The 72,089-nt window shown below is 44.2% G+C and overlaps 3 protein-coding genes across 3 annotated transcripts; 2 read left to right on the top strand and 1 right to left on the bottom strand.

The window, feature by feature from the left end:
• The first annotated feature begins 20,527 nt into the window (after positions 1-20,527).
• On the top strand, positions 20,528-21,481 carry LOC120930674 (olfactory receptor 10A7-like). Its single transcript, XM_040341849.1, has one exon. It carries the CDS (start codon positions 20,528-20,530, stop codon positions 21,479-21,481), a length of 954 nt encoding a protein of 317 aa, XP_040197783.1.
• An 18,402-nt stretch (positions 21,482-39,883) lies between these two features.
• On the top strand, positions 39,884-41,221 carry LOC120930673 (olfactory receptor 472-like). Its single transcript, XM_040341848.1, has one exon. The coding sequence runs from the start codon at positions 39,884-39,886 to the stop codon at positions 40,826-40,828; it is 945 nt and encodes a 314-aa protein (XP_040197782.1). The 3' UTR covers positions 40,829-41,221.
• Positions 41,222-62,884: 21,663 nt separating this feature from the next.
• On the bottom strand, positions 62,885-63,814 carry LOC120930992 (olfactory receptor 1468-like). The gene has a single exon (XM_040342122.1). It carries the CDS (start codon positions 63,809-63,811, stop codon positions 62,885-62,887), a length of 927 nt encoding a protein of 308 aa, XP_040198056.1. The 5' UTR covers positions 63,812-63,814.
• Between the last annotated feature and the right edge of the window lie 8,275 nt (positions 63,815-72,089).

The following is a 72,089-nucleotide window of genomic DNA, read 5'->3' as shown; positions in this document are numbered from 1 at the left end:
GCTCGTGAAATTTAAATTTCACGTCGTTTACGTAAGTGAATCGTGAATGGCGCTGGACGCCATTCACGTTCACTTAGAAGCAAATGACGTCCTTGTGACGTCATTTGCTGCAATGCACGTCGGGAAAGTTTCCCGACGGAGCATGCGCTGTTAGCTCGGCGCGGGAGCGCGCCTAATTTTAATGATTCCCGCCCCCGGCGGGATCATTTACATTAGGCAGCCTTACGCCCGGCTATTTTGCATATCGCCCGCGCAATTTACGGAGCTACTGCTCCGTGAATCGCGGGCATTTCAAAATATTTGCGAGGGCGCAGAGCAAAACTCGTTGCCCTTTGCCCACGCAAATATTGCGTGAATCTACCTGAATCTGGCCCAATGGTGTTTTTCATCGGAAATCAGATGAAGCTGACTTTTATCAGTCTTGCATACACACTATCAGGCCCCGTACACACGGCCGAGGAACTCGACGTGCCAAACACATCGAGTTCCTCGGCGTGTTCAGTCCTGGAGCCGCCGAGGACCTCGGCGGGCCGAGTTCTCCCATAGAACAACGAGGAAATAGAGAACATGTTCTCTATTTCCTCGCTGAGGTCCTCGTCGGCTTCCTCGGCCGAAAGTGTACACACGGCCGGGTTTCTCGGCAGAATTCAGCTCTGAACCGAGTTTCTGGCTGAATTCTGCTGAGAAACTCGGTCGTGTGTACGGGGCCTAAGACTAAATTCCGACCGTCCAAAATGCGGTGACGTAAAACACTACAACGTGCTGAGAAAAATTAAGTTCAATGCTTCCGAGCATGCGTCAACTTGATTCTGAGCATGGATTTATCTCTGATGGAATTCCAAACAGACGATTGGTTTTTACTATCCTTTTTTTTCCATCGGAAAAATTTAAAACATGTTCTATTTTTTAACACCGATGGAAAAAAGACCGATGGGGCCCACACACGATCAGTTTGTATTTTCATCTGTAAAACCGATTGTGTGTACACGACATAAGAGTCTGCAAAAGACTTGAGACTGGGGTGGAGGTTCACCTTCCAGCAGGACAACGACCCTAAACATACAGCCAGAGCTACAATGGAATGGTTTAGTTTGAAGCATATTCATGTGTTAGAATGGCCCAGTCAAACCTAAACCAATTGGCCCAGTCAGACCTAAATCCAATTGGCCCAGTCAGACCTAAATCTAATTGAGAATCTGGGGCAAGACATCAAAATTGCTGTTCACAGACGTTCTCCATCCAATCTGACAGAGGTTGAGCTTTTTTTTCAAAAAGATTTCCCTCTCTAGATGTGCAAAGCAGGTAGAAAATCCCCAAAAACACTTGTAGCTGTAATTGCAGTGAAAGGCGGTTCTACAAAGTATTGACTCAGGGGGCTGAATACAAATGCCCCCACACTTTTTACATATTTATTTGTAAGAAATGTTGAAAGCCATTTATCATTTTCCTTCCACTTCACAATTATGTGCCTCTTTGTGTTGGTCTATCACATAAAATCCCAATAAAATACATTGGTGTTGTGTTCTTGGTTGTAACATGACAAAATGTGGAATGTATGAATACTTTTTCAAGGCACTATATATATATATATATATATATATATATATATATATATATATATATATATATATATGCAGTATATAGGTGATCAAATACCACCAAAAGAAAGCTCTGTTTGTGAGAAAAAAGGACGCCAATTTTGTTTGGGAGCCACGTCGCACGACTGCGCAATTGTCAGTTAAAGCGGCGCAGTGCCAAATCGCAAAAAGGGGCAAGGTCCTTAACCTGCATAATGGTCCGGGTCTTAAGTGGTTAAGGTAAATGTGATCTTCCAAAATAGTGTTTGTAGAGAAAGAGAAAGTGTTTGTAGAGAAATCTGTGTATTTGGCTTACTCCAGATTCTGTGGTTCTCAATCGGAACATTCAATCCTATCTGGGTTTTTCTGGTGGTGTGCAGTGTCATCATATATGCAGGTCTGAGGCTTCCCGGAGCCCCCCATTTGGAGACAAAATATCTCATCAAGGGGTCAGAGGACCTAGCCAGAAGCTAAGAGACAGAGGGTTTCAGGAGTCTGATCAGCTCTTACTGGGGTGTCAGAAGAACCCCAGTCCATAGGCCAGAGTTAGGCCATGCAGCAGGGGGCTGTAGCTAAAAGCTAGCGTGCCAAGTATCCAGGAGAGCTATACAACACAGTCAGAGAGACTGGTAAGAGTTACAGTGTGGTAATGCACTGAAACTGAGTGAGCAATGATTCAGGTGGCTTAGCAATTTCTATTGGTCTGTATTCTGCTGAAGCTGGAGAAGAGCCCCTGCGTGGTAAACTTCATGTTGAACTGTTGTTTTGCATTTTGCTGTTTTAATAAAAGTGGGCTACTGGGTCCTTAAATATTGTTCCCGTCTGTGGCAAAATTACATTTATAAAGAAAAAAAGTCAAATCACATTCAAATTGACTCACAGTTGCATTTGCCAGCCGGCAATATAAAAAACTAAGAAAAAAACAGCGTGGGGTCCCCCCAGTCCATACCAGGCCCTTTGGGTTTGGTAAGTATTTTAAGGGTAAACACAAGCCAAAATTAAACTAAAAGACGTCATGGGGTCCCCTCAAAATCCATACCAGACCCCCTCCTGGACCATACCAGTCCACATGCCCTCGACATGGGGGTGGGTGCTTTGGGGCAGGGGGCTTTGCTCCCTTCTGCCCCAAAGCACCTTGTCCTCATATTGATGGGGACAAGGGCCTCTTCCCCACAACCCTGGGGTGTGGTTGTGAGAGTCTGTGAGCAGGGAGCTTATCAGAATCTGGAAGCACCCTTTAACAAAGTAACCACCAGATCCCCCATGTAAATGAGTATGGTGTAGTTTTTTTGGGGGGGTCAGGTGTGTGGTAGGCCTCGTGATTGACGTTGGATTTACAATATTATCTTTTTTTTTTCATTTCTTTAACTTCTTAACAACCACCCACTGCAGTTAAACTGCAGCAGGTTGGCTCTCCTGTGCAAACCACCTGCTGTCATTGTATGTCGGCTCGCACAGGCTCAGTTGCAGGCAGGAGCGTGCCCGTGGGTCGGGCGGACTTGATGTCCGGCGGCCGCCCATGAACGCCTGTGAATGCCTAATACAGAGGCAGAATGGGGATCCCCATTCTGACAGGGAACATGACACAGATGTTCTGTTTCCAGTGATCTCTGTCATGCCCCAGGTAACCCACACCCCCTACAGTTAGAAAACGCTGAGGGAACACAGTTAACCCCACTGATAACCCCCTAGTGTTAACCCCTTCCCTGACTGTGCCATTTTTACATTGATCAGTGCATTTTTATAGCACTGATTAATGTAATAATGTCACTGGTCCCCAAAAAGTGTAATTTGGGGTCAGATTTGTCCGCTGCAATGTAAAACATGGTGGTGGCAGGGAGAGGGGCCTTCTCCCGTGGCTGATAATAGGGATCTTATGGCAAATCTGCTGCAGATACCACTTTTATCAGAAAACGGACCACCCGCTCTTGAAGAGGTTATCAGGGTTATGGCCAACCTCCAAAACCAGTGGAAACAATACAAAAAAAAAGTCCCCACAATGAAAAATTACAGATGAAATTATCAGTGAATTCAGGGGATATTATATTAGACCCACAGAATATATTGTGTTACCTCAAGTGAGTGGGTTACTAGGAGGAGTGCACAATAATAATCAGGAAAAGTTTTAAGATCAGACTCCAGAGAGATAAATAAAAAGTATCAGCAAGAGCGGAGTGGGTCACCATAAAAGCACGAGCAAACGCCTATTGTGCTTTAATTTCACAATTTCCTTGCAGATATGGGTTATTAGTTGGAAAACTGTGTTTTCTCCTGATGAAGTAAACTTTGTTTCATGAAAGGCATTGAAAAGCAATTCTACAGCATTTGGTTCATACCGCTATACTTTGGCAATTGTGTTGAATACTGTGCACTGCAATGTACATCAATGCATGTTTTTTATAAAATATCCTTTTTTTCATTATGTGTATTTTTTATATTGAATGCGATTAATAAAGTTGTCTAATATCTTTTTATACAATTGTTTGGTACTGCTTTTTTGGCTTGATCCTTTAAAAGTCCCAAGGGGCATAATCGTCTTCTGTGGTTTGGCAAGTTTACTTGGGGACTGGATCCAGCCTCTATCTGGGCATCTTGGCCCATATTTCTAATCTCTGTGCATTATGTATTATGCTGTATTATGCCATGTTATCAGTCTGATTACACACATCATTTTAGTTGCTATTTTGATTTCTAATTTCCATGTATATTATTATGATAAATTAGTGGTAAGACTTTGGGGCCAGATCCACAAAGAGCCGGCGTAACGTAAAAATTCCCATTTAAGTTACACTGCCTTAAAATTTCTACCTAAGTGCCCGATCCACAAAGCACTTACCTAGAAATTTTCGGCCGTGTAACTTAAATTCCGCTGGCGCAAGGCGTTCCTCTTCAAATGGGGCGATTCCCATTTAAATTAGGCGCGCTCCCGCGCCGGCCATACTGCGCATGCTCGTGACGTCATTTTCCCGACGTGCATAGCGCAAAATTACGTTACGCCGAGCTTTGTGGATCGTGCCGGGTCAATAAAGTTGCGTCGGGAAAAAAAAAAGATACGACGAAAAAAACAAAGATTAAAACAAAAAAAAAACACGTCGCTGGACAGAAGGGCCTGCTTTTACAAGGTGTAAACAGTTTACACTTTGTAAAAGCAGCCCTAATTTTACGATTGCAAACTAAAACTTACGGAGAAAAAACGAAGCTGAAAAGCTTTGTGGATCTCCGTAAGTGCTAATTTGCATACCCGAGGCGGCATTTCGACGCAAAATGCCCCCAGCGGCGGATGCGGTACTGCATCCTAAGATCCGGCAGTGTAAGTCCCTAACACATGTCGGATCTTCTGTCTATCTCTTGGAAACTGATTCTGTGGATCAGTTCCAAAGATAGAAACAGGGATACGACGGCGTATCAGTAGATACGCCGGCGTATCCCTTTTGAGGATCTGGCCCTTGGTGCTGTTTAACCACTTAAAGATGTTGTAAAGGTTTTTGTTTTTTTTTCTAAATAGGTTCCTTTAAAGGAGCAGTAAAGGACATTGGGCCAAATTCTCAAAAACATGTGTAAATTTAGGATTATCTAACTTATGTCATTTAAGTTACGGCGCCCTAAGTTGGTGTCGTAAGTACCGTATTCTCAGTGCATTTGCGCACAAAACTGCGCCATCCTTAACTTAAGTTTCAATGCGTAAGGCGTGGTTATGGCAAGTGGGAATGAAGTGGGCGTGCTTCATTGTAATGAGCCGTGACCCCATGCAAATGAAGTGCCGGCCGTACTGCGCATGCGCGCACGAATCTGGACCTCAATGCGCATGTGCAGAACTTTGGTCAGCGCAATCAGTGAGATAGGTAAAAGGCCAAGCGTACTTAGTTTGAAGATCGCCCTGTGTCTAAATAGCCCCAGTCAAACACACTTCAATTGCAAAAGTATTTCCCTGTGTTCCCTTCCTAAAGCAAGTTGCTTCTGCTTTGAACGTTTGTCAGTGTTTGTTGGTAAGATTGGTTTGTGAGAAAAGTGTTTGTGGAGTTGGAGGGTATAGTTGGTGTTTGTTTTTGATAATTTGTTCTTTGTTTTGATTGTTTGCCTGTTTGTTTTTGATAATATTTTTTTTTGGGTTTTGTTTATATTTTTTGTTTTCCTTTTTTGCCTGTTTGTTTTCGAATTAATAGTAGCTGTCTGTATATTTTTTATTTTGGCTTGTTTGTATTTTCTTTGTTGTGTGTGTGTATTGGTGTTTGTTTTTTGGGTGAGTTCCCTGTTGCTGGGTGTTGTCTGTCATGGCTCCCAAGCGCAGGAAGCTTAATTTTACCCTGGCAGAGAAGCATATACTTGCTCAGGGCGTCATTAAATTTGGGCGATTTCTACATGGCCCTGAGAGCCACACCACCACCCCGGCCAGGAGGAAGGAGATCCTTCAAAAGATCACCGATCGGATCAATGAGGCGGGGGGGGGGGAGACCAGGACCATCGCTGACTAAATGACTTGAGGAGCGTGTCCCGGAACAAGCTGGCAACGCTGCATGCCCATACCAGGGGCACTGGAGGAGGGGGACCCTGCCCAGTCAGGATGAGTGAGGAGGAATGGGCAGTGGCCCAGTGTTTCCACCCACAGCAGGTGGTGGGCCTGCCTGGCTTTGACAATGATCCTCTTATGAGGACAGGTAATTTTTTTGAATTTCTATCTGGTGATTAGCATGTGTGGGTAGGGGAAGGGAAGATGTGCCAAGTGTATGGATCCAACAACCTGTGATTGTTTTGTGTCCTCCCCAGATGGCCAGGAGGTTGCAGCCCCATCAGCCCAGGAGGTGGCAGCCCCATCAGCCCAGGAGGTGGCAGCCCCATCAGCCCAGGAGGTGGCAGCCCCATCAGCCCAGGAGGTGGCAGCCCCATCAGCCCAGGAGGTGGCAGCCCCATCAGCCCAGGAGGTGGCTGGCCCATCAGGTCAGGAGGTTGCAGGCCCATCAGGGCAGGCTGCTGCACCACCCCCAAGACAGGCTCATGCAGAGTCCCAAGAAGGGCAGGATTCGCCATGGGAGGGGAGTGCCCACAACTCCCCTAATTTGGATGTTGAGTGGGAGGAGGATGAGGGGGAGGAAGATGACAATATTCTGATTGGGCAGGAAATAATGATGTGCCAAGATATGACCTTTGAATCATCCCCTGAGGGAACCCCACAGGCGCCCAGAAGTCAGGCCACCATCATGAGTCGCCCCTTCCAACCTTCCTCCAACATGCAGCAGCACCCATGGCTCACTCCAACTCCTCCTCCAAGGCCACAAGCCTCAGGGGCAAGTAGGATGCCGACCCCTGAAAACAGGGGGGGTTGGTGCGTCTGCCGGTCAGTCTGTTGAGGGACAATGTCCGGCAGACCCGCAGTCTGTCTGCAATACAAAAAACAATGAGCAAGGTGGAGCGCAGCCTGGGTGCAATGAGGGAGTCACTGGGTGACGTGGCCACCAACTCCGTGGTGGTCATCACCTGTTTGTGGGACCTGAGGAACGCCACAACAGGTGTGGCCCAGGAGGTGACTGCCCTCACCCAGGCTGTGCAGGCCAATACCCGGGCTGTGCAGGCCAATACGGCTGACATTACTTCCTGTCTGACAAGGATAGCCGTTGCCTTGGAGGGAAGGCCAGCAGGAGGACAGACACCAGGGGAGGCTGCTTCCTCCCCTGTACAGTCCCCCCCCTGAAAATACTCCCTCCCCTGCACAGTCCCCCCCCCTGAAAATACTCCCTCCCCTGCACAGTCCCCCCCCCTGAAAATACTCCCTCCCCTGCACAGACCCCCCCCGTGAAGATCCCCCAGTCGGCCGTCGCCGTCCCCGTGGCCGTCCCCGTGCCCGTGACCGTGCCCGTGCCCGTGCCCGTGGGCAGCCCAGAAGGAGCACTCGGCAACATCCCTAATTTGCAGGGGTACTTTTTTTTTTTTTTTTTTTACACTGTACTTATGATTTGGTTTATGTGTGTGAATGATGTGTGAATGTGGGGGGGTGGCATTCCTGAAAACATAAGGGTGTCACCCTCAGTTTTGGTGGAGTAGGGATCCCCAGGACCAGGGAGAAGTCATCCTAGGTTCCTGAATGGTGTATGAATGCACAGTGACATAATTGGAGCCGTGGCGGGGCGTTACTGCTCCCAAGTACCAAAGGGGGGGGGGGGGGGGGTACTTGGATCTAATCCAATTCGATGTGCATGTGATGTGTCTGTGCTAGGGACCACAGTGACGTGCATTCATGCATTCTCATTGTGAGATAATTAATGTGCGTTTTGTAAATAAAAATAAACATTCTCTTTGGCATATAAGTAATGTGCATTTATTTTGCATTTATTAAGGTCACATAATCTCTGTGATTTGTTCTGGGCAAATCAAAAACAAAAATATAATTAGGATCCATTTACTGGGCAAAGATGCCTTCAGACAGTTGTCTCCTGATTGCCTGGCCCTCAGCAGACCGGGTAGAGGGGTTTGGGGGGGGGGGGATTGCCTGGGTGGGGGGTTAGGTCAGGACATATCTCCACATGCATGCCCCTTCTTAATGCAAAATTGTGCAGTATGCAACATGCCCCAATAATTTTGCATACAAAGTCTGGGGAATACAATAGTGTACCCCCAGTCTTGTCAAGGCATCTGAATCTTGACTTTAGCATGCCAAAAGTCCGCTCTACTATAGCCCGGGTCTGGATGTGCACCTCATTGAATTTTCGTTCTCCGGGTGTTTGGGGGTTCCTAAAGGGGGTCATCAGGTGGAGTCCCAAGGCATATCCTGAGTCACCTGTAAGGGAAAAGACAGGAGGATATTAGTCATGCATGTGCCCCTTGTGATGTCTGCATCATGGGGGGGCATACCTGACACCAATGTCACTCACCAATCAGCCAGCTGTCTCCATACACGTTCATCTCAAAGTCTCTGTAGATCCTGGTCTGCCTTAGGATGAAACTATCATGGCACGAGCTGGGAAACTTGGCACAAACGTGCCAGATGAGGCCATGTGCATCTACGATCATCTGGACATTGATCGAATGCCAGCCTTTCCTGTTTCTGAACAGGTGTTCAGTATCATGGGGGGGCTGGAGTGCCACATGGGTGCAGTCAATCGCCCCGATGGTCTTAGGAAAGCCAGCAATATTGTAAAAGTCTGTCATTGCTTGCACACGCTGGTCCTCCTGGGTGGGCATGACAAACTGGTTGCTCATGCGCCGCAGTATGGCAGGGACCACCTGATGTAGACATTTACTCATGGTTGACTGCACCATCCCAGCCACACCTCCAGATGCTCGCTGGAATGAGCCACTCGATAAAAAATGGAGGGTTGCCATCACTTTTTCAAGAGGTGTCAGGGCATGGGAACGTAGGGTTGGGGCGATTAGATCCTTATGAAGGAGTTGGGTGATCTCCAGGATGGCCTCCCTATCAAATCGGTAGTTGCCAATCACCTCATAAGCTGGCATTTGCCAAATATCACGGCGTGGCCGATAAACACGCGCCTGTGCCCTCATCCTCCTCCTCTGTGCCCTCCTCCTCCTCCTTTGTGCCTGTAAGGCAGCAAGTGCCGTCAAAATCATCGCTGGTCCTGGCATTTTTAAACAAAAAACTTCACAACTAGAGCTCTAACCTCTAGTCACTACCTTCAGCAAACCCTTCCACAGCATGTGTAAAATTAGGGCTGGTTTTATAATGTGGAAATTTAGTCAGAAAAACTAACAGGTGCGCACAGGGCGGAAAATACGGCACACACACTTAATTCTGAGAATCGCCCTAACTCCCTCATTTGCATCTTTGCCTATCAAAAACAGCGGCGAGCCTAGCGTAATTTGCGCCCGGGAATGCGCAGGTGTAACTAATTTAAGTACGGCTGAAAATACGGAAATCTTTGCTTAAGTCGTTTTGACGATCGTGCGCAAATATACGCGCCGTGTAAATTTAGAAAAATGGAGTTAAGTCTGCGTATCTCTTTTGAGAATTTGGCCCATTTTTTTTTGCTGAAATTACAGGGTATAGAGACATATGGCCAGATTCAGAGAGGTTTACGCCGGCGTATCAGTAGATAAGCCGTTGTAACTCTGAATCTGCGCCGTCGTACATTTAAGTGTATTCTCAAATTGAAATACACGTAAATGTAGCTAAGATACGACTGCCTGCGCTGTCGTATCTTAGCTGTCTAGTTCCACCGGCCGCTAGGAGCGTGAACGCTGATTTACGCCTAGAATCCGTAAATCAGCGAGATACGCCTATTCACGAACATACGCTTGCCCGTCGCAGTAAAGATACGCCATTTATGTAAGGTGTTTTCAGGCGTAAAGTTTTTCCACCAAAAAGCTGGCCTAGCCAATGTTAAGTATGGACGTCGTTCCCGCGTCGAATTTTGAAAATTTTACGTAGTTTGCGTAAGTCGTCCGTGAATAGGGCTGGACGTAATTTACGTTCACGTCGAAACCAATAAGTCCTTGTGGCGTACTTTGGAGCAATGCACACTGGGATATGTCCATGGACGACACATGCGCCGTTTGTTAAAAACGTCAATCAAGTCGGGTCACGATTCATTAACATAAAACACGCCCCCCCTGTTCCTCATTTGAATTAGGCGCGCTTACGCCGGCCCATTTACGCTACCCCGCCGTAACGTAGGAGGCAAGTGCTTTGTGAATACAGTACTTGCCTCTCTGACTTACGGCGGCGTAGAGTAAATACGATACGCTACGCCGGCTGAAACATACGCCACCCTACGTGAATTCAGCTAATAATAGTTAACTGATTCTTTTTAAAAATGATTAAAAATAGATAAAAATCAATCATATAATGTGCCTGCAGTTTAGTTTTGTTTTTAAACTAGTTTCATGTTTCTGTGAAGTACAGAGACACACAGAACAAAAACAAACAAACACAGGGCAGTGTTTGTTTTTAAAATGAATCTGATTGGTTCTGAGGAGTTTTAGACACAAAGTAATCACACCTTCTTGATCATGGACCACAGTTAGAGCCGGTTCACACTGGGGCGACTTGCGACTTGTCGCCTCAAGTCGTCCCAAGTCTGTAGAGAAAAACAATGGAAGTGAATGGGAGCGGTGTTAATACACACGACTCAAGGCGATCCGACTTCAGAAAAGGTTCCTGTACTACTTCAATCCGACTTGTAGGCGATTTGTACCCATTGATTTCAATGGAAGTCGCTTCAGAAGTCGGATCACTGTCTTAACTGAATCGAATTTCCAGGAAGATAACATACATTTCTCAGGCAAATGTCTCCTGCCCCCCTCCCTCCCCCTCCCTCCCCTAGAGCTGATTGTTGTTTTATTGGCCACTGGAAATTCTCCTGTTCTGGAGACGACTTCAAGTTGTGTTGTAAATCGCCCCAGATCGCCCTGTGGTTCATGTTCAAGTCGTGTTGGAGTCGCCTCTGAAAATCGCGCTGGAAGTCGTGTCGCCCTAGTGTGAACCGACTCTGAGAAGCTCACATGAGTTTTTTCACAAGGACCCAGACAAGCAGGAAGTGTGGAGATCAGAGAAGGATTACAGCTACTTCAAAGCAAAAATGAACAATGAGGACATGAGACCAGTACTGCAGTAAGGTAAAGGAAGCTATTTAGCTAAAAAAAAATCCTTTAGTGACCCTTTAAGCTAGTGCATTGTTGGTTCACTTACCTTTTCCTTCGATTTCCCTTCTAAATGTTTTATTTTCTTTGTCTGAATTTTTCACTTCCTGTTTCTCCTCAGTAAACTTGACACCATCATCCGAGCGGTGGTTAGTCAGCCAGAACAGCTTACTGAACAGCTTACTGAGGAGGAACAGGAAGTGAGAAATTCAGACAAAGAAAAAAAAAATTTGAAGAGAAATCGAAGGAAAAGGTAAGTGAACCAACAATGCACTAGCTTAAAGGAACCTATTTAGAAAAAAAAAAAAACTTTACAACCCCATTAAGGACCATACCACAGAGGGAGAACAACCCGATCGCCTCCACTGCTACCGATGGCTCTGGTAAGAGGCGGAGGGCACAGGAGCATGAGGGGAGTGAGGGCCTTCTCCCGCTGCTGATAAAAGTGATCTTGGGCAAATTTGCTGCAGAGACCACTTTTATCGGAAAATGGACCACCCACTCTTGAAGAGGTTATCGGGGTTATGGCAGCTAGCTTCTGCCATAACAACAATATCCTCTTTAAAGTAGCGACGTAAAACGATGATGGGCGGTCCGGAAGTGGCTAATGCAATTTCACACCAGGCCCTTTTTTCCAACTTGAAATAAATAAAATTGCACAATGAGCAAGCTAGAGTAGACACACATTAACCACTTGCTGACCGCGCCATAGGCATTTTACTGCTACAGCGCAGTCGAGTTGTTCTGGGAGGACGTCCCTGGGACGTCCTCCCAGAATCCTCCACTCGCGCGCCCCCTGGGGTCTAGAAGACCCGGCGCATCACGGATCGTGGTAAATTGCCGCTGATAGCGGCCGTTTACCACGTGATCGCTCCATCAAATGACGGAGCGATCACTTGTAAACAAACCGGCGTCATTTGATGACGCCGGTTCCTCCCTCTCCTCTCTGTACCGTTCGGTACAGTGTGAGAGGAGGGGGGATCAGGTGTCAGCAGCAGCACTGAGGGCTGGATATGTGACAACTGCAGTCACAGATCCAGACATCCATCCATCCCAGCTCAGCTATCCCTGCGCAATACTCTACAATACCCCAATACTCTTCAATACCCTGCGCAATACTCTGCAATACCCCAATACTCTGCAATACCCTGCGCAATACTCTGCAATACCCCAATATTCTGCAATACCCTGCGTGATACTCTGCAATACCCCAATACTCTGCAATACCCCAATACTCTGCAATACCCTGCGTGATACTCTGCAATACCCCAATACTCTGCAATACCCTGCGCGATACTCTGCAATACCCCAATACTCTGCAATACCCTGCGCGATACTCTGCAATACCCCAATACTCTGCAATACCCTGCGCGATACTCTGCAATACCCCAATACTCTGCAATACCCTGCGCGATACTCTGCAATACCCCAATACTCTGCAATACCCCCCATACTCTGCAATACCCTGCGCGATACTCTGCAATACCCCAATACTCTGCAATACCCTGCGCGATACTCTGCAATACCCCAATACTCTGCAATACCCTGCGCGATACTCTGCAATACCCCAATACTCTGCAATACCCCCCATACTCTGCAATACCCCAATACTCTGCAATACCCCAATACTCTGGAATACCCTGCGTGATACTCTGCAATACCCCAATACTCTGCAATACCCAAATACTCTGCAATACCCATTTTTTAAAGCGCCCCTGTCCCCGTGTGCTTGCATGCAGAAGCGAACGCATACGTAAGTCACGCCCACATATGAAAACGGTATTCAAGCTACACATGTGAGGTATCTCTGCGAACGTTAGAGCGAGAGCAATCATCTTGGCCCTAGACCTCCTCTGTAACTAAAAACATGTAACCAATAAAAGTAATTAAAGCGTCGCCTATGGGGATTTTTAAGTAGCAAAGTTTGGCGCCATTCCATGAGTGTGCGCAATTTTGAAGGGTGACATGTTAGGTATCTATTTACTTGGCGTAACTTCATCTTTCACATTATGAAAAAAAATTGTGCTAACTTTACTGTTTTTTTTTTACGCACAAAACATTTTTTTTTAAAAACACGCGTTCAAAAAATGTCTGCGAAAATACCATGCAAGATAAAAAGTTGTAACGGCCGCCATTGTATTCTCTAGGGTCTTTGCTAAAAAAGCATATATAATGTTTTGGGTTTCTATGTAATTTTTTAGCAAATAAATTATGATTTTTACATGTAGGAGAGAAATATCAGAATTGGCCTGGGTGCTCCAGAACGCCTGATGGTGCTCCCTGCATGTTGGGCCTCTGTATGTGGCCACGCTGTGTAAAAGTCTCACACATGTGGTATCACCATACTCGGGAGGAATAGCAGAATGTGTTTTGGGGTGTAATTTGTGGTATGCATATGCTGTGTGTGAGAAATAACCTGCTCATATGACAGAAACTAGTTTTTATTTTTATTTTTTACAGAATTTTCAGTCGTTTTTCTTTTATAGCGCAAAAAATAAAAAACCCAGAGGTGATCAAATACCACCAAAAGAAAGCTCTATTTGTGTGAAAAAAAGGACACACATTTCAAATGGGTGCAATGTTGTATGACTGAGTAATTGTCATTCAAATTGTGAGAGCACCGAAAGCTGAAAATTGGTCTGGTCAGGAAGGGGGTTTAAGTGCCCAGTGGTCAAGAGGTTAAGGTTATTTACTAAAACTGCATGGTGCAAAATCTGGTGCAACTCTGCATATAAACCAATTAGCTTCCAGGTTTTATTGTCAAAGCTTAATTGAACAAGCTGAAGTTAGAAGTGTATTGGCTACCATGCACAGCTGTACTATATTTTGCACTTACCAGTTTTACAGTACTATTGTTGTAAGGTGGTTGTCTGTTGACAGACTGTTGTCCTAAATTCTTACCGTTAGTACGCTCCTTTTCACAATTGTTGTCCAATTTTCGGCCAACAAATGTTGGATGGATATATATGTGTAGCGCTTATACAATATGAATCACAACAATAAACATTATAGAGAAAAATAAATGAATAGTGCAATATGCAACAACTGAGTGTTGAATCAAATAGTTATATAGTGAAAATATACAACAACTGAGTGTTGATAATCAAATAAATAGATATAATATATCAAAGTCCATATATAAAAAGAATTTTCCACCAGGTCAATGGATGAAGAAAAAAAATGAAAAAAGATTTCTAAATCATAGGTTGGTGATGTCTTCCGTGAAAATAATTAACCCGCCACCGATAGAGGTGTACGCTTACCGGAACAGGTGGACTCAGGTGGACTCAGGGGGACATATGTCTCCGAAAGTCGAACCAGGCTTGCATGGAATAAATCCACCCCAGACGAAGTGTTGTGACACGAAACGCATTGGGAGGACTCCACTTCTGCCCCATTTGTATATACAAACATGTGACATTCCAGCTACATGTAAGTGCAATAGCTGCAATAAATCCTTTTATTTATTTAAACAAGATTACGCTATGTGGCCACTTTTTCTTCTTATCTCCTCTTAACTGCTTGCCGACCAGCCGCCGCAGTTATACGGCGGCAGGTCGGCTCACATAGCTATACGTCATCTCTCCCAGCAGCCAATAGGGGCGCGTGCGTGCCGCCGGAGGCACGCACGCGTGCCCCCCGCTCGTCCCTGATCCCGGTACGTGCGATCGCTGCCGGGCACCCGCGATCGCTCATTACATAGCGAGAAGCGGGAGCTGTGTGTGTAAACACACAGCTCCAGGTCCTGTCAGGGGAGAAATGCCTGATCTTCTGTTCATACAATGTATGAACAGCGATCAGTCATTTCCCCCAGTCAGTCCACCCCCTTCAGTTAGAACACACCCAGGGAACATACTTAACCCCTTCCTCGCCCCTAGTGTTAACCCCTTCCCTGCCAGTCGCATTTTTATATTAATCAATGCATTTTTATAGCACTGATCGCTATAAAAATGCCAATGGTCACATATTTGCAAGAGCTGACAAGCTAATAAAATAGGACTGAGTAATCCAGAAGGTATACATTATAAAATAATATTCAACTTGCAAAAAGTAAGTAAATAGATTTAGACAATACATTTTCTTCTTCATGCACCAATAAATAGTTAAGAAGTCACCTGCTGAACGAAATTTGTTTTTTAAATAATTTACCCATATATCTATTATTATAGATCCCATGACAATATCAATAAGCATTTCATACTCCCCATAGCTCTCATAAATTATTCTGCTTAACTATAAAAAACACAATACTCTGTGAACACAAAATATTTACAGGCCTAGCTGAATGTCATCGTTATTATTATTATCTAAAATAACACTCTTATGGGTTTATGAAGATATTTTTGAGATTGTTATAGATTGTTAAAAATGTTGCAATTTAATGATTTACATGTTAAGCAGTCAAATTTTTTTATCTATATTTTAAAAGATATTTTGCAGATTTCAACCACCTAGCAAACCTAAGTCTATTTCCTAGCAAACCTCAATCTACTTAGATTTTTTTTTCCATTTATCAACATTCCTTAAATGCAAAAAAATATTATCACTGGTTTTCTCCAGTAGAAATGGATCTAAGGAAATCAGTACTTTGTAAAGCACTGCTTCTCTTTGTACTGTCTGAATGATTTTTTCAAAGAAGTAAGCATTACTTAATTATTACAACACAGAATTCACCCTACATTGAAGAGGGAAGACAGTGGGACACAATACTACTAGTACAATGACTTTAAAATGAATCAGGTGCAAACATTCTCCAAAAATCTAAATTTGTATTAATATTATCACTCATTAATTTTCTTTTATTATTGTGCTCCATTAATTTACCAATTAATTACCAATACTACCTCTATGACAACACCCATATCTATCTCTCCACTCCTCAACTCACCCCCTCCATCTCCTCACAGATCTCAAACTTACTGAATGACATATCGGTATGGATGTCACACCACTTCCTCAAACTCAATCATTCTAAAACTGAGCTTGTTATATTTCCACCTTCACGGTCCCCCCCCGCTACGACTTCACCATTAATATTAACAACACAACCATTGGTCCCTCCACACATGCCAGGGTGCTGGGTGTAATCCTTGACTCTGACCTCTCCTTCAGCCCCCATATCCAATCACTGGCTAAATCCTGCCGTCTTAACCTCCTCAACATCTCCAGAATTTGACCCTTCCTGACTAACGACACCACAAAGCAACTTATTCTCTCCTTGGTTATTTCCCGCCTTGGCTACTGCAACTCACCCCTTAATGGCCTACCCTTAAGTAGGCTACCCCCTTTCAGTCTATTATGAATTCTGCTGCTAGACTAATACACCTCACTAACCGATCCGTGACTGCTACTCCTCTCTGCCAATCCCTTCACTGGCTTCCCCTAACCCACCGTGTATAATTCAAAATGCTAACCACAACATACAAGGCCATTCACAACATCGCCCCCATCTACATCACCAACCTCATCTGCAGATATCGCCCAAATCCTCCCCTCTGTTCCTCCCAGGACCTCCTGCTCTCTAGCTCCCTTGTTACCTCCTCCCATGCTCGCCTTCAGGACTTCTCCAGAGCTTCCCCCATCCTCTGGAACTCCCTGCCCCAGTATGTTCGATCAGTCCTTACCCTGTCCACCTTTCGGAGATCCCTGAATACAGGGAAGCCTATCCCACACCCACCTAAAAACTATCCCCAAGCCACCCCCATCAAATCATTTTTTGCAGCTATTACCTTTTGTACCACCACCCCCTTCCTTTAGAATGTAAGCTCTTAGAGCCGGGCCCTCCTGTACCTTTTGTATTGAACTGTACTGTAATAAAGCACCTGGACCAGATGGCATCCACCCACAGATCCTAAAATAATTGAGCTCTGTAATTTCAAAGCCATTGTATCTAGTTTTTAGGGACTCATTAATGACAGGAATAGTACCACTGGATTGGCGTAGAGCCAATGTGGTGCCTATATATAAAAAGGGAACAAAGGGCCAGATCCACAAAAGGGATACGACGGCGTATCTACTGATATGCCGTCGTATCCCTGTTTCTATCTTTGGAACTGATCCACAGAATCAGTTTCCAAAAGATAGGGAGAAGATCCGACATGTGTAAGGGACTTACACTGTTGGATCTTAGGATGCAGTACCGCATCCGCCGCTGGGGGCATTTCGAGTCGAAATGCCGCTTCGGGTATGCAAATTAGCACTTACGGAGATCCACAAAGCTTTTACGCTTCGTTTTTTCTCCGTAAGTATTAGTTTGCAATCGTAAAATTAGGGCTGCTTTTACAAGGCCTAAACTGTTTAGGCCTTGTAAAAGTAGACCCTTCTATCCCGCGTCGCCGTCTTTTTTTTTTCAATTTTTTTTTTCCCGCCGCAACTCGTATTTTTTTTAAGCCCGTCGCGATTCTCAAAACCCAGCGCAGCGTAAAACCACGCAAAGCATGTCGGGAAAATGACATCGTGAGCATGCGCAGTACGGCCAGCGCGGGAGCGCCCCTTAATTTAAATGACACTCGCCCCATTTGAATAGGAACGCCTTGCGCCGGCCGGATTTAAGTTACACAGCCGAAAATTTCTAGGTAAGTGCTTTGTGGATCGGGCACTTAGGTAGAAATTTTCCGGCCGTGTAACTTAAATTGAAAAAGTTACGTTGCGCCGGGTTTTTGTGGATCTGGCCCAAAGTCTTTACCAAGTAACTATAGACCTGTTCTATAGTTGGGAAGATACTGGAACGTATAATAAAAGACCACGTGGATGAGTTCTTGCTGGAAAAAAACTATTTAAGCAACAGACATGATATACTTGGATTTTGCAAAAGCGATACAGTTCCCCACACATGGCTCATGTGTAAGGTAAGGTCTACAGGATTGGATATATCAGTTTGTAAATGGATAGAAAACTGTCTGAAAGACAGAATTCAGAGAGTAGTGGTTAATGATTCTTACTCTGAATGGTCTAAGGTTATCAGTGGTGTACCCCAAGGTTCAGTGCTGGGACCCTTACTTTTTAATATCTTTATAAATTATATTGGGTCTGAGATCAAAAGTAACATGTCTGTCTTTGCGGATGACACCAAGCTATGCAGTGGAATAACATCTTTACAGGATGTCGCCAATTTACAAGCCAACCTCAATGCTCTGTCTAATTGGGTGACTAAGTGACAGATGAGGTTTAATGTTGATAAATGTAAAGTTATGCACTTAGGGAATAAGAATATGCATGCATCATACATGCTAGGGGGAGTACAACTGGGGGGATCTGTAGTGGAGAAGGATCTGGGGGTTTTAGTTGATCATAAGTTCAATAATGGCATGCAATGCCAAGCTGTGGTTTCCAAAGCGAGCAAAGTCCTTTCTTGTATTAAGAGAGGTATGGACTCCAGAGAGAGAGATATAATTTTGCCCTCCTGTACAAATCATTAGTAAGACCTCATCTGGAATATGCAGTTCAGTTTTGGGCACCAGTTCTCAAAAAGGATATCGGGGAACTGGAGAAAGTGCAGAGAAGAGCAACCAAACTGATAAGAGGCATGGAGGAGCTCAGCTATGAGGAAAGATTAGAAGAACTAAATGTATTCACTCTTGAGAAGAGGAGAATTAGGGGGGATATGATCCACATGTACAAATATATAAGGGGTCCGGTAGGTACCCACGTGGGTACCTACCGGAGCATGATGGGACGGTGAGGCCTATATGAATGGGATGCAAGGCGCGCTTCCATCATTGCAGTGAGAAGAGGTGATGTGTCAACATCGGAAGAAGGGAGAAGAAGAGAAGAGAAGAAGATGACGTCACAGAAGACCGCGCTGGCTGCCTGCTAGTAATTGAGCTAACACACGAAGATAGCAGGCAGCCAGCGCTGAAGGAGAAGGCACCGGACAGCTGGTGCGCCGAGTCAACAGCGGAGAGCGGCGAAGATAGAAGAAGACCCCCGGAGAGCGGAGAAGACCCCCCCTGGAGAGCGGAGAAGACCCCCGGAGAGCGGAAAAGACCCCCGGAGAGTGGAAGAAGAAGCCCCCCCTGGTATTAGAGCTAAAGAAGACAGGGGGGGCCTCCGGAGCAGACTAATGAATGATTTTAAAAACCCTTGTGTTGTGTGTTTAATAACTATCACTTTGCCTCCAGTTGAATGGGTAGGGGTACGATGTACCCCATATCCATTCACTTAGGGTGGGGGGCCGGTATCTGGGGGCCCCCTTATTTGAGGGAAATCCCAGATTCCGATAAGCCCCCGCCCGCAGACCCCGACAACCAACGGCCAGGGTTGTCGGGAAGAGGTCCTGTCCTCATCAACATGGGGACAGGGTGCTCTGGGGTGGGGGGGCCCGCAGTGCGCCCCCCTGCCCCAGAGCACCCAACCCCCCCCTGTTAAGGGGGCTTGCGGCTTGGTACGGCTCAGGAGGGGGGGGGCGCTCGCTCGTCCCCACTCCCATTCCTGGCCGGCCGGGTAGCGTGCTTTGAATACGGGTCTGGTATGGATTGTAGGGGGACCCCCTACGTCGATTTTTCGGCGTAGGGGGGTCTCCTTACAACCCATACCAGACCTAAGGGCCTGGTATGCTCCTGGGGGGGAACCCATGCCGTTTTTTTATTTGAAAATTGGCATGGAGTTCTCCCTCTCAGGAATGCATGCCGAGCGACGCTGTCAATTTTGTTTTGTATTTGTTTTCCCGGCGCGTATTTATTTTTCACCCATCGCAACTTTATTGTCCCGTCGCAATCCACAAAGCCCGGCGTAAATTACGTTCGCGCGCTGCACGTCGGGAAAATTACGTCACACGCATGCGCAGTACGGCCGGCGCGGGAGCGCGCCTCATTTAAATTGTAATCGCCCCCCGGAGAGGAGGACCGCCTTGCGACGGAGGCACTTAAGTTACACGGCGTGTAATTTCTAGGTAAGTGCTTTGAAGATCGGGCACTTAGGTAGAAATTTAACGCCTGTGTAACTTAACTGCTGAAAGTTAAGTTAGGCTAAGTTTTTGGGAATTTGGCCCTATGTAACTATGTAATTGTGCTGTCTCCCCTCTACATTGTAAAACACTGCGTAAACTGTTGGCGCTATATAAATCGTGTATAATAATAATAATAATAATAATAATAATAATAATAATAATAATAGTAATAAAAATTTACCACTTGACTGCATTTTAAATTCTGTATTGTGTTCAGTTTATTGGTAATTGTGGACTTTATTTATTGCTAATGTTGCTGAAAATGTTTAAGAATTATTTTATTTGTTCCCTTCTTTCCTTTGCTCCTCTATTTTCACCTAAATATTTTTTTTTCCTTCTACACTCTAAATTCAATTTCAGCTCAAAGCTTTTTAATGCCTGAATCAACAAACAGCAAACATTCTATGTTTTGAAAATGAATGAGAAAAATAAGACCATAATTACAGTGATCCACCTCCTAGGGTTTCAGACCCCACAAGCTCTAACATTTTTTTTATTCTTTTTATTTCTTCTGATATATTATGTGACAATATGTGGCAACCTCCTGATCATCACATTGGTGTTTTACAGCAAATCCCTCCATTCCCCCATGTACATCTTTCTCTCTCAACTTTCTTTAACAGATATTCTCTTAGCAACTGATGTTCTTCCTAATATGCTTCATTCTATGTTGGAGAAAAACAATGCCATCATTTCAATTTCTAATTGCATCTCCCAGTTTTATTTCTTTGCTGTCTCAGAAACCTCAGAGTGTCTTCTGCTGACGGTGATGTCTTACGACAGATATGTGGCCATCTGTAAACCATTACATTATACTTTGATAATGAGTCATTGGTTTTGCTGTGTAACAGTTATAATAAGTTGGATTTTAGGTTTTCTTGTTGGATTGATTTATACTATAGAGATATCAAACTTACAGTTTTGTAGTCCTAATATTATTGATCATTTTTTCTGTGATCTTGACCCAATTCTTAAACTCTCCTGCTTTGATACAACCATTGTTCAGCTACAATCAACGTTAACAAGTGTAGTTTTTGCTTGCACTCCAGTTATTATCATCATTGTGTCATATGTTTATATTATAGTCACCATTTTTAAAATTCCCTCTATTACAGGAAGACAGAAAGTTTTCTCAACATGCAGCTCCCACCTGATTGTTGTTTCCATGTTTTATGGTACCTTACTTTTTGTGTATTTGGTACCTAGAAGAGGACAGTTATTGAAAATTACCAAATTTATGTCATTGTTGTACACTGTGGTCACCCCGTTGATAAATCCAATTATATACAGCCTGAGGAATAAGGATTTGAAAGAAGTTGTAGGTAGAATAACCAATAACCTTTTGAAGTTGCATTCCTATTATTTTTAAAATTTGCCAATTACTTAACCAGGTACAAAAGATACAAATTTAATAATTAAAGGGGTTGTAAAGGTACAATTTTTTCCCCTAAATAGCTTCCTTTACCTTAGTGCAGTCCTCCTTCACTTACCTCATCCTTCCATTTTGCTTTTAAATATCCTTATTTTTTTCTGAGAAATCCTCACTTCCTGTTCTTCTGTCTGTAACTCCACACAGTAATGCAAGTCTTTCTCCCTGGCGTGGAGTGTCGTGCTCGCCCCCTCCCTTGGACTAGAGGAGAGTCAGCATGCCCACTAACACACAGCTCCTTTCTCTATCTGCAACGTAGGGAGCATCCTGACTCTCCTGTAGTCCAAGGGAGGGGGCGAGCACGACACTCCACACCAGGGAGAAAGCCTTGCATTACTGTGTGGAGTTACAGACAGAAGAACAGGAAATGAGGATTTCTCAGAAGAAATAATTAAGGACATTTAAAAGCAAAATCAAAGGATGAGGTAAGTGAATTTAACGGGCGTGAGGATAGAACGGTCCTCACGCCCGTTCTATCTGTAATGCGTTGCGCGCTGGAATGCATTACGGCCACCGTGCAATGACGTCATCGTGCGGCGCCCTGTGCGTTCCACCGTGGAACGCGGAAGTGCGCGGCAATATCTGCTACTATTTTAAATTTGATCTGTTCCGCTGCCTGTGTGTGTTTTTTTGGTTGTTGCTGTATTGTTGTTCTCGGCGCATCGAGGCCTACGGGTAACTGACTGCGTTTTGTACTTTTTGTACTTTTAAGAATTTTAATAAATAAATAATAAATAATATACGGTGCTTCTTTTCAAATCACTGCCAATGCACTAAAGCTGTCTGGTACCTGTCTCCTGCCTAAAGGCATTCACTTGAAACACAGACAGAGTTCTATTATTGTCAGCCTTAACTCGGCCACGCTACTGATATTGGTGCCATCGCTCCCCATGTCACACCAAATTCTGACCATCCAAAACATGGTGACATACAACACTACGACGGGCTGAGAAAATGTAAGTTCAATGCTTCCCTGAGCATGCATGTTTTTTTCTCCGTCGGAGTTTCATACAGACGAACGGAATTTCTGATAGAAATTTTTTTATCAGGAAAAAAAGAGAACATGTTCTCTTTCTAAGTCCGTCGTAATTTCCGATGGGGCACACACATGGTCGGAATATCCGATGAAAAAATCTGTCTGACATTTTCCATCGGAAATTCCGATTGTGTGTTCAAGGCAAAACTCAAACTGGTTTTGTTGAGATTTAAGATACCTTCAATAGTCAGTAAATGTAATTTTTTAGTCATAAAATTATCAAACTTTCTAGAAAAAACTTAAATCCCAGTCAATGTGCCCCATGTTCATGTTTAAGAGAAAAAGTGAGATGCATTTGAATGTTTACAAACCAGGTATCACCTATCTAGTTCTACATAGGAAGTATGAGTTAAATCAAATGGCCCAGTGAAGTGTAAAGGCAGTTGTAGCTAGATGCAATCATTTCAAAAGAAAGCATTTATTGTCTGCAAAAAGTAAGTTTGACCATTTCCAATATATTTTTTAATCTCTAAAGTTATTTGCTCAAGTAAACAAATAAATAAATATACAGTAAAGCTTTCAGTATTCGAATAATTGTATTTGCGGTGTGGAGTACCGTAGAACTACAGTTGTGGAAAACCATACTGTTCACATATGCACAGATATTAGCAGAGGTCTTCTAAAGTTCCATCAGCAGTATGTCCACTCCAGAAGGATTGAATAATTTGCCTTTAAATGTGGGTGTATGAATTGCTACTGAGCTGAATGGAAGCTTATTAAAATAACTCTATGGGGATCTTCCCTAGACGGTGACACCACAGCATCAAAAATGTGGCTGACACTGTGTTCAAATAATTCAGCTGAATGCTCCATGCATGATGTCGGGCCTATGGCAGGAGTAGCTGTGGACATGGAGGCAGGTTTAGCCACTCTGGCAGTTGCGGTGGACTGTGCGCTAGTTTCAGCATGGGTGACAGAGTATAAGTAGGATGAGGATGGTTTAGTAAGCAGTCCACCACCTCCTCTGCATGCTGTGGCTGGATAGCATGGGCAAAATCACTAAACAGAGAAAAACATGCCCTGCCTGGGGACTGACCATGCCCACCATTGCCTGTGAACACAGACATTCTGGCCCCCTCATAGTGGCATGGGAACATCTGCCTCTTCTTGTCGGCCTCCCAAATATGATGGGGGGTTATTACCCAAATTTAAAAGATACTGGGAAATGTGTAATTGGATGCACTTTATTCAATGAAGAGTGGTGTTTGGTGCACTTTAAATTGTTGACTGTCACTGACAGAAATATAAAAACTACAAAAAAATAAGTAAAAAAGGATAACAACAGCATCACAGTCAGAAAAACGGCGGCTGACAATTTAAAAAAGGGGGCATGGATTACACTTTACACATACTACACTATACTCACACTATACTCACACTACACTAGACTCACACTATACTCAAACTACACTAACACTGCACTGACACTACCGACACCACAGTCAGAAAAACTGTGGCTGACTACACTATACTCACACTATACACATACTACACTATACTCACACTATACTCACACTATACTCACACTACACTAACACTGCACTGAAACACTACTCTGACACTACACTATACTCACACTCTACTCAGACTACACTAACACTACACTGACGCTCCACACTCAGAGTCACAATAACAGACTAACTCGCTAGTAGCAAACAGAGCCCTGCTCTATCTATCTATCTATCTATCTATCTATCTATCTATCTATCTATCTATCTCCACTCCAACAACACACTGCAAATGGCTCCTGTGGGAAGGAAACTTTTATAGTGTGGGGTAACTATGAGCACTGAGCCATGATTGAGCAAAGTCATCATGACTTTGTCCAATCATGGCTCTGACTGTACTTTGTGCCCTGATTGTGCAAAGTCTTGCACCTGACCAAAAGTCAGGTGCATTGCTGCATCCAATTAGGGCCCTAGAATGCACAGTGCAGCATGCAGTGCATTGTGGGGTGCACAGCGGGCAACCATGTTGCCGAGTGCCCCACAAATTTGGGGGTTGTTGGCTGAATGGGCAAACAGGTGATGTTCGGGTCAAACTTTTGATTGTCTCAAACTGTTCGCCCAACTCTGGAATGAATGAGCACAAAATTGAAATGTTATAACACAAAATACTTCCATGCATACCCAAGGAAAATGGAACCAAATCAAAAAAGTGTTAAAATAAATAACCAGTTTAGTTGCAGCTAAATCACTGTTGTCTGTTCCCATACCTAACCAAGTGTATAAAATTATAAAATGCAGGGCAGAAAACAATACTGTATATAACTTAATAAAATATACACTTTAGAGATATAGCTCTCCAAAGTGTTATGATAACAATAAATAATACTGTATATATATATATATATATATATATATATATATATATATATATATATATATATATATATATATATATATATATATATATATATATATATATATATATATATATATATAAAATGAATATGCTAGTCTGTATATTTAATAAATAAACAGTAAACCATGTGTATCTTTTGTGTGTTTTTTTCCCACGAAACTATCATAGTTTCCAATGAATCATGCATTAGAAGAACAAATCAATCCTCTTTATAAAGTGAATTCACCACGTGCCATGCTCCTCCATCTTCCAAACAACCTGCTTACCTAGATATATGTTCCACTTTTGCAGTAAGATCTAATAAGCTTCCCCCTTTAAGCAGGGCTGCTGTTGTTTAACACACCAGGTTCCACATCTTCTCTCTGCTTTTTACTACCAATAAAGTCTCCAACACCAGATGTCACACACTCCTCTTATATCAGGTTATTCCAGTTACTCCTCCAGCGGGATCAGCTCAGAAACTTGCACAGCATGTAGTAAAAAAATCCAATAATTGCTTAAGGACAAATAAAACCACTCACAAAGCAAATGCACTGTACCCCAATGCACACATTATATTTGCCTTCTTAACAAGCGTATTAAGATACATTAGCATTAGTTACCCTTTTGAGAAAGTCACAATGACTTACGCCCTGTACACATGATCAGTTCATCTGATGAAAACGGTCTGATGGATTTTTTCAACAGATATCCGTTGAAGCTGACTGATGATCAGTTGTGCCTACACACCATCGGTTAAAAATCTGATCGTGTCCAATGCGGTGACGTAAAACACAACGACGTGCTGAGAAAAATGAAGTTCAATGCTTCCGAGCATGCGTCGACTTGATTCTGAGCATGCGTGGATTTTTAACCGATGGACGTACCCACAGACGATCGTTTTTTTCTATCGGGTTTTTTAACCATCAGATAATTTTAAAACAAGTTCCTAGTTTTTTGACTGATGGATACAAAACCGATGGGGCCCACACACAATCGGTTCGTCTGATGAAAATGGTCCATCAGACCGTTTTCTTCAGATGAACTGATCGTGTGTATGCGGCAAAAATGTGTCAGGGGAGTGGCCCATCATCTACAAAAGGAACCAGTGTGATCTATTAACAGGCACCTGACAATGCTTATTGGATTCTGGGTCCCTGTATGTGGTTAGGCTGAAAAAAAGTCTCTCCCCCATCCTTGGGAGAAGTATCAGAATGTATTTTGGGCTGTGATTCCAGGTAAAGCCATGGCTTATGTGTGAAATATCTCATTAAAGTGACAACTTTGTGTAAATATATTGCTATATTGCATTTTCCAAAAACATGTGGCAAAAAAATACAATCTTCCATGGATTCAACATGTTTCTCAGAAAATACCTTGGGTGTCTACTTTTCAAAAAGGTGTCATTTGGGGGTGTTTTAACTGTCCTGACATTTTAGGGCCTTTAAAAACATTAGGTGTATGGGCCACTCCCCTGACAGTTTATGTCACGCTCCAAATTTTGGGAAAACATGTAATGTTCTAATGATATGAACCTAATGCCCTGTACACACAATCGGAATTTCCGATGGCCTAAAATCCGATGGAATTTTTCATCGGAATTCCATTCAAGCTGCCTCGCATACACACTGTGAGACCAAATTCCGACCGTCCAAACTGCGGTAATGTAAAACACTATGACAAGCCAAGAAAAATGAAGTTCAATGCTTCCGAGCATGCGTCGACTTGATTCTGAGCATGCATGGGTTTTTTCTCCGTTGGAGTTGCACACAGACAATAGGAATTTCCTATTGTTTTTTTTTCTATCAGAAAAAAATAAAATATGTTATATTTCTAAACACCGATGGAAAATAATTTTTCATCGTAAATTCCGATCGTGTGTACGCGGCATTACAGATTCCTTCATTCACATTGATCATTGTGGATAAAAAAAAAATCTGCCAGAAAAAGTTTATGCCCAATATTAGAAGCTTCACTTCTACCACATATCCACCCCACTCTTCTAAAGTTGGGCAAACATGTCATTTTTTTTTTTCATTTAGACTGTGATCTCAATAAAAAAAAGAACCTAACATATTCCTTCATTCACATTGATCAATGTGGATGAAGAAATCTCAGGGCTGCAGGCACTGCCATGTGTATTTTGAGAGCAGTTCTACAAACAACAGCTAACAATAAAACACAGTAACAATATAACTGTAAACTTAATAAAACAACTTTAATTAAACAACTTTTTTTCTTATTTTGTTTTACTTTTTTGTAACGTAACTTTTAAGACTTTGATTTTAGAGTCTTTCAAAATATGATAGACAGTTTCTTGACTACCTAACATCTTTAGAGACCCTTCTTGTGCAGAATTGTGTGGACCCCTATATTGTGCTGTGCTGTAACCTAGACTAATAGTTCACTATGGTGTGGTAGCAATGGAAGCAGTCCTTGATGCAGAGGACAGGTTGGTCAGGACAGGAGGGACAAAAAAGGGGTGTTATGCCTTATACCATTTTTTCCACAGACACAACATCTTTTTTTGGGTGACCTATGTGTTGGGGTGGGCATCTGAAAAGTTCCTCTCATGCAGCCTGTTAACTGCATCTGGATTTCCACTTTGAGCCTGTGCCCTTTGGATACAAAAGGGCTGGGAAGCGGAGCCAACTGCCAAGAAGATGGCTGCAGTCTGAGAGAGCTGCGGAGCCAGCCTCACAGACAGCAACTCTCAAATCAACAGAGAAAGCCTCTAACAATCACACACTGCGGTACAAGCTCCCCTAGCACCCATAGCACTGATGGGGAGACAAAAAAACGGGATGGTCCCCTTAAATTAACAGACTTCTTCCCCTCAGATGGAGCTTCTCCCCACCAAGATGGCGGGTCGTCGGCATATAACAGCAGTGTGACACCTTGTGGCAGGCACAGAGGAGAAAACCTTCTGTAAAAGGTAATCCCCACTCCTCAAATCACAGCACCCCATGCTCTAGACCATACAAGTCCAACTTTACCACAGCTCCTAATGAGCTGATAGATACAGATAATGAGCAAGAGGATGTAGTGAAAATGCTTAAAACTATAAAATTGGAGCTGGAGGACAGATCGAGGCGGAACAATGTGAAATTTAGAGCAGTGACAGAGACTGTCCTCCCAGCGGATCTTTGCCACTATGTTCAACAAATGATGTCTACCCTGCTCCCTTCTGTACCAGAGACAAAACTTGAAGTGGACAGTGCTCAATGTCTCCCTTGTCTCTCAAACCTGCCAGAAAATATCTCCAGGGACGTTATAGCGAAAAAAAATTTTTTTTCACATTTAAGCAGACCTCATGCAATTTGCAAGAAGAAACCACCATCTAATATATCAATGGGCGCTACCCCGCTAAACTACTTATGACCAAAGATGGTTCCTCCCATGCAGTGACCTCTGTGGAAGGAGGTCTCTGAATAGCTTAAACCTAGGGTTTATTGCCCCCTGCTGATGGCTTCTTTAACCTAAGGCCCCATACACACGACCAAACATGTATGCTGAAACTGGTCCGCGGGCCAGTTTCAGCATACATGTTCGGTCGTGTGTGGGCGCGAGCGGGCAGAATTCCAGCAAACATTTGCCCGCCGGGCCTTTTCCCAGCGGGCAAATATTCCTGGACGTGTTTTAAAACCGTCCGCTGGAATCCTGCCCGCTCGGACATGTACGGTCGTCAGTACAGACCTACCGTACATGTCCGAGCGCCCGCCGTCCCTCGCATGCGTCGAATGACTTTGACGCATGCGTGGAAGCCTTTCAATGGCAGGCCCACCCACGTCTCCGCGTCATCGCCGCGTCATCGCCGCGTCATCGTCGCGGCGACGACGCGGACACGCCCTGCGTATTGTTTACACGCGGACTTCTGTACGATGGTTAGTACAACCATCGTACAGAAGCCCTCTGGCAGGAATGTACGGTGAAAACGTTCCGACGGACCGGTTTCACCGTACATGTTTGCTCGTGTGTACCGGGCCTAAGTCCTCCAGTGGTGATAGATACAGATAATGAGCAAGAGGATGTAGTGAAAACGCTTAAAGCTATAAAATTGGAGCTGGAGGACAGATCGAGGCGGAACAATGTGAAATTTAGAGCAGTGACAGAGACTGTCCTCCCAGCGGATCTTTGCCACTATGTTCAACAAATGATGTCTACCCTGCTCCCTTCTGTACCAGAGACAAAACTTGTAGTGGACAGTGCTCAATGTCTCCCTTGTCTCTCACACCTGCCAGAAAATATCTCCAGGGACGTTATAGCGAAAATTCATTTTTTTTCACATTTAAGCAGACCTCATGCAATTTGCAAGAAGAAACTCTCCTTTACCAGACCCCTATACGGGTGTTACCCTCTTCACTGACTCAACACACAATTCAAGCATGCAAACAACTGATGCCTATTACTAAACTCCTGTGCAACCACCATCTAATATATCAATGGGCGCTACCCCGCTAAACTACTTATGACCAAAGATGGTTCCTCCCATGCAGTGACCTCTGTGGAAGGAGGTCTCTGCCTAGCTTAAACCTAGGGTTTATTGCCCCATGCTGATGGCTTCCTTAACCTAAGTCCTCCAGTGTAGAGATGTACAGAACTGTTCGCCGGCGAATAGTTCGCAGCGATTTTCGCTTGTTCGCGTTCGCCGCCGCGGGCGAACTTATGCGATGTTCGATTTGCCTCCTATTAATTAACATTGAGCAAACTTTGACCCTCTACCTCACAGTCAGCAGACACATTCCAGCCAATCAGCAGCATACCCTCCCTCCCTGACCCTCCCACCTCTCGGGCAGCATCCATTTTAGATTCATTCTGAACTTGCATTCTTAGTGAGAGGAGGGACAGAGTTGCTGCTGCTGATTTTATAGGGAAAGTGCTAGCTTAGGCCAGTGTACTCCAGTCCTGAAAGACTCATCTGATCTCTGCTGTTAGAATAGCACCCCAAACAGCCCTTGTTAGGGCTAATCAATCAGTCTGCTTTTTCTTTTTTTCTCTGTAATCTGTGCTGCGTGGTACACAGAGAGAGACAGAGAGAGAGAGAGAGAGAGAGAGAGTAATTATTTGGAGTTAGATAGAGCAGGCAGGCTAGTCAGTTAATGTTACAGTGTGTAGAGGATATATATACATCACCAGGAGTTGTACATATATTTATACACTGTATAGTTTAGTTAGATTAGAGGTGCAGGGTGCTGTGTAATATAAAGGGGTCCAGTGGTGCAGTGCTGTGTAATGTAAAGGGGTCCAGTGGTGCAGTGCTGTGTAATGTAAAGGGGTCCAGTGGTGCAGTGCTGTGTAATGTAAAGGGGTCCAGAGGTGCTGTGTAATGTAAAGGGGTCCAGTGGTGCAGTGCTGTGTAATGTAAAGGGGTCCAGTGATGCAGGGTGCTATGTAAAGGGGTCCAGAGCTGTGGGGTGCTGTGTAATGTAAGGGACCCAGTGGTGCAAGCTGCTGTGTAATATAAAGGGGTCCAGTGGTGCAATGATGTGTAATGTAAAGGGGTCCAGTGGTGCAGTGCTGTGTAATGTAAAGGGGTCCAGTGGTGCAGTGCTGTGTAATGTAAAGAGGTCCAGTGGTGCAGTGCTGTGTAATGTAAAGGGGTCCAGTGGTGCAGTGCTGTGTAATGTAAAGGGGTCCAGAGGTGCTGTGTAATGTAAAGGGGTCAAGTGGTGCAGTGCTGTGTAATGTAAAGGGGTCCAGTGGTGCAGTTCTGTGTAATGTAAAGGGGTCCAGTGATGCAGGGTGCTATGTGAAGGGGTCCAGAGCTGTGGGGTGCTGTGTAATGTAAGGGGCCCAGAGGTGCAAGCTGCTGTGTAATATAAAGGGATCCAGTGGTGCAATGATGTGTAATGTAAAGGGGTCCAGTGGTGCAGTGCTGTGTAATGTAAAGTGGTCCAGTGGTGCAGTGCTGTGTAATGTAAAGGGGTCCAGTGGTGCAGTGCTGTGTAATGTAAAGGGGTCCAGTGGTGCAGTGCTGTGTAATGTAAAGGGGTCCAGTGGTGCAGTGCTGTGTAATGTAAAGAGGTCCAGTGGTGCAGTGCTGTGTAATGTAAAGGGGTCCAGTGGTGCAGTGCTGTGTAATGTAAAGGGGTCCAGAGGTGCTGTGTAATGTAAAGGGGTCCAGTGGTCCAGTGTAACCCTTACACTACCTGATCGATACAACATCATACCTGATGTTTTAAATCATGTTATTCCAAACAATTTATGAATCTTAGGTGATTTATGCCCTTTGTGGATTAAAAATGGACTCTGAGACAACTACGTAATTTTCCATGGGAGTTTTGCCATGGATCCCCCTCCGGCATGCCACAGTCCAGGCGTTAGTCCCCTTGAAACAACTTTTCCATCACTACTGTGGCCAGAAAGAGTCCCTGTGGGTTTTAAAATTCGCCTGCCCATTGAAGTCTATGGCGGTTCGCCGGGTTCGCCCGTTCGCGAACTTTTGCGGAAGTTGGCGTTCGCCGTTCGCGAACCAAAAATTTTAGGTTCGCGACATCACTGCTCCAGTGGACGTATATCTCCCAGTTGGGAGAATGTAGTGGGCTTCTCTGCCCTAAACCCTTTTTCACTTTTGGGTTGTGAGGACTGTGCTCGATCGTCACTACCCCAACTGTTGAGTGCAGTGTATGCTGCTCAGTGAGCTTGCTCACATTGTTCTTACTAAATGTTTTCTGTATAGGTAATTGACTGTTTCCTTTTCATTCAACACACCTGGTTTTCAACCCTCCATTACTAACACTGCACTCTGACAACTCATTAAACTTCCTACAAGGAAGTTCTGGCTGCCTCTTCTGCACCCCTTGAGCTACATAGTTACATAGTTAGTCAGGTTGAAAAAAGACACAAGTCCATCCAGTTCAACCTCAAAAAAATAAACAAACAAAATAAAAAACACAATACAATCCCATACACCCAACTCCATACCCACAGTTGATCCAGAGGAAGGCAAAAAACCCCAGCAGAGCATGATCCAATTTGCTACAGCAGGGGAAAAAATTCCTTCCTGATCCCCCGAGAGGCAATCGGATTTACCCTGGATCAACTTTACCTACAAATCTTAGTACTCAGTTATTTTATGTACATTTAGGAAAGAATCCAGGCCTTTCTTAAAGCAATCTACTGAGCTGGCCAGAACCACCTCTGGAGGGAGTCTGTTCCACATTTTCACAGCTCTTACTGTGAAAAAACCTTTCCGTATTTGGAGGTGAAATCTCTTTTCCTCTAGACGTAAAGAGTGCCCCCTTGTCCTCAGTGATGACCGTAAAGTGAATAACTCAACACCAAGTACACTGTATGGACCTCTTATATATTTGTACATGTTGATCATATCCCCCCTAATTCTCCTCTTCTCAAGAGTGAATAAATTTAGTTCCTCTAATCTTTCCTCATAGCTGAGCTCCTCCATGCCTCTTATCAGTTTGGTTGCTCTTCTCTGCACTTTCTCCAGTTCTCCGATATCCTTTTTGAGAACTGGTGCCCAAAACTGAACTGCATATTCCAGATGAGGTCTTACTAATGATTTGTACAGTGGCAAAATTATATCTCTGTCTCTGGAGTCCATACCTCTCTTAATACAAGAAAGGACTTTGCTCGCTTTGGAAACCGCAGCTTGGCATTGCATGCCATTATTGAGCTTATGATCAACTAAAACCCCCAGATCCTTCTCCACTACAGATCCCCCCAGTTGTACTCCCCCTAGTATGTATGATGCATGCATATTCTTAGCCCCCAAGTGCATAACTTTACATTTATCAACATTAAACCTCATCTGCCACTCAGTCGCCCAATTGGACAGAGCATTGAGGTCAGCTTGTAAATTGGAGAAATCCTGCAAGGACGTTATTCCACTGCATAGCTTGGTGTCATCTGCAAAGACAGAAATGTTACTTTTGATCCCAGACCCAATATCATTTATAAATATATTGAAAAGTAAGGGTCCCAGCACTGAACCTTGGGGTACACCACTGATAACATTGGACCATTCAGAGTAAGAATCATTAACCACGACTCTCTGAATTCTGGCTTTCAGCCAATTTTCTATCCATTTACAAACTGATATATCCAATCCTGTAGACCTTACCTTACACATGAGCCGTGTGTGCGGAACTGTATCGAACGCTTTTGCAAAATCCAAATATATCACGTCCACAGCCACGCCTCTGTCCAGGGTTTTACTTACCTCTTCATAAAAGGAAATCAGGTTTGTCTGACAACTTCTGTCTTTCATGAATCCATGTTGTCTGCTGCTTAAATAGTTTTTTTCCTGCAAGAACTCATCCATGTGGTCTTTTATTAAACGTTCCAGTATCTTCCCAACTATAGAAGTTAGACTAACAGGTCTATAGTTACTTGGTAAAGACTTTGTTCCCTTTTTAAATATGGGCACCACATTGGCCCTGCGCCAATCCAGTGGTACTATTCCTGTCATTAATGAGTCCCTAAATATTAGATACAGTGGCTTTGAAATGACAGAGCTCAACTCACCTAGGATCCGTGGGTGGATGCCATCTGGTCCAGGTGCTTTATCCACCTTTATTCTGTCTAAATATTTCTGGACCATATCACTTTTGAGCCATTGTGGATTTGGGGCTGTGTCACTCCCACCCCCATTTTGGACATGAGCTCCCCCATGCTCCATTGTATACACAGAGCTGTAGAAAGCATTTAATAAATTTGCCTTCTCTTTGTCCCCAGTCACCCACTCTAGATTATTTTGTAAGGGGCCTACATGCTCAGACTTCACCTTTTTACTATTAATATATTTAAAGAATTTTTTGGGGTTTGTCCTACTATCTTTTGCAATCTGTCGTTCATTTTGAATTTTTGCATCCTTGATTTCCTTTTTACATATCCTGTTATATTCTTTGTAACATTTAAACAACACTAGTGTTCCTTCATTTTTATATTTTTTAAAAGCTACTTTCTTATTGTTTATAGCTTTTTTAACTTTGCCCGTGAGCCACATAGGTTTTATTTTTAGCCTTTTAAACTTATTGCCCATGGGAACATACTTTGCAGTGAGGTTCCACACAGTCTTTTTGAAAAATTCCCATTTCTGTTCTGTGTTCATCTGTGTCAATAGTCCCTCCCAGTCCAAGTCCTGGAGAGCAGCCCTCATCCTTGGAAAATTTGCTCTCTTAAAATTTAGTGTTTTAATATTTCCTGTATGTATTTCCTGCTTATAGTTAACATTAAATGAAATCATGTTATGATCACTGCTACCCAGGTGTTCCTTTATCTGAACATTAGTAATAAGCTCTGCATGGTTTGAGATTATCAGGTCCAACAGAGCATCATTCCTAGTTGGGGCCTCAATAAACTGCACCATAAAATTGTCCTGCAATAGGTTTTTAAATTTTTGTCCTTTAACTGTCCCAGAAGTGCCATTAATCCAGTCAATTTCTGGGTAGTTAAAATCCCCCATTATTATCACCGTCCCAGCCCTTGCAGCCCTTTCCATCTGTGCAAGGAGCTGAGTCTCCACCTCCTCATTAACATTGGGTGGTTTATAACAAACTCCAATGATTAATTTTGAACTACGCACATCTGTATGCAGTTCCACCCATAATGCTTCAGCCTCACCACACTCTCCATCAACCAGGTTCTCTTTCACTCTTGCTTTGAGGTCACTTCTCACATAGAGACAGACCCCTCCACCTTTCCTTTTTACCCTGTCTTTCCGAAAGAGAGCATAGCCAGGAATATTAATAGCCCAGTCATGTGAGGATTGAAGCCAAGTTTCAGCAATACCGATTACATCATAGCTCTCCTCATGCACCAGAGCTTCCAACTCACCTGTTTTGCTTGGCAGACTTCTGGCATTGGTGAACAAACACTTAAATGTATTGTTACATTTTTCTCTAGTGTTTTTCATATAATTTATAGTAGTACAAATGGCACTATTATTTCCAATGGCTGTTTGCAACATGGGAACTTTCTTGTCACCTGCCATGACCCTCCCCCCATCTATCCCCATTCCACTCTCCATTAATGTCTGACCCCTAGCTGACCTGTGTACCCTATGTACTTCTAGTTCACCCTCCCCCCTCAATCCTAGTTTAAATACTCCTCCAGCATTCCCATAAACCTCTCCCCCAGCACAGCAGACCCCCTTCCATTCAAGTGCAAACCGTCCTTAGCATATAGGTTGCACCCCAATGAAAAGTCATCCCAGTGCTCTAGAAACCCAAATCCCTCCTTCCTACACCAGGTCTTTAGCCATGCATTCAGCTCTCTAATCTCCCCCTGCCTTTCCTGTGTTGCGCATGGCACAGGCAATATTTCAGAGAATATCACCTTGGAGGTCCTTCCCTTCATCTTGCAGCCTAGTTCTTTAAATTGATTCTTAAGGAGCCTCCACCTTCCATGTATACTGTCATTGGTTCCAACGTGGACCAAGACAGCTGGGTCATGCCCAGCCCCTCCCAGTAATTTATCCACCCGGTCCACCACATGCCGAACCCTGGCACCAGGGAGACAGCAAACCATTCGGTTGAAGCGATCCTGGCGACAAATTATTCTATCAGTCCTTCTGATTATAGAATCCCCTATTACCACCAACTGTCTAGGCGTACCTGCACTCCCCTCCCCACCTCTACTAGATGGGTTGCTTTCCCGGCTGTTAGGGGTAGCAGTAACATCTAGGGCTGCCACCTCTGTGTTTGCCACCTCCACATCATCACCCAAATTGGCAAATTTGTTTTGATGCACAAATACAGGACTGGCCTTCCCTTTCTGCACACCCCTTCCACTCCCTCTAGCTACATTAACCCATCTCCCTATCTGATAATCCTGACTTGCCCCTTCTGAAGCACTCTTCTCAGGTAATACTTACCAACTTGTTGCAATATGGACATGCCACTTGAGATAGTATTGTTAAATGTGCATGGTTATAACAGTTCCTAAAAGCGAAGAGTGTTATGAATGGAAGCTAATCAATTGTGGGCTGATGTCGTGTATACAGGAGACTCATTCTCATAACCATAGAGCACCCAAATGTACGCATAAAGCCCTGTACACACAAACGGTTTGTCCGATGAAAACAGACCGATGGACTGTTTTCATCGGACAAACCGATCGTGTGTGGGCCCATCGGTCAAAAATCCACGCATGCTCAGAATACAGTCGACGCATGCTCGGAAGAATTGAACTTAATTTTTCTCAGCACGTCGTAGTGTTTTACGTCACCGCGTTTTGGCACCGTCACATTTTTGACTGATGGTGTGTAGGCAAGACTGATGAAAGTTACCTTCATTGGATATCCGTCGAAAAGAAGAATCTTTTATGCAAATTCAGAAGAGAATAAAAGAGGGGTCATGATTGCAGTTAAAATGTCAGTCGCTTTTAAACTACACTCTGTGGTACAGGACACTAAAGGCAGATATCTAATCCTGTCTTGTGACTTAAACAGTGCTACCTTCATCCTTTACTACTGTATTGTGAACTTATATGCCTCTTCTGCACCCATTGAGCTTATATGCACCATGTGGGCCAACTCAGGTTCCTTTGTGAGCTTCACAAGCGTATTAAAAAGGACTAAACAAGGCAGACTTGTAACCTTCAGGGAATTCAATCTTACAGTGAATCCTACTTTAGATACCTCAATGCCTTCCCTCAAGTCGAAAACATCCATCCAGTAATTTCTCCATGAATCAGAACAGCACGATGCCTGGAGTTGTGTTAACCCTTAGGAGAAGGACTTCACACACTTTCCTTCCGCCCATAAAAACTATTTCCGAATTCACAGGGGTGAGCTTAACGTTAATCCTGCCATCCTATGGCATAATAACACTTTTTTTGTCCCTTAAATTCACATGGGAGAAGATTGGACCATAACTATGGGACTTTTTCCAGCTAAACCCTAGTTCTGATACTAATGTTTTTAATGTATAGTGCGCCCATAAGATGTTTAGCAGAGGTCTATTAATTCAGTTAGCATCCAGGGAGAGGAGGCGGAGGACGCAAGCTGTAAACTCTCTGCAAATAAAAACCTTGGAGGATTGCTATAGTCTATCGCCATCCCAAAATATTTTAGATGAGTTACTGAAGTGTCAATAAGACCTTCGGCTACTCCTAATATCTGGAGAAAGAAGATCCTTACAAAAGGTTAAGTACTATTCTCATATCAATAAATTCAGCAAACTCTTGGCGTCAATGCTGGATACAAAAGGGTTGAGTTGATTCATGCCTGAAATTTTATGAAAGATCCAGATCCCCTGTAAACCTGGAAGTTCCCCCCAAGACTTAGGCCTTGTACACACAATAGGTTAACCAAAGGACAACGGTCTCAAGGACCGTTTTCATCAGTCCAAACCGATCGGGTGTAGGCCCGATAGGTTAACCTTAGGTTAAAAAAATTAGAACTTGCTTTAAAATATAACCTATGGATTGGTAACTTATAGGTCAAAACCGATCGTTAGTATGCAAAACCATCGGTTAAAAACCTGCGCATGCTCAGAATCAAGTCGACGCATGCTTGGAAGCATCGATCTTCGTTTTTTCAGCACGTCGTTGTGTTTTACATCACCAAGTTCTGACACGATCGTTTTTTCAACTGATGATGTGTATGCACGATGGACCATTAGTCAGCTTAATCGGTTAACCACTTAAGCCCTGGACCTTTAGGCAGCTAAATGCCCAGGCCAGGTTTTGCGATTCGGCACTGCGTCGCTTTAACTGACAATTGCGCGGTCGTGCGACGTGACTCCCAAACAAAATTGACGTCCTTTTTTCCCCACAAATAGAGCTTTCTTTTGGTGGTATTTGATCACCTCTGCAGTTTTTATTTTTTGCACTATAAACAAAAATAGAGTGTCAATTTTATAAAAAAATTGCTATAATAAATATCCCCCAAAAACATATATAACATTTATCAGCCGATCGGACCCCCGACCCGCGGAAAGGCAGCGACGTGCGGGCACGTCATTCTGCCTGTCCGTGCCATTTTGTCGACGTATATGTACATGCGGCGGTCGTTAAGCGGTTAACCTAAGACCGTTGTCCTCTGGTTAACCTATCGCATGCACAAGGCCTTACAGGTGTGGTCAACAGGAACAAACAGAGCCTCTCCTGATTGGCAAGTGGTTGAAGACCATTATCCACTACAGTTAATGCCTCAGAACATAGGGAAGAATGCAATGGCCACAAGTTGGTTTATACAATTGCAAAACTTTACAGGCCAGGAAAGCAATAAGGGAATGCTGATGGATTGCCATGATGGACTGCTGATGGACTGCCATGATGGACTGCTGATGGACTGCCATGCATCCATTGTATGTTGGCAAGAAATGCAATTGGATAGATTGAAGGGAATGTCAAACCAGGCCCCTTTTTAGATATTCAAAATAAAAAACAACACACAAGACACTATTTAGGTTCTGTAATCTAAAAAAATAATAATTTTCCCTCATAGCAATTATTATAGATCCCATGACAATATCAGTAAGCATTTCATATTCCCTATAGCTCTCATGATTTATTCTGCATAGCTTTAAAAGGTACAATACTCCGTAATCACAACATTCAACATTTACATGACACATGTTTATGGGTGAGCTGAATGATGTCAATACTATTATTATCATTATTATTATCTAAATAAATCAGCCAACTTAATTTATTTTTTATAGGTTTATGAAGATATTTTTGAGATTGTTATGGAGTGAAAAAGTTGCAATTGAAGGTTTTGCACCTGTAAATAGGGATCTAAGGAAACCAGTATTTTGTAAAGCACTGCTTCTCTTTGTACTGTCTGAATACATATTTCAAAGTACGCATTACTTAGCTATCACAACTCAGAATACACCCGACATTGAAGTAAATGAGTGGGGCACAACACTACAATTACAATGTTTATTAAAATGAATAAGTTCCCAGCATCATTCCACAATCAGGTGTAAACTGTAATCATTTTGTCAGCCATTCATAGATGTAACGGAAGGGCCCGTGGGACCCAGAAGCTCTTAGAAAGTATGAGATATTCCTGTTTCAGCTTCCCCAATGCCTCTTATGTGTAGATCACCCTGTGTCTCTAATAGGGGCACAGGGTGAATGAGAACCCCACTATGGTCAGTGCTAGTCAGATTTAATGTGGTATATATTGTATATATATATATATATATATATATATATATATATATATATATATATATATATATATATATATATATATATATTGTGTGTTGGCTGTAGTGTACTATACAGCTTGCTGTGATGAGGTGGGGTGTGATTGCATTCTATTGTCTATTGTGGTAATTAAGTCTGCTACTGTGATAAATGTGTATTTTAAGTTAACAGACAGCCTAAAGGTCAGGTGTATGATTCATCATATGTAGTTAATTAGCTCATGTAAATTAGGTCAGGAGTCGGAGTCAGGATGGCTGTTAAAAGATGTATTGAGGATGATGTGTATTGGGGCTCATTAGGTAAACATTGTGTGATGTTGTGGTGGAGTTGGGTCATTGTTCATTTGATTACTACAGTATCCTTAAGTGCATATACAAGCTGTATTTCTCAATAAAGGGTCTATTCCTGTTGAACCTCAAACAGAGCTGTGTGGGAATTCTTATGGGTCGTGTTAGCCGGATTGTGGCGTGTCGGTAACTGCCTTTTGTTTGGGAATGGAATATCCTAAACGGCTTTAACCTCTGTCCCATTTGGGGTTCTGTTACAATATTCTTTTATTATTGCACCCTATTCAGTCATCACTTGACTGCGTATTAAATTCTGTATTGTGCTGAGTTTATTGGTAATTGTGGAAGCTTCCTTTATTTCTAATGCTGCTTTTATTTTTTTTAATGCATTTGTAACTTTTTAGCTATTAGTTTATTCTTCCCTTCTTTCCTTCTTTGGTTCCCCTTCTTTAACCTACTTTATATTTTTCCTACCCCCACCACCAACTCTCAACTCTTTTCATCGTCTGAATAAACTTTATATAAAAAAAAGATATGTTCTATGCTCAGATAATGGAGGAGAAAAATAAGACCACGATTGATGTGATCTACCTCTTAGGGTTTCAGACTCCAAATGCTGTAACATTTTTTTTATTCTTTGTATTTCTTCAGTTTTATTGTGTGACAATATGTGGAAACCTCCTGATAATCACATTGGTGTCCTACAGCAAATCCCTCCATTCTCCTATGTACTTCTTCCTCTCCCAGCTCTCTGTAACAGATATTTTATTAGCAACTAATGTTCTTCCTACCATGCTTTATTCTATATTGAAGAAAACTAATGCCATCATTTCAATTTCTTATTGTTTCACCCAGTTTTTTTTCCTTGCTGTCTCAGAAACCTCAGAGTGTCTTCTGCTAACAGTGATGTCTTATGACAGATATGTGGCCATCTGTAAACCATTGCATTATCCTTTGTTAATCAGTCATCGGTTTTGCTGGATAACAGTTATAATAAGTTGGAGTTTAAGTTTTCTTTCTGGATTGATTTATACGTTAGAGATATCAACATTACAGTTTTGTGGCCCCAATATTATCGATCATTTTTTCTGTGATCTTGACCCCCTTTTAAAACTTTCCTGCTCCGATACAACCATTGTTCAGCTAGAAGCTATATCAACAAGTGTGGTTTTTGGTTTAATCCCAGTTATTATCATCATTGTATCATATGTTTATATTATAGTCACCATTTTTAAAATCCCCTCTATTAAAGGTAGGCAGAAAGTTTTCTCAACATGCAGCTCCCATCTGATTGTCGTTTCCATGTTTTATGGTACCTTACTTTTTGTGTATTTGGTACCTAGGAGAGGACAGTTGTTAAATTTTACTAAATTCTTATCATTACTTTACACTGCAGTAACCCCATTGATGAATCCAATTATATACAGCCTGAGAAATAAGGATTTGAAACAAGTTGTAGATAGAATTGTCAACAACTTTTTGCATTTACATCTATAATAATTTTTACAGGTGTGAAAGCTGTAATCTAATAATATTACTGCCCTCACCCTGGTTCTCCTAACATCTGGAGATACAGTATATCCCCCAAATCCTGGGCCACCATCGTTTAACTTTGACCACCACACCCGGAGCTCCCCATCCTCTGGCAGCAATCCACACAATCAAGTTTATTTTTCTCCTCTTCCTAACACCAGCCTCCCCTTCAAATGTTTCCTTTGGAATGCTTGTTCTGTTTGTAACAAACTCACCTCTGTTTTTGACCCTTTTATAACTAACTCAATAACTTACCTGATGTTGCTGAAACCTGGCTTCAAGAATTTGACTCTGCCTCTCCCAGACCTGGTGAATGGAAGGGAGGTGGACTTGGAATCCTTCTACTGTATCCTCACAAAGCACCTTTCAGGTTCCTCATTTGCCTCTCCTCATTTGAGGCTCACTGTATTCATTTATTTTCATCAGTTTCTATAAAAAATAGCTGTGTTTTATCAGCCTTCTGGATGGGTATCAAGCTTCCTTGATTACTTCTCTGCCAGACTAACCTACTTTCTCTCTTTAGAAATTCACACAATCATTCTCTGTTGTGTCAACATCCCTGTTAATCTTAACACTCCAGGTAACTTCTAAACTTCTCAGCCCAACCACCTCTGTCAGAGTTGAGTTCACCTGCTGGTGGCACTGGGGTTCACTTTGCAGATGGCTGCAGTTCCAGTGTCCACCAGCAGGTGTCTCCCAGAAGCCAGCAGGTTCTGATCAACCACACCTGGCTCCAGCAGGTGGATATTTAAGGCTGCTCCTCCCTCTCCCCATGGCGTCACTATCCTGTCTGCTTGCCTCCTTGCTACCAGCTTGTAAAATATACACAGTAATGGCGCACGCTGCAGTTAAAAGATATAACACATGTCAAGTAAAAAGTCCTTTGAGCACCAGGCTCTGAAGTGAGATGACAGTCTGTAGGATTTGGGCAGCCTTGTGCAGGGAGCTGAAGCCAAACTCCAAACATGTAACAGAAAGAAAACAACAACAGGCGCACGCTGGGACACAACGGCATACAGAGGGGGGGTGACGTCACAGGATCCAGATCCTGCAATCTGGATCCTGTGACGTCACCCCCCCTCTGTATGCCGTTGTGTCCCAGCGTGCGCTTCAGCCCTCTATCTAGCTGCCGCACAGTTTACCTGGAAACTTCCTGTTTGTGAAAACAAGCACCTGCATTCATCTCTGCAACACACAGCAGCTGCTACAAGTGAACTTCACCAACACGGCCAAGAGACTGACTGTCCTATGGACCCCATCTTTATGCCTAAATACAGTAACTTCTATGTGAGTAACTTGATGCTGTTTATACATTAAAAGTTTACAGTCTTTTTTTAAGTGGCGCCTGTTGTTGTTTTCTTTTTGCTACCAGCTTGTGCCTGATAACTTTCCTGAACCTTCCAATGTCCTGATCTGTCCTGCACCCCCCTGCCTTGTTCCATGCCCTTGTACCCAGTTGTGTCCCCTTCCTTGCATCCATGTTGCCTTTGTCCCTTATGTTGTAGATATTGTATATATATATATAGCAGTTAGGTTCATTAGTTATTCTTGTTCATGTTTGCTGGAGTGGTTTATGCTTTCACTGGTTACTGTGTATGTTTATTGGTGTGTGTTCACTGTAAATAAATATCACTTTAATGATAAATACTTTATTTGGTCTTGGTTCCCTTGTGTAGCTACGTGTCTGGTGGTCTTAGCTGTTGATCCTGACAGCCTCTTTTGACCTAAAACAATGGACACATGCTTCTGCTCACCCTGTTGGCAGCTCCCTTGACCTTGCAATCTCCTGCCTATGCTCTCCTTGAAACCTCTCCAACAATCATTTCCCCCCTCTCCTATCATTACCATATTAGTATCACTCTATCACCCTCTTCCACCTCCTCTCCTTCCAACCGCTTAACATTTACCTATAAAAACCTTCACCACTCTAAAATTTGCCTTCTCTATCCTGCAACAGATTACCTCTATGATAAAATATCACCCATGTCTTGCCACAACTTAGCCAGTTCCTTTTATAACAGTTTAATCTCATACTTCCTGGACACACTTGCCCTCCTCACGGCACACAGAACCATGCTCCAACCATTGAAACTTTTTCAAACACATGACGAGAAGTCTCAAAATGCTCTTGCACATCTGTAACATAAGACTTAAAAACGACAAAACAAAATTCGAACATGCTCCATTTTTTAACGTCTTTTTAAAAAATGTTGTTTTTCGGGTTGTAAAAAATTATCGTGTGTGGGCTAAAACGACGTTTTAAACCCACGCATGCTCAGAAGCAAGTTATGAGACGGGAGCGCTCGTTTTGGTAAAACTGCCGTTCATAATGGAGTAAGCACATTCATCACGCTGTAACAGACAGAAAAGCGCGAATCGTCTTTTACTAACACAGAATCAGCTAAAGCAGCCAAAAGGCAAATAGAACTTCCCCTTTAGAGTTCAGTCGTATGTGTTGTACGTCACCGCGTTTTGTTCATCATTTTTTTTAAACGATGGTGTGTGGGCAACGTTGTTTTTAATGATGAAGTTGGAAAAACTTCGTTTTTTGGACATGCTGAAAAATTACGTTTTTTTTCAAGCCGAAAAATGATCGTGTGTACACGGCATAAGTCCCAGCAAGACTTTACCCAGTATAAATCTGTGTTAATTCATAGTTTTGATGCCTTCAGTGTGAATCTACAATTTTCATAGTCATGAAAATAAAGAAAACTCTTTGAATGAGAAGGTGTGTCCAAACTTTTGGTCTGTACTGTATATTAAAGTCACTCCTTTGATGCACATATATGGATTCAACAACCAATATAACACAAACATAGCCTTTGTGGTCTTCACTCAGTGGGACAGTCTAACTGGGTACCCCAGTGGTACAGCAGAAAACATATCGCACAGTGAGGAGTGAGGAGTGAGGAAGTTTGTGGTCCAGGATGATATGTCAGTCAAAATTAGAAGCAGCGCCCCCCCCCCCCCCACAGTTGTGGAATGCCAGCTGCCCGCATGCTGGAAGCAGTGCGGCTGCTTTATGAGGGCGCTAGACTAATTTGCCTCTCAGCCCAGCCCATAAGTGTGGCTCAACTCTTTCTGTGCTGCCCCCCTGCAAAGTGCTGCCCTAGGCCTGGGCCTTGTTGGACTAGGCCAGGATACAGCGTTGTCTTGGTATGTACCTTGGTAGACACAGGGTTAAAGGTAAATCAGCCCTGAATTTTGAGAGTGAATTGAATTGTTGGCTGTTAATAAAGTAAGTAGTGTGCATATTCCAGTCCCCACAACAAAATGAACAATAAACTGCTGCAGTCTGAGGAGTTCTGCATTACCATTGAGGGGGTGGGATTGTTTATTTAACTTGGAGGAGTTCAAAACTGGAAGAGTCTGAAAAATAAGTAAGTGTGTCTTTTACAAACCAAACAACTACAGGCAAGTTTTGCTGTTTAATCCCCCCCCCCCCCCGTTGCCTCCTTCTATAAAGACTGGGTACTAGTACAAGTACTAGTATTGGTGCCAATACTGAGCATTTGCATGAGTACTTGTACTCGTGCAAATTCTCCAATGCTTGACCCAATACTTGGGTGCAGCAATGGGGGCAATTACAAGCACCAATGTCCCTGTATAGTTTTCCTGACAGCTGCTTCTCCTCCTCTCTCTCCCCCCACTGTCAGGGATTTCCATGCTTGTAACTGTCCCCACTGCCACACTGATCACCTCCGGCTGTCCTCCTCTGTGCTCCCTAGGTCCTCCTCCAGTCCTGATTGGTTTCGTCCTCTGGGTCCATCTCTGTGTTCTCCTCCGGGTCCCCCTTCATCCACCATGGCTCTCTGTGTCCTCCTCCAGGTTCCAATCCATTTTATCCTCGGGGTCCCCCTCTGTGTCACCCTCCAGGTCCCCCTGCATTCTCCCCAGCTCTCCGTGTCCTCCTCTGGTCCAGATACATTTTTTCCTTCAGGTCCCCCTCTGTGTCACCCTCCGGGTCCCTTTTTGCCCAGATCTATCAAGATGGAGAGTAGAGGGAGCAGAGGGTAAATCTGTAATTTACCGACTCCTTCCCTTTCCGAGTGATCACTGACTGTCCATTCATTACTGAGCATCGAAAACGTATGATGCTTCATTTTATGTCCATTTATCTTCAGTGTAGCTGAGGCTGCAGAGAAAGGGACTGGGGGATCTCTATCTTCAGTCCCTCCCTGTCTCAAAGGGGAGATACCAGGGGTCTGTTTACACCCCTGATATCTCACCAAAGCCCCCCCCCTCCAACAGGGCTGATAAAAAATAAAATACAAAAATGTAATAATTATTTCAAAGTTAAATTGTACAAAAAAAAAATACTGACCACTCCACCCATATTTAGATGGACCTGTTTTTCAGTTACTATTTCTAGTATTTAGGGCAAACAATTACCCGGATTCACAAAGCACTTACACTGACGTATATCAAGTTACGCCGACGTAAGTGCAAATGTGCACCGTCGTATCTGTGCGCAAGACCCACAAACAGAGATGCGCCTAAAAATAGGCTTCACCCTGCCGATGTAACTTGCTTACGCCGGCGTAGAGTGGGCGCACATTTAGGCTGGGAGCATGGTGCCGCTCCCATTGATTAGTCATTCAAACATGCAAATGAGGGAAATATGGCGATTCACAAACCTGCGTGCGCCCATTCGCGCCAAATTCGAGTGGCGTGTTACGGGCCCATAATTCACTGCGGCATCGCAGTGCTTTGCTGGCTGATGATTGGCCAAGCATGCACTATGACCCGCATGCTTGGCCAATCACAGCTTGCAAAAAACGGAAAGCCATAATTGGCCAAAGCCAGAGTGGCTTTGGCCAATTATGGCTCAGGGGGTTTAGTACACGCCCCACACTATATAAGACCGCCTCCCTGGCAGCATTGTGTAGTGTGTTGCGGTGGTTTACAGAGACGAGAGAGACAGAGAGAGAGAGAAAGTGTCATTTTTGGCAGGTAGATAGAGCAGGCAGGCAGGTACATAGTTACATAGTTACATAGTTAGTCAGGTTAAAAAAGGCACAAGTCCATCCAGTTCAACCACAAAAAAATAAACAAACAAAATAAAAAACACAATACAATCCCATACACCCAACTCCATACCCACAGTTGATCCAGAGGAAGGCAAAAACCCCAGCAGAGCATGATCCAATTTGCTACAGCAGGGGGAAAAATTCCCTCCTGATCCCCCGAGAGGCAATCGGATTTACCCTGGATCAACTTTACCTACAAATCTTAGTACTCAGTTATTTTATGTACATTTAGGAAAGAATCCAGGCCTTTCTTAAAGCAATCTACTGAGCTGGCCAGAACCACCTCTGGAGGGAGTCTGTTCCACATTTAGGTAGGCAGGCAGGCTAGTCAGTTAGAGTTACAGGGCCGGATTCAGAAAGAGATATGACGGTGTATCGTATCGTATCTATGCGCCTGATTCATAGAATCAGGTTACGCATTGATATCTCTAAGATCCGACAGGTGTAAGTGTCTTACACCGTCGGATCTTAGGCTGCAATTCCAGGCCCGCCGCTAGGTGGCGCTTCTGTATTATTACGCGAGGAATATGCAAATGAGGAGTTACGCCGATTCAGAAACGAACGACCGCCCGGCGCTTTTTTTTTACGTTGTTTGCGTTCGGCTTTTTCCGGCGTATAGTTACCCCTGCTATATGAGGGGTAGCTAATGTTAAGTATGACCGTCGTTCCCGCGCCGAGTTTTGAAATTTTTACGTCGTTTGCGTAAGTCGTTCGCGAATATGGCTGGACGTAATTTACATTCACGACGAAAGCATGACGAGTTGCTGACGTCATTTGGAGCATGCGCACTGGGATTCAGTCGCAGCCGGCGCATGCGCAGTTCGTTAGGCGCGGGGACGCGCATCATTTAAATGATACACGCCCCCTACCCGCCAAATTTGAATTCCGCCGGGTAATTTACGCTACGCCGCCGCAACTTTACAGGCAAGTGCTTTGTGAATACAGCACTTGCCTGAAAAACTTGCGGAGGCGTAACGTAAATGAGTTACGTTACGCCAGCAGAAAGATCCGCTGATCTTTCTGAATCTGGCCCACAGTGTGTAGAGGATATATATGCATCCTAGGTGTTGTATATATATTTATACACTGTATTGAGTTTAACTAGATCCGCTCTTCCTAATATATTGACAGGCAGGTGATTGTGCTAGCTGCAAGTACTTTCACGTGGTGTACTGTCTGTGTCCTCTGCACAGTGTGCACCTAAAGATACTTAAATCTGATGTTTCTCATATTAGAGGCAGGGATCTGCTCATATTAATACCACTGGCAGGGGATCATTCTGCAAGTACTTTCACATGGTGTACTGTTTGTCCTCTGTACAGTGTGCACCTAAAGCTACGTAAAGCTGGCGTTTCTCATATTAGAGGCAGGGATCTGCTCATATAATAATAACACAGGCAGGGGATCATTCTGCAAGTATTTTCACGTAGTGTACTGTCTGTGTCCTCTGTACAGTGTACATCTAAAGCTACGTAAAACTGGTGTTTCTCATATTAGAGGCAGGGATCTTCTCATATTAATACCATGGGCAGGGATCAGCAGGTATTGTCAGTATTTGTGCAGCTACATCTCCCTGCAGGCCATTAGTATGTCTGAAAGGACAACAAGTAGAGGCAGAGAGTCACAAGCCGATAAAAGAGGCAAGCAGGCTCTGCGTTTAGAGGCAACGGTGCTGGTTGTGGACACGGTGCATCCTCATCAGCACGTGACCGTGGAACACGCTCATGCTTTTTTTAGGCAGCTGGCCATGTTGAGCCCCAACATGCCGAAGACTTGGAAGAGTGGATGACCAAGCCGTCCTCATCCTCCTTGGATGATGAGGTCACTGACTCCACATGGGTGCCTGATAGGAAAGAGGAGGAGGAGGAGGCACATCTCCAAATGAGGCAGGTTGCTCTCTAGGGGCTAGCTTAAGGGCAGCACACTGACTATATCACAATGCAGAGCTATGCATGTGCAGGGCGCTGCTGTCTCTCAGCGTTATTCCAAAAGTTCTTTGGTGTGGGCCTTTTTTGAGACGAGTGCATCAGACCGCACCGCTGCTATTTGCAACATATGCCTCAAGCATATCTCGTGTGGCCAAACCATCACCCGCTTGGGCACCACATGCTTGACCAGACATATTGTCAACCAGATATGCAGTTTGTTGGCAAGCGTACCTCAAAGACCCACACCAAAGAACAAAGCGGACCTCTTCTTGCTCCTCATCAGCTAGGATCTCCAACCCCACTATACCCACAGTCCTCTCTGAAGCCTGCACTGATAGGACTGAAGATGTAGAATTAGGTGTGTCACAGCCAAGTACTTGCGGGCAATCTACTATCGGTACACCGACGTCAGATTGTACCAGGCAAATTTACCTGCCCCAGCTTCTGCAGCGCCAAAAGAAGTTCTCTCCCAGCCATCCACATGCCCAGCGGTTGAATGCTAGCTTAGCTAAATTGCTAGCACTTCAACTGCTGCCTTTTCAGTTGGTAGATTCTGCCCCCTTCCGTGAGTTTGTGGAATGTGCGGTACCTCAGTGGCAAGTTCCCAAACGCCACATTTTCTCACGGAATGCGATTCTGGCTCTCTACCGGCATGTGGAAGGCAATGTCCATGCCTCGCTGGACAGGGCGATCAGTGGTAAGGTGCATATTACCGCTGACCCATGGTCCAGCAAGCATGGACAGGGACGTTACCTATCTTTCACGGCGCATTGGGTGACTCTGCTGGCAGCTAGGAAGGATGCAGGACAATGTACAGTAGTGTTGGAGGTTGTTCCGCCACCATGCCTCCAAAATGCTACTACTGGTTGTGACACACCTCCTCCACCCCCTCCTCTTCTTCTTCCTCTGTGGCCTCTTCCTGTGCTGATGTTTCCTCTGAACCAGTGGTGCTCCATAGGCGTTCAAGGGGCTACGCAGGTATGCAGGCAAAGAGATGCCATGCAGTGCTTGAGCTGGTGTGCTTTGGGGACAGGAGCCACACTGGGCCAGAGGTTCTGTCAGCTCTGCAGGGGCAGGCTCAGAGGTGGTTGACGTCATGCCAGATTAAGCCAGGAATGGTGGTTTGCGACAATGGCACCAACCTCCTCTCTGCCATGCGAAAGGGACAACTGACCCATGTGCCCTGTTTTGATCATGTCCTTAACTTGGTGGTGCAGTGGTTCTTGGGCAGGTACCCGGGCTTTCAGCGTGTCCTGAAGAAGGCCAGGAAACTGTGTGCATTTCCGAAGGTCATATAATGCCAGTGCTCGGCTGGCAGACCTCCAAAAGGAATACAACCTGCCCAAGAACCGCCTAATCTGTCACATGCCCACCAGGTGGAACTCTACGTTGGCCATGCTGCAGTGGCTGCACACACAGCAGAGGGCCATCAATGAGTATCTGTGCCAATATGGCAGCAGGACAGGGTCAGGGGAGCTTGTTTTTTTTCCACGCCAGTGGGTCATGATCAGGGATGAATGCACCATTTGAGGAGGCCACGAGGATGGTGAGCAGTGACAGTGCATGCATCGGTGACACTGTCCCTCTTATTCACCTGTTGGAGCACACACTGCGTGGAATAATGGACAGGGCCCTTGAGGCAGAACAGAGGGAGGAAGAGGAGGACTTCCTTTCCTCTCAAGGCCCCCTTTATCCAGACAGTGTTCATGCTTGCCCGCCTATCACACAGGAGGAGGAGGAGGATTGTGTCAGCATGGAGGTGGAGCCTAGCACTCAGCATCAGCAGCAGTCTTCAAGGGATCAATTACAGTCCCAAGAAACCCATGGACTTGTACGTGGCTGGGACGAGGTGGCTGCAGATCATGTCATCCTCAGTGAACCAGAGGACTCTGCACCGAATGCCTCAGCAAACCTATGCTGTATGGCCTTCCTGATCCTGCAAAGCCTGCGGAAGTATCCTTGTATTCATGCTATCAAGGAGAGGGATCATTACTGGCTGGCAACCCTCCTTGATCCATGTTACAAGGGTAAGGTTTCGGACCTTATCTTGGCGGCGCAGAGGGAGCAGAAGATGAAACATCTTCGGGAGGCCTTGCAGAAAGGTCTGTGCAACGCATTCTCAGAGACTGGGAGGTTACAAAATCCTGGTCCTGGACAACCTGTTGCTGAGGCTTCGGTCAGTCACAGAAGGAGCGGTGGAGAAGGTGGCCGTCTGACCGATGCATTCAGTCAATTATTTAGTCCACAGCCCCAAGGTATGACCGGTTCCAGCAACCATCGCCAGTGTCTGTTTTACATGGTTCGGGAATACCTAGGGGCAAGATCAGATTTGGACACCTTTCCCACCGAAAATCCTCTGGCTTACTGGGTCTTGAGGATGGATCACTGGCCAGAGCATGCACAGTATGCAATTGAGCTACTGGCCTGTCCTGCATCCAGCGTTCTTTCAGCATTGATACATTTTTTCACTCACTTTTAGTAAAATATTTTGGTGCTCTGGTGGGGGGAGGGACTCCCATGCAGGACTAATGGAGATGAGTGGGGTCCCAGTAATTGCACTGTCTGCAGGCAGGGCAGCATCAGATGATAGTGTTCACTGTTTCTTCCTCTGGTGTTCTTTCCACGCTGCAACCTGCAGTGTGTAGAAGATGGAGGGAGGAGGTGGGTGGAGCCAACAGACTCAGCCCATGGGGCAGAGAATGAAGAAGTTGAGATAAAGAAAGAATGTATCATCACGCAGAGTGGTACTGCGGATACATAAAGATAATAAGTGTGCCGCGTCCTAATATATGTTTAGGGAGAAATACACAGGGCTATTCATGGACTTTATAGGCACAGTAATGCACAAAAGAGATTATTTTTCAAAAAGTATAAAAAGTTTTATTAATACAGTTAGCATATGGAAATAGTTCACAGTGAACTTGATAAAGCATCATACTTAAACAGCCTTCTAACACCAGTCAAGGAACATAGAGATAGTGGAGCAAACCATAGACAAATCCCTCCAGGAGCGAACAATAATGAAATTATTTGTATACACCGGTAACCTTAGAGGGTTAATTGACTACTATACTTGATGTATGTTGGGGCGAAAAAACTGAGTTGACTTGACATGTTTCGCGTATCGTTACACTTCTTCGAAAGCTTTCATTAAGTATGCTACATAGAAAGGAAAAAAGATTTATAAGACAATAATAAAGATATTTTTACGGGAAGTACAGTGTATGTATACATAGATATGTGGACCAGAAAGGCACCGGGTGGGTTCTCAGCGTAGTAGGGCACAGAGGGCCACTAGGGGGGCATCCAAATCACACAAGGCCACAGAGGCGCCAAAATTAACACTATGGGGACGTGGAATATATTGTAACAAGGCTAAAGAAATGTTTCATAATTAATAAGGAAGTTATAAACATTGATAAACATAAGGTGCTTTATTCAGTAAGAATTAACCATGGTACACAATAATAAGGAAGTACAATTGAGGTATTGGTGATGGAAAAAATGAAAAATTATACTCACTAGAAATATGATTGGTATTAAAGTAGCCAAGACAGTAGGTATCAGGGAATACCATGTTAAAATCACACAAAGGTAAAGCACGCAAGAGGCGTATAGGCCGCCAGTCATTCATCTATAGTGAAGGAGATTAGGGACTTGCTAAAGTATAAAATATTAGCAGCGGAATCCTATAATACAGGAATAGTTTAGGTTAGATTCCTTGGTGATGAAGTCAGCCAATAAATTAGCAGAGGCGATGATGGTATTGAAGGTTGATACCAAACAAAACAACAAGGCTGGGGAAGCGCCAGAATAGTTGGATTAAGGCAGTGCTTCTCAATTATTTTCTGTCATGCCCCCCCCCCCCCTAGGAAGAAGAAAACAGTTTGCGCCCCCCCGCGCGACTGTAAATAGTATCATTTGTCTATAAAATTGTTATAAGTACACCTCTGCATAACACTGTATCCACATATCCCCCCACACAGTATTGCCCTTCTTCACATATCCCCCCACACAGTATTGCCCTTCTTCACATATCCCCCCCACACACAGTATTGCCCTTCTTCACATATCCCCCCACACACAGTATTGCCCTTCTTCACATATCCCCCCCCACACACAGTATTGCCCTTCTTCACATATCCCCCCCACACAGTATTGCCCCATCACATATCCCCCCACACAGTATTGCCCCATTACATATCCCCCCACACAGTATTGCCCCATCACATATCCCCCCACACAGTATTGCCCCCTTTACATGACCCCCATCACATATCCTGCACACAGTTTCCCCCATCACATAACCCCCCCTTTCCCCCCACAGCACAGTCCCCACTCCTCGTCCTTAACATCTCCATATATTTTTCCTCCCTTCCCTCTCCACCCCTACCTGTAACTTTTCAGCGCGGAGAGCAGGAGGCGGGACATTCGTCAAGTGAAGCCGCAGCAGCACTGGGCGGGGCGGGGAGACTTTTGGGCGAACTGGTGATTGGCTGCTAGGACCGCCTCCTAGCAGCCAATCAACTGCCGTCCAACATGACAGGCTGCTACCTCTCTGGTCCCGTCCCCCAGTTCAAAAATGTCCCGCCTCCCGCCGTCCGCTCCTCTAACTAGCGGAGGAGGCTGGGGACAGAAGCGGATACTAAATGGCGCGATCGCCGCGGTATGGAACGAGCCCCCCTTTATGGAGCCTCGGGCCCCCCCTGGGGGGCGCGCCCCACTATTTGAGAAGCACTGGATTAAGGTAACTGAGGAAAGCAAAGTTAAATTGTAACCTAGTGTAATACAACAGGCATCACACTGATAAATACTGGGCAGATAGTCCACAGATAAACAGTGCAGAAATGCTGTAGATGGAAAGAAATAAAGATAAAAACCCAAGTTAGGCGCTGCAGTATAAATAGAACCAGAGACCTGCTATGAACAAGTGCATAGACTGACCTGTAATGGGTACCAAGCGGCATTGGATGAGGATAAAGCTTCCCTGAGAGCTTAAGCGACTACACGCCAGTGCTAGCGTGTTTAAATACATATAACAAAAGAAAGTATTCAGCACTGAAAAAATAAAATTAAATAAAATTAAAATGTAAAATAATGCTAGCCAGCACTTAGGATAAATTCAAATAAACTTCCCAAAAGCAACATAAACAGTGAAACAGTGCAGCGCAAACATATTAAAATACAAAATAAGAAAAGTCCATATGTGAATGTGTATAAGAGAAATCCAAGTGAATTTCATTAAATGATGCAGGTTCAGAGCAGGTGACCAGATAGAAATCCTCCACAAGAAGTAAAGATGACCTCTCACCTCATTCATTTTACCTTCAAGAGGTCACAAAGCATGGTATACAATGGTACCCAACCATACAATTCGTTATTAAAGTTTGGCATATAACAAAGACCCTATTGGGATATGTTGGCCCAACAGAATTTTCCCCTCTATGGAAAAATAACAACTTACAGGAAGTAACAAGTATAGAAGAATCAAGGGAGTGGATGAGTCAAGGTATAACCCGCCTAAAGCACCTGTTCGAGGATAACACCCTAAAAACATTCCTAGATTTAACAAGGGAATTTAATATTTCAAACAAAACATTTTACAAGTACTTGCAGGTTCGCCATGCTATTCAAGCACAATTTAGCTCTAAAACAATTATATGGACCCAGATCCCCGTCCTTCTAAAGGTAATCAATGCAAGAATCGCCAAGGGCTTAATATCAACAATATACAATAGTCTTGGCACTAGTGCGATAAGCAGAGCGGGCCCGGCTAAGAGTAAAGTAGCGTGGGAAAAAGACTTGGGAACAATTTCACCCAAACTGTGGGATAGGATCCTTCAACAAGGCGCTCTGGTCTCAATTGCCCCTGCGCAAAGACTATCCCACTTGTTCTTATTATACAGGGTATACCATACCCCGCACAAAATGTTTAAATTAGGGTGGAGACAAAATAATGAATGCCCGAGATGCAAAGATAAAGGAGATCTAATACACATGGTCTGGAAGTGCCCCAAACTCTATGGCTTTTGGGTGGAAATAATAGAGAAGATAAACAAAGTATTTGGAATATCCCTTGACCCAGTGGCTAGGATTTGCCTCTTGGGGTGTATAGAGGATACAAGAGTTCCTCAAGGCAATAGGGAAGCTATATTGAGATGCCTCTTCCAGGCACAAAAGACGATAGCCCAAAAATGGCAGGCACAGACTCCTCCGTCGGTAGAAAATTGGTTAGCATCTATGAAGCTAACAATTTCAACGAGAGAGTGTACTTCACTCGACAAGGGAATTACGGGAAATTTGAAAGAATATGGGGACCATGGCAGAGGGCGGTGGGGAACCTAGGCTAGGGAAACCGGGGAAATTTCCCCCAGGATATCACCCCCCCCCCCCCCGGCAGCGATGGCTGACAACCATTTGTGGTCGGGGTGGGACGGACGGGAGCCCCAAACAGGGTCCAGCTCCCCTGGGAACTTGACCTCTAACACCAACACAAAGAAAAAAGCCATAAGCACAATGGCCTCCTCTCTTCTCGTCTCACCTTTTTGCTCAGCGGATTGATCAACAGGGTAGTTTTGACCTATTGGTTACCAGTCCATCAGTTCAATTTTAAAGCAAGTTCTAAATTTCTGGACCGAAGGATAACGGACTGATGGGGCCCACACACGGTCGGTTTGGACCGATGAAACTGAACTTCAGTCCGTTTTCATCAGTTTGGACTGATCGTGTGTACAGGGCCTAACAGGTACACATAATTACACTAACAATACCATAAAATTACCTATTCGAAATGAAACAATTTAATTAAAATTCAACATTTAAACCTGCTGGCGAGGAGACCTTGGTCTCATATATCCAATAGGATTCTCTGCGGCTCAATTGACGGATATAATGTCCGCCTCGCCAGTGCTTGGAAACTTTCTCGATCCCCCAGAATTTCAGGCCTTTAGGGTCTCGTTGTAAGGACTATGGCCCAGATTCTCAAAGGCGTTACGCCGGCGCACCTTGATATGTGCGACGTAAGTGTACAGATGCACCGTCGTATCGATGCGCCGTACCCATAGAACCAGGTACGCCAGAAATTAGTCTTGTTCCGATCGGCGCAACGTTTGTACGCCGGCGTAGCGTAGGCGCACATTTACGCCGAGAACACCCAGCGCTCCCATTGATTTCCGAATCAAATATGCAAATGAGGAATATACGCCGATTCCCGAACGTACGACCGCCCGACGCAGGCTACGCGTGGTGCGCATAAGCTGTACGTCTGGTCTAAACTTGCCCCTCATAAAAGCAGGGGCAACTTTGCACCAGACATGTGCAGGTCAGCTGGAGAGCAGCTTTAGCAGCACCCTTACGGACGAGCTGAGCAATCACACTTTCAGGACAAGACTTATGTATGCCAACATGCCAGGGGCAGGCATGGTCATAGCACAACTAGTGTGCGCCCAGGCGCTTATAAGAAGAAGGAGAAGGAGGAGGGCACGGGAGCGTTTTTACCGAACGCCATTAGACGTCTTTGCCATCGGGGAAGCAGAGGTGTATCGCCTCTTTAGATTCAACACTCAAGCCATCCAGGAATTAACCACAATCCTGCAGGATGACCTCACCAGCCCAACACAACGCTCACATGCAGTGCAGCCACTGTTCAAGGTCCTGGCAACACTGCATTTCCTGGCCAGTGGATCTTTTCAGCGCACAAGTGGAGGTGTGGCTGGGATGTCACAAACCAGCATGAGCAGATGTGTGCACCAGGTTGTCCCTGCAATCCTGAGACGCATGTCCAACCAAATCATCAGACCCACCCAGGAGGTCCAGCGGAATAAGGCAAGGGCAGATTTTGTCAGAATTGCTGGATTCCCACGCACCATCGGGGCAATTGATTGTACCCATGTGGCACTACAGCCCCCCCATGACACAGAGCACATATTCTGCAATAGGAAGCATTGGCATTTAATCAATGTCCAGGTCATAGTGGATGCCCAAGGCCTCATATGGCACGTCCGTGCCAAACACCCAGGATCCAGCCATGACAGCTATATATACCGCCAAAGCGACATCCCAATGGAATTTGAACAGAACGTGTATGGGGACAGCTGGCTGGTTGGTGAGTGACATGGGTGTCAGGTATGACTGTCCCCCCCCATGATGCAGACATCACAAGGGGCACATGCATGACTAACATCCTCCTGTCTTTTCCCTTCCAGGTGACTCTGCATATGCACTGGGACCCCATCTCATGACTCCATTCCGGAACCCCCAAACTCCAGGAGAGGAAAGATACAATGCTGCACACATAAGTACCCGTGGAGTGGTAGAACGCACCTTTGGCCTCCTGAAGTCCCGTTTCCGATGCCTGGATAAGTCTGGGGGTACCCTGTTGTATTCCCCAGACTTTGTGTGCCAGATCATCGGGGCATGTTGCATTCTGCACAACTTCGCCATGAGAAGGGGCCTGCAGATTGAGCTACGTGATGACCTGACCCCCCAACCAGACATTCCCCCCCTGCCTGAGGGTACCCCGTCTGCTGAGGGATCAGCAATCAGGAGATGCCTCGTTGAACGTCTCTTTGAACGTTAAACACACACCTTAAACATGGCACAATGAGAATGTATGTGTGCACACCCACTGTGGTCCCTAGCACACACACCCCACATCCTCATCGAATTGGATTAGACCCAAGTAAACCACATGGTTTTAGGGAGCAGTAACGCCGCGCCAAGGCTCCAATTATGTCACTGTACATTCATACACCTTTCACACGGCAGAGGGTCACACCCCTTTGCTGGCAGGAGTGTCACCCCCCCCATTCACACACCAGTCACACTATTCTGCACGCCTCACCGTGTGCTTTTGTAAAAAAAAAAAACTCTTTACCAGAGCAAGATTCAAAAAATAAATAAAAAACTCTTTACCAGAGCAAGATTCAAAAAATAAATAAAAAACTCTTTACCAGGGCAATAAGAAGAAAAATAAATTAAACTAATTGGCCTGCCTGCTGCCACGGCCTCGTCCCCGGCTCCTCAACTGCCTGGTTGAGGGGGGGTTGCATCAGGCAGAGGAGCATCCACCGGGGCTGGAGGCCTGCCCTCTAATGCCACCGCTATTCTCCTCGGGAGGTTATTGGTCTCTGTCTGTACACCGACAATGGCAGCTGTGTGGCCCTGGACGGACTCATTTAGGGTCTGCACCTCTTCCACAAGGCTTGCGGTGGTGTTTTGGAGATCCCGCAAACAGGTTATAATTGCAGTGGTGTTGCCTGCAACGTCCTGAATCACATCGGTGACATGTCCCCTCTCCCCAAGGCTGTCAGCCACTCGAGTGATGTCCTGGGCCATCGCTCCCATAAGGCGGGTCTGGTTTTCCTGCGCAGTGGTCAGGCAGGAATTCGGGTACCCCCCTGCTTCTTTTCGGTGCCTTCCTAGGTCCACGAGAGGCATTAGGCCTGGCATAGGGGGAGGGATTAGATGGAGGGGGTGGGTTGGGGATGGAGACAGAGGGAGTGGCTGGGTTGGAGATAGAGTCCGAGGATGTGGTGGATCTTGGGCTTGAGGTCCGGGATGGACCAGCCAAGGTGGATAACTCCTCCAGGAAAAGGGACAGGGACACCTCCTCCCCCAAATGCTCCGCATCCTGAAGAACCTCCTCAATGGAGGTGTGGGCACCACTCTCCTCCACCAATGCTGCTTGCCTTCCCTGGGGGTCAGGGGCATCTTCATCAGATGAAGAGGGTGTGTGACGGGCAGGGGCATCAGCATCAGGGGATGGTGTGGGACGGGCAGGGGCATCAGCATCAGGGGATGGTGTGGGACGGGCAGGGGCATCAGCATCAGGGGATGGTGTGGGACGGGCAGGGGCACGAGACGGCCCAGCTACATCCTGGACATCTGTGGATGACACAAAACATTCACATGTTGGTGGACCCACACACTTGTCACATATTCCCTTCCACCCCCTCACATGCTACACACCATAAAGAAGATAAAACACACTTACCTGTCCTCAAGGGCGGATGAACAGAATCATAGCCCGGCATTCCCTCAACTTGCACCCTGGTAAGGCACCGGGCAACTACCTCCTCATCAGGTGTCAGACGGACCCTTGAGGCAGGTCCCCCACCAGTGCCCCTGGCATGCCTCGCCATGAGGGCCATCTTGTCCTTGACCCTCCGCCTTAGATCATTTATCTTTTTTGAAATATCTTTGGGCCTCCTTGCCTCATTGCCCACAGCATTCACTTGATCAGTGATCCTCTGCAGGATCTCGTCCCTTCTCCCCTTGCTTGTCGTTTTGCTGCGGGACCCATGGAGGCAGTCATAGTGCCTCTCCATGCCAGCAAGAATGATGGCCCTCTCCTCTGCCGTGGAGAGCACAGCAAAAGTAAGCTCACCAAGACTAAACTAACAGGTGTACTTTTGCACGCGATGGGCGCATGTCTGGGCGTATTTAAATGCACTGGGCGTAATCAATTGGTCTGAGCAACTCACCAATCGCGGTGTGCACATGCGCATAGGGGCGGGGGATACCCGATCATGTGACGGCGCATGCGCCGATCTTTCAGACATTCATTTACATAAAGTCACGGTTCATTTAAATGTATCACGCCCACTTCCTTCCTACTTTCACTTACGCCCACTTACGCCCATGAAATTGCAGATTGGATGCGCTACGCCCGCATAAGGATGCGCCGATGTACGAGAATCTGGGCCTACGTTCCTATTATTAGTGTTGAGCCTTTCCATAAACAACTGGAGAGTGGGCATGTCGCCCTCCAATATCATTACCAAGTCATCAATATATCTCCTGTAACATAGAAGCTGTGGTGGCCTATCATGGAAAACCACATCCTGCTCCCAGTGGGCCATAAACAATTCGAGAGAATTGTGGCTAAACATTGGCCAATCCTCAAAGGTGATGAAATCTTGGGTCCGGCCCTCCCTGATCACCCACAGTTAATTTACAGGAAGGCCCCTTCCCTTAGGGACTTTTTAGCCCCTGGAGTGGTTGATCCACCGATCATAGTTCAGCCTAAACTTTTTAATTTTTTGTCAGGCTTGCGGTCGCTGTGCAACTTGCAAGCATGTTAAAGCCAATATTAAAAAAACGGAAATCATTTTGTTCCGCAGTCACACTGAATATCCTATTAAACAGTTGATCACCTGTACTACAGTAAGTGTAGTTTACATGCTTGAATGCGAATGTGGACTCCAATATGTGGGGCGCACTTCTTGTGCGCTTCATGTAAGGGTAGGAGAGCATATTAGAAATATAAAGAAAGAAGATAGAACTCATAGTGTCTCCAAACATTTCAGGAATCACCACCAACGAGTCCCTAAAGGCCTGAAATTCTGGGGAATCCAGAAAGTTTCCAAGCACTGGCGAGGCGGACTTTACATCCGTCAATTGAGCCCCCGAGAATCCTATTGGATTTATGAGACCAAGGTCTCCTCGCCAGCAGGCTTAAATGTTGAGTTTGACTTAAATTGTTTCATTTCGAATAGGTAATTTTATGGTATTGTTAGTGTAATTATGTGTACCTGTTAGATTTAAGGTGTATTTAACCGCTTGCCGACCGCCCACCGTCGTTTTACGTCGGCAAGTCGGCTCACCTGCGCGAGAGCACCTAATATAATGTTGGCTCTCGCGCAGGCCACTGGGGGTGCGCGTGTGCCGCCCACTCGCCCCTGACTCCCGTGCGCGTGCCCGGCGGGCACGATCGCCGCCGGGCACATGCGATCACTTGTTACAGAGCGGGGACCGGGAGCTGTGTGTGTAAACACACAGCTCCTGGGCCTGTCAGGGAGGGAAATGCTGATTTTCTGTTCATACAATGTATGAACAGAAGATCGGTAATTTCCCCTAGTGAGGCCACCCCCCCTACAGTTAGAACACACCCAGAGACATACTTAACCCCTTCCCCGCCCCCTAGTGTTAACCCCTTCACTGCCAGTGGCATTTTTATAGTAATCCAATGCATTTTTATAGCACTGATCACTATAAAAATGCCAATGGTCCCAAAAATGTGTCAAAAGTGTCCGCCATAATGTCGCAGTACCGAAAAAAATCGCTGATCGCCACCATTACTAGTAAAAAAAATATTAATAAAAATGCCATAAAAATACCCCCTATTTTGTAAACGCTATAACTTTTGCGCAAACCAATCAATAAACACTTATTGCGATTTTTACGAAAAATATGTAGAAGAATACGTATCGGCCTAAACTGATGAAAAAAATGTTTTTTTTATATATATTTTTGGGAGATATTTATTATAGCAAAAAGTAAAAAATATTCATTTTTTTTCTAAATTTTCGCTCTTTTTTTGTTTATAGCGCAAAAACTATAAACCGCAGAGGTGATAAAATACCACCAAAAGAAAGCTCTATATGTGGAAAAAAAAGGACGCCAATTTTGTTTGGGAGCCACGTCGCACGACCGCGCAATTGTCAGTTAAAGCGGCGCAGTGCCGAATCGCAAAAAGTGCTCTGGTCCTTGGGCAGCAATATGGTCCGGGGGTTAAGTGGTTAATGAGGGTATATATCCCAATTTTTTGAATTTTTTTTGTGTTTTGAAAAAGGTGATCGCGGATGACGTCATTTTCCATATATATTATATATATATATATATATATATATATATATATATATATATATATATATATATATATATATATATATATATATATACTGTATATATATATATATATATATATATATATATATATATATATATATATATATATATATATATATATACTGTATATGTGTTTTTAATGAGTAATTTTTTAATTAATTTGTTTGTGAGATAATTTTTTGTGAATAATTTTACAAAAGGATCAATTGCATATTTATACACGTTTTTAAGTGTATAAAAAGCATTCTGTTCAATAAACAGTCATTCCTTTGGATTTAACCTCACATCTTGTCTGTGTACGATGTTTGGGGTAAAAAGGGCTGGTATTACAGTAGCTCTCGATCTGCTTGGAACAGGTTTGGAGGGCAGGAGGCGCTGGTTGGTGGACAAAAGCATCTAATTGGGGTGCCAAAGCGGTTTCGTCAAACCTTCTGCAGCAGCTCCAATCAGCCCCCCTAATACTTGCCAATGCCCATCTCAGGGCATGGAGAGACTCGGCTGCCCGAGACTCTCCTTTCTCATTGGCTGAGACAGCAGTGGAGTGCCATTTTCTCCCACTGCTGTCAAATAAATTTAGTGAGCCCATGAGGAATGAATGAATGAATGAATGACTTGTATAGCGCAACGCATGCGAACTGAATCGCCTCTGGGGAGATGGGTCTAGCTGCAGCTCCTTATCTGTATGGACATACGGAGCTGTGGCTCGGCTTGGGTGCCCCCATAGTAAGCTGCTTGCTGTGGGGGCACTCATCAGGAGGGAGGGGCCAGGAGTGCTGAAGAGGGACCCGAGAAGAGGAGGATCTGGGCTACTCTGTGCAAAACCACTGCACAGAGCAGGTAAGTATAACATGTTTGTTATTTTTTAAGCAAAAAAACTAGGCTTTAGTATCACTTTAATTGTAAGAGTGTCCCTGCCTGGTCAAGAAAATGCAGGCAGGAACTACAATGTAAACAATTGGTACTGCTTTAGCCATGAAGGAAGACCTAGGCCTCAACTCCACCTTATTTCTATGCAAAATGGTTTCTGAAACATGTTAGAAAGAGCCATGAACCACAAACATGCAAAACAGTAGAGAAAAATATAAAGAGCTAGATTCACGTAGCTCGGTGTACCTTTTGGCCGGCGTAGTGCATCTCATATGCGCTACGCCGGCGTAAATCAGTGAGCTCAGAACGGTATTCTGTAAGATCTGGCGCCGTACGTTACGCCGGCGTAGGGTAAATAGGCAGGCTTAAGCCCGCCTAATTCAAATGGGGAAGGTAGTGGGCGTGTTGTATTCAAAGTAGCTGTGACCCCATGTAATTTTTTTCACTAACGATCCACGCATGCACGCGCATGCTCAGAGTCACATTGCATATACTCCCTAAGATACATCAGCTCAATGCTTTCGACGTGAACGTAACCTACGCACAGCCCCATTCACGTACCACTTACGTAAACAACGTAGAATTTGATGGCTGTTCCGACATCCATACTTTAACATTGGCTGTGCCTCATATAGCAGGGGTAACGTTACGCCGGACGTAAGCCTTACGTAAACGGCGTAGCGGGCGCAGGTACGTTTGTGAATTGGCGTATCTAGGTCATTAACATATTCTATACGTAAATCTACGGAAGTGCCCCTAGCGGCCAGCGTAAATATGTACCCTAGATACAACGACATACTAACACTTACGTCGTCGGAGGAAGCTATCATTCAGGCGTATCTAGCTACCAGAATGGCAAGCATAGATAAGACGGCGCATCTTTCTACTTATGCGGCGTATCTATAGATACGCGGACGTAAAAGAATGCTGAATCTAGCTCAGATTATTTAGTATAGTAGGGGAAGACTAACACCCTGATAGATTTTTATTTTTGTTGGTGACCTTGGTGCAGATTTCCCTTTACTTTCTGTCTGGTGAAACCACTGTAGTTATCACAGGAATCACAAAGAAAGAAAGAAAAAAAAAGAAAAATGTGTTTTAATCTTTCCCCCACTCAGTGCCGATCCTGACCTCCCTGGGGCCCTAAGCAAAATGACATGTCACATTAAAGTTGAGACACAGTGATGACATGTCACATTAAAGATTAAAGTTGAGAAGCGGGGGGAGGGGGTGTTCTGCTGTCGGAAATTACATCTTACATTAAAGTGAGAAGCGGGGTATTCTGACTTCTTACCTCTTCTCCCATGCAGCCAGCGAGTTGAGAAGCAGGGTGAGGGGCTGAAAATTACTTCTCACCAGGCAGGGCCTCTAGTAATTTGTGGGGCCCTCCGCAGCTTTGCGGGGGCCCTAAGCGGCTTGCATAGTGAGCCTATAGGGCGGATCGGCCCTGCCCCCACTCCTTCCAAAATGGGAAACAAATCAATTGGCTTTACACTCACTTTCATTATTTGATTATAGCCTGGTAAAGTAATTTGAAATGTTTTAATTATTTTTGACATTAAAGTTTAAAAAGTTGTTACAAACTTTCCTGCAACTTGTTTCAATTCTTGATTCCTCAGGCTGTATATAATTGGGTTTAGCAATGGGGTGACTACAGTGTACAGTAAGGATAAGAATTTAGTGATATCCCATGACTGTCCTCTACTAGGTATCAAATACACACAAACAATGGTACCATAAAAAATGGAGACAACAGTCAGGTGGGAGCTGCATGTTGAGAAAACTTTCTGCCTCCCAGTAATAGATGGGATTTTAAAAATAGTGACTACAATATAAACATACGATACAATTATGATAAAAAATGGGATTACAGCAAACACTACACTCAGTGACGTTGCTTCTAGTTGAACGATGGTGGTGTCAGAGCAGGAGAGTTGGAGGATCGGGTCAAGATCACAGAAAAAATTATCAACAATATTGGGACCACAAAACTGTAATGTGGATATGGTTAAAGTGTAAACCAACACCGCTAAGAAACTTAAACTCCAACTTGTGATAATTGTTATCCAACAAAATTGGTGACTCATTAATAAAGTATAATGTAATGGTTTACAGATGGCCACATATCTGTCATAAGACATCGCTGTCAGGAGAAGACACTCCAAACTTTCTGTTGCAGCAAAGAAATAGAACTGGGTGATACATTCAGAAACTGATACAGTAGAAGAATTTTCTAAAACAGTACGGAGCATGGTAGGAACAACATCAGTTGTTAATAAGATATCTGATACAGATAATTGGGAGAGGAAGAAGTACATGGGGGAATGGAGGGATTTGCTGTAGGACACCAGTGTGATGATCAGGAGGTTTCCACATATTGTAACACAATAAAATATCAGAAAAAGAAAGAAGACCAACAATGTTATGCTTGGAGGAATATGAAACCCCAAGAGGTGTATCACAGTAATCGCAGTCACATTTTTTTCATCCATAACCTGAGAACAGAATATAACATTTATTTGAAACAAGTTTGTTCAGCAGATAAAAATGATTCCAACCAAATTTGTATGAGCATGGTGGGGGAGTCAGTGGTGAGAAAGAAGAGAAGGAAAAAAAGATGGTAATTAAAAAGGTAGGTGGGTAGAGAGGAAGGCAAGACATAGAAAAAAAAGAAGGAAGTGAGGGAGAGAGGAAAGAAAATAAGGTATGATGGACAAATACAAATAAAACAAACAAAACAAACAAAAACAGAACCAACAAGAGAAGTTCTATGCATAGTGCAATTACACGCAGCAATCAACCAGATCTAATTTTATTAAGGATAAGACTGGTCAATCGGTCTCCAAAGAATACTGGGCCAGATTCAGATACAATTACGTTGCTCCACGGCAGCGTAACGTATCCCATTTATGTTACACCGCCGCAGGTTTGCAGCGTAAGTGCCTGATTCACAAAGCTCTTACCTGTAAACTTGCGGCGGTGTAACGTAACTTCGCTCGGCACAAGCCCGCCTAATTCAAATGGGGCGGGCACCATTTAAATTAGGCGCGTTCCCGCGCCGAACGTACTGCGCATGCTCCGTCGGGAAAATTACCCGACGTGCATTGTGCTAAATGACGTCGCACGGACAACATTTGTTTAGACGTTAACGTAAATGGCGCCCAGCGCCATTCACGGACGACTTACGCAAACGACGTGATTTTTAAAATTTTGACGCGGGAACGACGGCCATACTTAACACTGCTTAGAACACCTAGGGCTCAGCCCTAATTTTTTCGACGGAAACAACGTAAAGTTAGAGCGACGGGTAACGCGGACGTTCGTGGATCGCCGTAACTAGTCATTTGCATATTCTACGCCAACCGCAATGGCCTTGCCACCTAGCGGCCGGCATAGAATTGCATCCTAAGATCCGACAGTGTAAGTCAATTACACCTGTCGGATCTTAGGGCTATCTATGCGGAACTGATTCTATGAATCAGCCGCATAGTTAGGACGGGCGGATCACAGAGATACGACGGCGTATCAGGAGATACGCCGTCATATCTCTTTTGTGAATCTGGCCCACTGTACTTTACACAATTCAGAGTAAAATTAAAAAAAGAAAAGAGTTAAGCCGCATACACACGACCATTTTTAATGGTCGAGCAAAGCGCGGTGACGTACAACACGTACGACGGCACTATAAAGGGGAAGTTCCATTCAGATGGCGCCACTCTTTGGGCTGCTTTTGCGGATTTTGTGTAAGTAAAAGTTTGGTGAGAGATGATTCACGCTTTTCAGTCTGTTACAGCGTGACAAACGTGCTATCTCCATTACAAACGCTAGTTTTACCAGAACGAGCACTCCTGTCTCATAACTTGCTTCTGAAAATGTGTGTTTTCTTGCTGTCGTTAAAGCCTACACACGACCGTTTTTCACAACGTGAAAAACGTTGAGAAAAATTTGAGCATGTTCTTAATTTTTAATGCCCATTTTTCACGTTGAGAAAAATGCTCTAGAGCCTACACACGATCGTTTTTAATGACCATTTTAAAAAACTGCATTTTTCTCGTCATGAAAAACGATTGTGTGAACGCGGCATAACTTGTTGGCTAGCAATAGTTGCATAATGTTAAGGATTCTCAAGTAGTAAAAATGTGTAAATATTGTTCAAGTTTGCAAAATAAAATAATATAAATAAAATAAAATATAAAATTAACAAAATGAAAAAAATAATTGACTTGAGTTTTAGTATTCTAAATCTAAACATTGCACATGTTTTCCAATAACCACTGGTTAATTACAACAACAGCAATAGCAACAGATAAAGATCAAATGAAATTTAGCAGGACCATATTTCGTCTTAGGTGCTTTGTCTGATTATATAAAGTACAGTGTCTTTTTTATATATGCAAAATAAATTGCATGCAACCACTGGGAGTAATAATGGCTTAGCAATATTTCCATGGGATCAATTGTGTTAATGAAGAAATTATTTGTAGCTTTTTTTTTTTCTTTTCAGCAGACAATTTCTTAACTATGTGTTAGCAGTAAGTTAAAACATCATTTGAAATGGAGGCTGAATTGCAGAAGTGTTGCTCAAATTGCAAAACAAAGAACAAAGGACTAGTAACCTGTAGCTGATCCCTTACCTGTTACTGACTTCCCATACCTTATTCTACACTTTGTAACTATGTGCAGAAAATAATTTTGATAACGGCAGGGCTTTGATACCTCAAGTAAAAAGTACATCTCCTCATACAAGGGGTTAGAAAACTGTTAGGAATTATCTTTTTTTATAAATACTTGATATAAATAATGCTTGAAATAAACTAACAGCAGAGTTAGTGAAGCATTTAAGGGCTCATGCTCACTGCAGCTCAAAGAAGCTCAATCAGTCGCACCTACAGGCTATTGAGCTTTTTTGAGCTTTTCTTTTTTTCTGCCTGGAAACTCCCCTCCATGTTAGCCAATGTGTCCATGCACACTATGGGCCAGATTCACAGTGGACTTACGACGGCGTATCTCCATGTACGCCGTCGTAAGTCCGAATGTGAGCCGTCGTATCTATGTGCCTGATTCTTAGAATCAGTTACGCATAGATTTGGCCAAGATACAAGCGGTGTAAGTCTCCTACGCCATCGTATCTTGGGTGCATATTTACGCTGGCTGCAAGGGGCGCTTCCGTAGATTTACATGTCGAATATGTAAATTAGGTAGATACGCCGATTCACGAACATACTTGCACCCGCTACACCGTTTACGTTAGGCTTACGTCCGGCGTAAAGTTACCCCTGCTATATGAGGCGTAGCCAAAGCAAAGTATGGACGTCAGCAAGCGTATCTTTTTACGTCGTTTATGTAAGTCGTACGTGAATGGGGCTGTGCATAGGTTGCGTTCACGTCACAGGCATTGGGCCTGGCGTATCTTCCACATTTGAATTAGGCGGGCTTACGCCGGCCGATTTACGCTATGCCGCCGCAACTTACGGAGCAAATGCTTTGTAAATACTGCACTTGCCTGTCTAAGTTGCGGCGGCATAGCGTAAATAGGATACGCTACGCCCAACTAAATATACGCTCTCCTACGTGAATCTGGCCCTATGGCTTTTTCGGGAGTTTACAGGCATATGCTCTTAGGCCTCGTACACACGACCGAGGAACTCGTCGTAAATGAAACATCGTTTTCCTCGACGAGTTCCTTGTTAGGCTTGTCGAGAAACTTGACAAGCTTTCTTTGCGTACACACTGTCAAGACAAAATCTCGTCGTTCTCAAACGCGGTGACGTAAAACACGTACGACGGCACTATAAAGGGGAAGTTTGATTCCACTGGCGCCACCCTTCTGAGCATGTGCAGGTTTTTAAGCATACACACGAATGTGTTTCTCGTCGAAAACCAGCCCGACAAGGAACACAATGAGGAAATTGAGACTCCCGTTGAGGAAAAAGAGTTCTTCGACAGTTTTCTCGATGAAAAACATACACACGACCGTTTTCCTCTGCAAAAAAGCTCTACCACCTAGTTTCTTGATAGATTATGTCGAGGAAAACGGTCGTGTGTACGAGGCCTCACAGGCAGAATTTTTTTGGACAGCAGTGGCTTCCACTGTAGTATCCTCTCATGAAATCCATTCTTGTTTAGTGTTTTACATATCGTAGATTCGCTAACAAGGATGTTAGCATATACCAGAGACTTTTGTAAGTCTTTAGCTGACACTCTAGGATTCTTTTTCACCTAATTGAGCATTAAGGCCATCTGTCTGCGTTGTGCTCTTGCAGTCATCTTTACAGGACAACCACTCCTAGGGAGAGTAGCAGCAGTGCTGAGCTTTCTCATTTATAGACAATTTGTCTTACTGTGGACTGATGAACAGCAAGGCTTTTGAAGGTACTTTTATAACCCTTTCCAGCTTTATGCAAGTCAACAATTCTTAATCATAGGTCTTCTGAGAGCTCTTTTGTGCGAGGCATCATTCACATCAGGCAATGCTTCTTGTGAAAATCAAACCCAGAACTGGTGTGTGTTTTTTATAGGGTAGGACAGCTGTAACCAACACCTCCAATCTCATCTCATTGATAGGACTCCAGTTGGCTGACACTTCACTCCAATTAGCTCTTGGAGATGTCATTAGTCTAAGGGTTCACATACTTTTCCCACCTGCACTGTGAATGTTTACATGGTGTGTTCAATAAAAACATGGTAACATTTAATTATTTGTGTGTTATTAGTTTAAGCAGACTGTGACTGTCTATTGTTGTGACTTAGATGAAGATCAGATCACATTTTATGACCAATTTGTGCAGAAATCCATATAATTCCAAAGGGGTTCACATACTTTTTATTGCAACTGTATTTGCTACAGAAAAGATGGAAGGGGTAGTCCATTAGGGGGTTCTAAAATGAAACAGAGGAAGGATCTCGCTTTTGATGAAATTGATACATAGATCTGAAAGTCCCCTAAACTCAGTGAAAACCTCCTGAATGAGAAGCATGTCAGAAGCAGGGTTAGAGGAGAAATTGAGTATGTCATCTGCAAATAGGGCTAGGCGGAGTTCATGTTGACCTATTTGGACTCCATGTAGGGAAGGGTGGGAGAGGAGGTAACAGGAAAGTGGTTCAAGGGCCATATTGAATAGTAGTGGGAAAAGCGGCATCTCTGTCTGGTGCCTTTATATAGTTTTACAGTTTTTGAGTTAAGGCCAGCTGCTATGAAGTTTGCTGTTGTGGCTGCATACATTGTATCAATTAAGTGGAGGAAGGGACCTGCAAAAACGAGATCCTGCAGGACGGAAGACAACCAGGGAAAGCTAACATTGCCAAAGGCTTTCTCCACAAGGGAGATTATGGCTATGTCTTTACTGTGTTAGACTTGGCATATTTGAGGACCGTGAGGACTTTGCAGATATTGGAGGAGGCGGATCAGCCTTGGGTGAAGCCAGTCTGAGTCGGGTAGATAAGGATCTTGGAAAGGATATTAGAGTATAGGTTGAGTAGTGAGATTTGTCTGTAGGATCTGGATTCAGAGGGATCTTTACCTTTTTGGCTATGAGCTTTATCTGGGCTTGGTATCCTGATGGGAGGTAATCCCCACCCTGGAGAATCGTTTGGTTTGTGCTGTGAGTTTGAAGAACTCGGGGGTATACCCGTCTGGGCCGGGGGCTTTCCAATTGGCAAATAAGGAGATTGTTTTGTGAATTTCTGGCTTGGTGATCGGAGAATGTAGTTGATCAAGGAGTGTGGAATCGATTTGGGGAGGAGGTATCTTCTGTACAAAGAGAGTTCTTAATTTCAGAAAGCACAGAGATCTGAGCAAGGTAATGAAGGGATGCTACCGCCTTTATTAAGACCATTCCATGGGGATTTTAACAGGGGGAGCTTTGCCAGGAAGTGGGATGTCCAGAGACATAATGTTCCACTCTTTCAGGGGTTGAATTCCTTTATTGAGTGAATGCACCACATGCTTCTTGCCTTGGTGTGTAATGATGAGTTTAGTAGGCCATCCCCATTGGAAGTGAGTGAGTGAGTGAAAAACTTGTAATGCGAACTGAATCGCCTCTGGGCGCTGTTTCCATTCCATGGGTAAGATTGGAAGGTGATCTTTCGGTTGTGTAGGACTTTGGTTACGGTGAGAAATTACTGCCCATTGTTAAGAGTGGCAGCAGAGAGGTCAGCATACAGTAGTACCACGTGGGATTTTTCTTTTTTTTTTAAATTCTTTATTTTATTATTTTTTTCAAGGTTATCCACATCCTGTTAATTCATTTACACACAAATATGCCTTCTGTATGTTACAACATAACTAAAAACATTCCACTTCTCTTTTTCTTACATTCTTTCTGTAAGTGTTTATAGTAGTAACTATAGTTCCTGAATAACCCATACATATACCTCCCATCCCCCCTTCCCCCTCTCCCCCCCAAAAAAAAAAGACGATTCTCTCCAGGTTATTGTCGCCAGTGCCCCCCCACTCCCCTCCCCCTTCCTTCACGGGTCTCTCTCTCTATATCTTATATAGGGAGTCCATGTCATTCTGTACTTATCCTCTTGCTCTCTTATGCCCATGGTAAGTTTCTCCATCTGTTGGATTTCCGATATTCTACCTAACCATTGTTGTTTATTTGGGGTGTTTACACTTTTCCATAGAATTGGGATACATGCCCTTGCTGCCACCAATAGGTGTCTGATCAGGGACCTTTTGAACCTGGCCAACGAAATTGGTATATCCAATAAAAGGTATGTGGCCGGGCTATCTCCCAAATCCACCTCCAAGATATCTTTAACTGTATCCCTGACCGTTTTCCAAAAGTCTTTTAGCTTTACACACGACCAGAAAACATGTAGCATTGTGCCCTCCTCCTTACCACATCGCCAACATCTATTTGAAACTTCCGGAAATATCCGGTTTAGTGCTACGGGCGTTTTATACCATCTGGTAAGGATTTTATACCCTCCCTCTTGGTATCTGGTCGCCAATGAGGCTTTATGTGTAAAGTCAAAAATCTTTTTTATCTGATTCTCTGAAAACTCGACCTCCCAGGTACGTATGAACGGTAAGTCCTTTGGTGCTCCCATCTCCACCCAGATGCTATACATCACTGAAAGACCATGTCTCAACTCCTCTCCCTTCAGACATATTTCCTCGAATCCTGTGAGATCTCTGAGCGGTCCTAGTTTTAATGCTTTAATAGCCGTCTTTAGTTGATTTTGTCTCATTACATCTAGTTCTTTTTTTATTGCCTCGTCCCTTTCCTCTCTTCTTGCCCTTGAAATATCTCCCTCAAAGTGTATTACTCTACTCCAGCCTAAACGTTTTACTATCTTAAAGTAAGGGTCTAAGAGTCCTATTTGAAATTTAGGGTTTCCTAGTACCGGGGTCAGTGGGCTTGGGTATGTCGCTAGCTTATTTTTCTTGAAAAAGTTTTTCATGACACGTAGAGTTGCGCCTACTGTAGGATGTTTCTTAACCTCCCCTGGAATTTCTATTTCTTGTATCCAGACCATGCCTTCAAGGGGAATATTTGTGATTTTTTGCTCTAGAGACATCGATGGTCTGTGGTTTTCCCGGTTACACCATTCAACCACCCTGAACATATGTGATGCCTCATAGTATCCCACTGGATCCGGGAAGCCCACTCCTCCCCTCTCCTTGGGTAATGTTAAAATTTCCCTACGTAATCTCGCCGTTTTTCCTGCCCATATGAACTTCGCGAACCTAGATCTTAGGTCCTTCAGAAAGCTCGAAGGGATCTTTACTGGCAGGGTCTGGAATAGGTACAGTAGTCTTGGTAACACATTCATTTTTAGGATGCTAATCCGCCCAAACCAAGAGTAGGTCTCCTTTTCCCATCTCGTGAAATCAGATTTAATTTGCCTTGCTATCGGAGCAAAGTTTAGTTCAAAAATTCTGTTTAGGTTTTTTGATATTTTTGTCCCTAAGTACAATATGTGGGAATCTGACCATTTAAACGGGAAATTCTCTATTAGTTGATCTTTTATTCGTTTGTTTACTTCTATCCCCATCGCCTCTGATTTGCCATAGTTGACCTTGAAATTGGAGAGGTCTCCAAATTCCCCTATCTCCTTCATCAAGGGGGGCAATGATAATTCTGGAGCCACCACTGAGAACAACAGATCATCTGCGAAAGCCGCAACTTTATACTCATTTCCTTTGATCCGAAAACCTCTTATATCTGGATTTGATCGGATTGTCCTCAGTAGAGGCTCCAGTGTTAGGATAAAAATGATCGGAGAAAGCGGGCAACCTTGTCTAGTCCCGTTCCAAATTGGGAATGGGTCCGAAAGAGCCTCATTTACCTTCACTCTAGCAGAAGGGCATGAGTAGAGGCTGGAAATCCAGTTCTGCATGCCCACCCCTAGGCCTATAAATTTCAATGTTGCGTTCAAAAAAATCCAGTCCACCCTGTCGAAGGCTTTCTCCGCGTCTGTTGAAATAAGTGCTACTGGCATATGATAAAATTGGGCCAGGTAGATGGTACTTAGCACTCTGTGCGTGTTCTCTCTCCCTTCCCTTCCAGGGACAAACCCTACCTGGTCTGGGTGTATGAGAGAGGGGATATATCTTACTAGTCTGTTAGCGATTATCTTTGAGAATATTTTTAAATCTATATTCAGCAAAGATATCGGTCGGTAGCTCGCACATATTGACGGATCTTTTCCCTCTTTATCGATAACCGCTATATGGGCTTCTACTGTTTCTCGTCTCATCGGGGCTCTTTCTTTCAGTGAATTGAAGGCGTCTAGGAATTTCGGTATTAATTTATCTTG

The sequence above is a fragment of the Rana temporaria genome, chromosome 3 (genome assembly GCF_905171775.1).
Source record: "Rana temporaria chromosome 3, aRanTem1.1, whole genome shotgun sequence".
Classification (NCBI taxonomy): Eukaryota; Metazoa; Chordata; class Amphibia; order Anura; family Ranidae; genus Rana; species Rana temporaria.
The sequence above is the reverse complement of the archived record's forward strand: the minus strand, read 5'-3'. Positions and strand labels throughout refer to the sequence as shown.

Bases quoted from the DNA above. Each gene is read 5' to 3' on its own strand.
- LOC120930992 (XM_040342122.1), bottom strand. From the start codon at position 63,811: ATGGATGAAAAAAATGTGACTGCGATTACTGTGATACACCTCTTGGGG.
- LOC120930673 (XM_040341848.1), top strand. From the start codon at position 39,884: ATGGAGGAGAAAAATAAGACCACGATTGATGTGATCTACCTCTTAGGG.
- LOC120930674 (XM_040341849.1), top strand. From the start codon at position 20,528: ATGAATGAGAAAAATAAGACCATAATTACAGTGATCCACCTCCTAGGG.